At 37.0% G+C, this 71,090-nt stretch overlaps 5 protein-coding genes and 1 pseudogene across 8 annotated transcripts; 3 read left to right on the top strand and 3 right to left on the bottom strand.

Moving 5' to 3' along the window:
- The first annotated feature begins 7,957 nt into the window (after positions 1-7,957).
- LOC145619350 (ketol-acid reductoisomerase, chloroplastic-like) lies at positions 7,958-12,954 on the top strand. Its single transcript, XM_081674025.1, has 10 exons — positions 7,958-8,389; positions 8,485-8,577; positions 9,511-9,576; positions 9,696-9,836; positions 10,019-10,246; positions 10,354-10,471; positions 10,555-10,694; positions 10,777-10,944; positions 11,185-11,340; positions 12,223-12,954. The coding sequence occupies exons 1-10, from the start codon at positions 8,090-8,092 to the stop codon at positions 12,583-12,585; spliced, it is 1,773 nt and encodes a 590-aa protein (XP_081530151.1). The 5' UTR covers positions 7,958-8,089; the 3' UTR covers positions 12,586-12,954.
- Positions 12,955-14,600: 1,646 nt separating this feature from the next.
- On the top strand, positions 14,601-16,549 carry LOC145621580 (uncharacterized). The gene is made up of 3 exons (XM_081676304.1): positions 14,601-14,843; positions 15,626-15,667; positions 15,747-16,549. Exons 1-3 carry the CDS (start codon positions 14,655-14,657, stop codon positions 16,290-16,292), a joined length of 777 nt encoding a protein of 258 aa, XP_081532430.1. The 5' UTR covers positions 14,601-14,654; the 3' UTR covers positions 16,293-16,549.
- Positions 16,550-18,557: 2,008 nt separating this feature from the next.
- LOC145619239 (ubiquitin-conjugating enzyme E2 36-like) lies at positions 18,558-24,543 on the bottom strand. Of its 2 annotated transcripts, XM_081673887.1 has the most exons (8): positions 24,386-24,543; positions 24,222-24,249; positions 23,966-24,052; positions 22,553-22,611; positions 21,312-21,353; positions 21,162-21,235; positions 19,324-19,421; positions 18,558-18,815 (listed from the first exon to the last, which is right to left on the bottom strand). In XM_081673887.1, the coding sequence occupies exons 1-8, from the start codon at positions 24,419-24,421 to the stop codon at positions 18,778-18,780; spliced, it is 462 nt and encodes a 153-aa protein (XP_081530013.1). In that variant the 5' UTR covers positions 24,422-24,543; the 3' UTR covers positions 18,558-18,777. The 2 variants fall into 2 exon arrangements, with proteins under 2 accessions (XP_081530013.1, XP_081530014.1); XM_081673888.1 differs by lacking the exon at positions 21,312-21,353.
- Positions 24,544-25,735: 1,192 nt separating this feature from the next.
- On the top strand, positions 25,736-28,165 carry LOC145620886 (SNW/SKI-interacting protein A pseudogene; annotated as a pseudogene). Its single transcript, XR_014108312.1, has 2 exons — positions 25,736-25,874; positions 26,107-28,165. The product of XR_014108312.1 is annotated as an SNW/SKI-interacting protein A pseudogene (transcript).
- A 16,673-nt stretch (positions 28,166-44,838) lies between these two features.
- LOC145621241 (bifunctional riboflavin kinase/FMN phosphatase-like) lies at positions 44,839-50,120 on the bottom strand. Of its 2 annotated transcripts, none has more exons than XM_081675979.1 (6): positions 49,797-50,120; positions 49,502-49,688; positions 48,530-48,660; positions 47,644-47,713; positions 47,023-47,088; positions 44,839-45,294 (listed from the first exon to the last, which is right to left on the bottom strand). In XM_081675979.1, the coding sequence occupies exons 1-6, from the start codon at positions 49,873-49,875 to the stop codon at positions 45,141-45,143; spliced, it is 687 nt and encodes a 228-aa protein (XP_081532105.1). In that variant the 5' UTR covers positions 49,876-50,120; the 3' UTR covers positions 44,839-45,140. The 2 variants fall into 2 exon arrangements, with proteins under 2 accessions (XP_081532105.1, XP_081532106.1); XM_081675980.1 differs by having other exon boundaries at positions 45,150-45,289.
- A 3,175-nt stretch (positions 50,121-53,295) lies between these two features.
- Positions 53,296-57,060, bottom strand: LOC145620408 (14-3-3-like protein B). Its single transcript, XM_081675083.1, has 7 exons — positions 56,837-57,060; positions 56,207-56,513; positions 56,007-56,094; positions 55,092-55,201; positions 54,818-54,966; positions 53,780-53,835; positions 53,296-53,670 (listed from the first exon to the last, which is right to left on the bottom strand). Exons 1-7 carry the CDS (start codon positions 56,907-56,909, stop codon positions 53,668-53,670), a joined length of 786 nt encoding a protein of 261 aa, XP_081531209.1. The 5' UTR covers positions 56,910-57,060; the 3' UTR covers positions 53,296-53,667.
- Between the last annotated feature and the right edge of the window lie 14,030 nt (positions 57,061-71,090).

A 71,090-nucleotide genomic window follows, 5' to 3' on the forward strand; every position in this document is an offset into this window, starting at 1 on the left:
TCACTCTCAGAATGTTCCGAGCAAATCAGCCGAACATTCAAAGAAGACGGTTGATCCTACCCAGGCGGAAGGATCAGCCCCAGTAACCAGAGACGAGCTCATGAAGCTTGTGAGCAGTCTATGAGGTGAGATTAAACAACTCACCGACAAGAGGTCGGCTACTCCTAGAAAGGAGCAGTCGGCCAAGAAGTCAGCCCAGGTGGGCAAGCACAAATCGGTCAGGGATCGACAGCCGACTCCTCATCCTGCCCCTAAGGAGAAGGCTCGGCCTCAGTTTGACCTTACCAGACTCCGTTTTCCAGAAACGGGTACAAGAAAAGCCATTCGGCATGTTCAGCCGGATGGTAGCAAGAAAACATTCTCTGACGCTCGACATTACATCGAGCAGAAGAGGAATGAGCTTTCAGAGTCGGCCTCAACGTCGACTTATCATGATAGCTTCCAGACTACCTCCTTGAGGTATTCACAATCTGTGCATGAGACTCCAGCAAGCAGCCCTCGGGTTCAAGTTGGACCTCATGTAATTCAGTCGGCTCAGTACATGGCTCAGCCATTGTACCAGGCGGCTGCTCAACCTTATATTCAACCTGCCTTCTTCGGAGGGCAGGCGGCATGCGGCTATCAGCCCATGGACTGGCAGCTTAGGCTGCAACACCTTGGAGATCAACCCTCTGCCTTCTCCAAGGAAATAACCAACGCCGAACAACCGGCCAAGGTTAAAAATGTGTTGGTTGGGACCTATGATGGGACCACCAACCCTGAAGACCACCTGCTAGCATACACCCACCTCATGTATTTACAAGGGCTGGATGATGCCGCATGGTGTCGCTGCTTTCCGGCCACCCTGAAGGGCATAGCCCAGCAGTGGTTTGGCAATCTGCCGGCTGGTTGCATCAATAGCTTCAAGACGCTTGCGTTCTTGTTTGCTTCTAACTTCTCTATGAACATCCCTGCCAAAAAGACAAGCCTTGATCTTGGCAATGTGCAGCAGGGAGATAGAGAATGCTTGCGTTCCTACGTCAGGCGGTTCAATCTGGTGAGAATCCAGATCCATGGGCTGTCTGATGAGGTCGCCTTCACAGACTTCTTCAAGGGTCTGAAGGACGGTTCTACTTTCAAGTACGAACTCGTCCGCAAACAAATCTTCACCTTGCAGGGGGCGTTGCGAGAGGCGGAAGCCTATATACAGGCGACCGAGCTCTGCTCCTCCAGCAGGCAGTCGGACTCTAAGAGGTCCGACCGACAGAAGGAGAGTCGGCCTGCTCAGCCGGCTCCTAAGCCAGAAGAGAGCAAAAAGAAAAAGCAAGTCTGGGCCGTTGATAACTCTGATCAGCCGGCCCAGAAAACGAAGAAAGAGTGGAAACCGTACGTACCAAGGTACGAGTTCCACAAGGACTGCTGCTCCATCCTGATGGAAATAAAGGATCGGCTGACTCTTGAGAAGGCGACTCCAATGAGAGGTTCCGTTGAGAATCGGAATAAAAATAAACACTGCCATTTCCCTGAGGATGTCGGCCATGACACCAACGACTGTTTCAGCCTCAAACGAGAGCTTGACCGTCTGGTCGACAAAGGACAGCTGAAGTCCTATGTGAAGTCCAAAGTGACTTCAAAAGCGAATCCGGGGCAGTCCAAAAAGAAGACTCCCCAGCCTACTGTTAGTACCGAAACCGATGAAGATCCGGTATATACAATAGCAGGCGGATTCCCCGGGGGTGGCCTGACCATTCGGGGCACCAAGGACCATCTGAAAAAGATGATCCATTTCGTTGAGGAGGGAGAGGCAGCAAGCACATCCGCCTTCCCCGAAGTCATCATCACCGAAAAGGACAGAGGCAAAGTCCGTCGGCCGCATGATGACCCTGTGGTCATTGAATGCAAAGTGGCCAACCAACTGGTTGGTCGAATCTTGATAGACACAGGCAGCTCCTCTGACCTCAGCAGCCTCAAATGCTTATCCAATCTCAAGTACAAGCCGGATAGCATGATGGAGGTCTCCCACACCCTTGCAGGGTTTGGGGGAGGACTTGTGCACCCAGTCGGACGGATAGACTTGCCCATCCGCCTGGGACAGAAGGGAAACGGTCGTCATATGATCATCCGTTTCCACGTGGTTGAAGAGCTCACTACCTACAACCTCATCTTTGGCCGACCCACTTTGAACGAGTGTAAGGCCGTCATCATTCCTACCCTCATGCTTGTCAAGTATGAAAGGGATGATGGCACAGTCGGTTCCCTTAACGGGGACCAAAAGACGGCTCGGGAATGTTACCTCTCGGACGTCAAGCCCGCGGTCGCAGCAACCGTCCGGGGCAAACAAACAATCGACCTTGATGATATCAAGGAAGATTAGGCGGCCCCACCAGCCGAGAAAAAGAGAAAGATTGATCAACTGGTGGTGGTCAAAAAAGAAAAGCAATAGCAATCACTGACCGGGGAACGGTCAGACGACCTCCGTCCCCAGCCGACTGGTGACCACATTGATATCCCTCTGGACGACACTCGGCTAGAGCGGACTGTTAAGGTGGGGACGGTTGCATTTGCTAAGCTAGGTGACAGCCTGCACCAGCTTCTGAAAGAATTCAAAGACATCTTTGCCTTTGAAGTGGAAGAGATGCCTGGCATCAGCCCGGATCTCGCTGTCCACAAACTCGCCGTGGATCCCAAAAAGAAGCCCATACGGCAAAAGAAAAGAAACCACGGCGAGGAAAGAAGTCAGGCGGCAACAGCCAAAGTTAAAAAGCTGCTGGACGCCAAGTTCATTCGGCCATGTAATTTCCCCGAGTGGGTGGCTAACGTTGTGTTAGTAAAGAAGCCGAATGGAACTTGGCGGATGTGTGTTGACTACACCGACTTGAACAGAGCATGTCCGAAGGATAGTTATCCCCTGCCAAAGATCGACAGTCTGGTCGACTCAACAGCCGGACATGCCCTGATGAGTTTTATGGACGCCTATTCAGGCTTTCATCAGATCCCCCTGTGGAAAAAAGATCAAGAAAAGACGGCATTTGTCACTGATCAGGGGTTGTTCTGTTATACTGTGATGCCGTTTGGTTTGAAGAATGCGCCTGCTACTTTCCAACGAATGATTAATACGGTCTTCATTAATCAAATTGGGAGGAATGTAGAAGCATACATTGATGACATGATAGTCAAATCCAAACAACAAGCGGATCACCTTGCTGATCTCCGAGGAACATTCGCCACACTCAGGCGGCACAAGGTCATGCTAAATCCAAAAAAGTGTGTCTTTGGTGTTGAGTCTGGGAAGTTTCTCGGATTCCTGATTGACCAAAGGGGAGTAGAGGCCAACCCTGAGAAAATACAGGCGGTCATTGACATGCAGTCGCCCCGCACTGTGAAAGAAGTACAAAAGCTAACAGGTTGTCTGGCGGCCCTGGGGAGATTCCTCAGTCGGTCAGGCAACAAGTGTCTCTACTTCTTCCAGGCAATCAGGAAGAAGACCAATTTTGAATGGGGAGATGATGCAGAGGCGGCCTTTCAAAATTTAAAAACTCATCTGCACTCTTTGCCAAGGCTTGTTAGCCCTCTGCCCAAAGAGAAGCTCTTCATGTACTTGGCCGTCTCCGATCATGCCCTCAGCGCCGTCCTCTTAGCTGAAAGAGACGGCACCCAGCTCCCGGTCTATTTCATCAGCCATGTTCTCAGGAACGCTGAGCTTCGGTACCCCATGATTGAAAAATTAGGTCTTGCTCTTTACATGGCCATCAAGAAGTAGAAACCCTATTTCTTGGCACATGCGGTAGTGGTCTACACTGACCAACCGATCAAGCGGCCTCTGACAACCTTGGAGTCTTCTGGACGAATGCTCAAATGGGCGATTGAAATGCAAGGATTGGAAATCACTTACGAACCAAGGAAAGCAATAAAGGGGCAAGCATTCGCCGACTTTATTGTGGAAATGACAAGGCCGGTTGCTCCGGAAGATACTAGTCAGGTTTGGAAAGTGTATGTGGACAGGAGCTCCACTGTGAACGGCTGTGGTGCAGGAATTATCTGTCAGTCTCCTGAAGGAGACAAATATGAATATGCACTACGGTTCAAGTTCCAGGTCTCTAACAATGAGGCCGAGTATGAAGCCCTACTTGCTGGCATTCGGTACTGTAAGGCAGCAGGGGCAAAGAAAATTGACGTCTGCTCGGATTCACAACTGGTCGTACTCCAAGTCAATGGGACGTACGAGGCCACTCATCCGGCCATGATTAAATACTTGCAGGCGGTCAAGGATGAAGTAGGGACACTTGAAGAATTCAATCTAAGTCAAGTGCCCAGGTCTTCAAACAATCAGGCGGATGCTCTGTCCAAGCTGGCATCATCCGCCTCCTGTGAAACGCCTCGGTCAGTCTTCTGGGAGGTCATGGAAAAAAGAAGTATATATGAGGAAGACCCCATTGGAATTCTTGACCGAAGCTCAACCTGGATGGACAGCATCCGGGCTTATCTTGCAGACGGCACGCTCCCTGGCTCACCACAGGAGGCAGCTGTTCTGAAAAAACGAGCGGCTAACTTCGAGTTGCGACAAGGAGAACTCTTCAGGGCTAGTTTTTTGAAACCCCTGTTGAAGTGTGTTACCCCTGAGAAGGGTAAGGAAGTCCTCGAAGAGTTGCATTCAGGATTCTGCGCCTCCCATATAGGCGGCAGATCCCTCGCTGACAAGGCCAGGCGGGTCTACTTTTGGCCAACTCTGGAGTCGGATGCAATGGAAATGGTGAAAAAATGTGACAAATGCCAAAAATTTTGCAAGCTCATCCATCGTCCGGCTACAGACCTGACGGCCATCCACAGCCCAATACCCTTTGCCAAATGGGGCATGGACATTCTGGGACCATATACAGCTGCACCAGGCCTAGTCTTCTGGAGCTTAGGGTTGGATGGTTTCGAGGGAGATTTGGTGGGGGCACCCTACATCAACACAAGATAAAACAAGTCAGAAAACATTCGGACAAATTCAGCATTAGACAGAAATGCTAAGTATAAAGTTCTCACCCTGGGGGTACCGACTGGTTTCTGCTCATCCACCTTGGTATGGGTGGTTGCCTCTGCCCTGTTGAGGACATTTGATCTGTATCGAGCAGCAGATACAGCCGGCTTCCTGGAGGCCGAGAGCTTCTCCATTGCTTTATCTGCAAAAATGAACAAGTGTTAGCATCATCAAACAAGTATTGAAAAGCAAAATGAAATTGCATATTAAACAGACGGCCGACTACCTCTCGGCATCTCAGTGCTTAGCCCAAAGGCGGCTAAGAACGTCCCCTCCTCAAACCATTTGTACAAGGGGAGATAGCATTGAGGGGTGACCTCCTTGTCCCCCTCATCATTCGTCTTCACGGACATGGTAAACAAACCCTTGTCCATGATCTCCTCCCTTGCCCGCCTAGGAAGAGGCGGCAATGCACTCCTACCTGCTAGGAGAGGTGGATTCTTATTCCACCTGTTGAACTGTTGGTTCAGGCGGCTGTCGGCAGACTTGACTATGTAAAATTTACTTCTCCAGTCTTTCCACTTGTTCTCTTTGCCAACAACCATCATGTACCCCTTGCAAGTGGTCAAGGTGTACCAGCCTTCACCGCCCCTAGCCGGCGCCCTGCTAAGATAGTGCATATGGGCGAACGCTTCAAAGCTCGCCTCAACCTGCAGCATCTCGCAGGTGGCAACGTACCCCAGAATGTTGATCCAGGAATTGGGTACAAGTTGCCAGATACCCAGTTGGTATCCATCCAAGATCCTCTCCACGGCCGGATGGAGAGGGAAACGGAGGCCAGCTTGGAAGGCCGCCTCATAGCAGCCGAATGCTCGGTCCTCATAGCTGGCCAGGTAATGGTGTCGTTCTTATTAGGGACACACAAAGTATAGCCATGGCCCAGGACGACCTTGCGCCTAAAACTGGCAAGGCCGTTTTCCATGGAGCTCCGCCTGCTAGGCGGAACGTGATGATAGTAGGGGGCTTTCTTCAAGAGCCTGGAAGCGCTCGGCTCGGCCCAGGATTCCCCCTTGTCCACTGCCAGGGACTCCCTGGCAGAATCTATTTTGGTTCTTGCCTCCTCTGAAGTAATGGAGGCATTCTCTGAAGAAGATGACGAGGCCGACTCGTCATCAGAGCTCTCATTAGAGCTACGGGACCGCCGACTGGTGCCAGCAGGGTCCTCCCCTAGACTCTCTTCCGGCGCCTGTCCAGAAGGCCCGAGTGCATATGTTTCATCCGCCTCCCCCGGGATTCCATCACTGGGAGTTCCACTTGTTGTGGGCGAATGGTAGTAGGTGGGGGTTGGAGGAAGATAGGAAGGGCTGTCAGGATGCTCCGACACCTCACTTCGAGGCGCCCTTATTGAGCCGTCTGAATATACAGTCGACCCATCCGAATGGTAGAAAGTTCCATCGGAGTTATATTTTCTTGTTGTTCTTTTGGTTCTGGCCATAGTGTCCTGCACAGACACGGAAACGGTCGGATTCGGAGAAGTTCGCAAAGCAGGGTCTTTGGCCAAGCATTCGGCACTGCTAGTTCTAGATTCAGCTGTCCCCGGTGACCGGCTGATCCCTATCCTATGCCGTGCCGCATGCGATTGGGAAACCATTTTTTCGAAAACAAAGAAAAAATGAAAAGTAAAAGAAAAAACAGGCGTTACCTTTAGAAGAAGGGTGAAAGACGCTTGGTTGGCTGAAGAACGGTCGGACAGTTGGCCGATTGTCGGATGCTTGAGAAGTTAAAACACTTAGGGAATTTTGAGATTCTTAAAGTCAAAAAGTCCAAGATTCTCCAAAGATTCGCAAAGGTGTAAATCTAAGGGGGGGGGTGAAACTTTCTATTTATAGAAGGGTTAAAACCCTAATTTTTTCCCTCCACAGTAATTTTTTGAATCCGACCACTCGGATACTGACACTTGTCACAGGCGACACGTGGCAAGCACGTGCCACCTGTGAAGGGCAAATGATTTGGGTAAAAATACCCTGGCCAGTTGGCCCAATCAGAGTCCGCCACGTGTCACTGGAAGGGGCGCCACTTTGGACCTCCCATAGCACGACACGTGGCAGGCAGATAAAAAGGACCTGGGATTGGCGGCTTTCAGGCCCAAATCCCAAGGCCTGCAAAAAGCTGCGTGACATTCCCTAGGGCACGAAACCCTAGGGAGTGCACACTTTTCTAGGAGCCTATAAATAGGAGACAACCTCCTCATTTAAGGGCTATGTTTTTACGTTCACGTTTTCACACCTCACGAGGAATATTCAGTGATTACCAATCATTGTCAGAACTGTCACTCTCAAGAGAACAGTACACCCGAGCTCGGAATCTGAGCAGATAACCCTTTCCTTCCGCACATTACTCTTCGGACCTTTACTAACTTAGGCTTCGGAGGCGGACCACCGACCATTTGGTGCTCCGTTGTTTTGCAGGTACAGGCGTCCAAGTGAGCATCCAGTCTTAGTGTTGTAACTCTCTCGATGGACACAAAAAACCCCGAAACGACATGTATTACACATCACTCACATTCATCTATCCGTCGTCCATCAAAGTTTACGAGTGCATCAAGACATCAACTTTATAATATAGATCTACAATAGAAAATTGTTGGTAACAATAAATTTATCGTAAAAAAAAAAAAGAAAATTTAAACTCTAATATAATCCGAATTTTTTTTTTTTTTTGAAGATATCCGAACTTATTTTTAGATAAACAAAGCATAACCTTTTTTTTTTTTGAATAGATAAACAAAGCATAACCTAAATACGAAGTACGAGTACGTCCAATATTAATTTTTGTTAATTTAAGAATACTACCTCTAGAAAAAATAAAAATAAAAAATTTGCAAAAAATGTGAGACACAAATAATTCCTAGTAGTAACTTTAGTAAGTTGGTACCAACTCAATTTATAAAATTCATAAAGAAATAATAATCCAACAAGTATACGTTTTGGTACTCAACAAAGGGCATATCTTCACCTTCATTTCATCACTCAACTCACTATAAAAACTCACTCAATAAACCCTCCGCCACTTTTCCATCATCTCTCTCATCTCTTCACACACTCTCTTCCTTTGTCTCTTCCACCTACCATCCCATCCCATCCATCAATGGCGGCTACTCCTGCAACAACCTTTTCTCTCTCCTCTTCTACATCATCATCATCCGCCTTGAAGCAAACCCCTAAACCCTCGGCTTTCAACCTAGGGTTTATCGGCTCTTCTTCTTCTACCAAATCGTGTAGGTCGCTCAAATCATCAGCTCGTGCTATTTCTAGTGGTACTGGATCTTCTGCGCTTTCTGCGAAAATGGTTTCCGCGCCTTCTATTAGCTCGCCGCCTGCCACCACCTTTGACTTTGACAGCTCTGTTTTTAAGAAGGAGAAGGTCACTCTTTCCGGTCATGACGAGGTTTCTCATCTTTTTTCTATTTTTTTTTTTTTTTTTTTTTTTTTGTGAAATGGTGAAATGATTGACTTTTTTTTGGGTGTTGTGTGAATTTGCAGTACATTGTGAGGGGAGGAAGGAATTTGTTTCCGTTGTTGCCGGAAGCATTTAAGGGTGTTAAGAAGATTGGTGTTATTGGATGGGGTTCTCAGGTATTGTATTTTGACTGAGAAATTTGATTTAATGAATTGTACGGATTGATGTTCATTTTTAGGGTTTTTGATTGTTGTGTATTTGATGGTTATTTTTGTAATAGGAAAATTGATTGATTAAATCAGTGATTATTTAGCTGGGAAATTCATAAAGTAAAATTGATATGTGGTTCATAATTTCATATTTGTGTATATCAATGGCATGTTTGTGAATTAGTGTGAAGTTTTTGTTCAATTTTTATGTGCAACTTACTTTAAAAAGTACATCAGTTGGTTGTATATCATATTGTTCAGTACATCTACTCTTAAATGTTCTATTTGCTCTGGATGAATATTAATGAATTTCCCAATATGCCCTCTGTTTTAGCTAATGGGGTTGATGAATTAATGGTTGTTTGTTTTGTTTTGTTTTGGTTTGGTTTGGTTTGGTTTTTCTTATAAAGAACTGCTTTTAAGCTGACTAATGAATTAGATTGACTCTTTATGCATCAATTCACTGCTCTAGATTGACAAACAAGGGTATATCACTATATCACCTTTTAGCCATTAGTTTATGAAATGGTAATCATGGAGAGTCAGTTTTGGTCATATTTAGTTTTAACTGTAGCAGTAATTCTTAATAAGAAATTCTATAAAAGCCACTTTAAATCAAAAACTGTTATATATGAGATTTTTGATCAAGTTCTTTCTTATTTGTTTGTGACGGGTGGAGAGGAAAACTAATAGAATAAGATAGAATTGATAAGTAAATAAGATGTCATTAGAATTACTGATGAACTGTCTTCCTCTGCTGTTTAGTGTTTATACAAGTCAAGAATATTGTTAACAGTGTGTAGAAATTTATGTTGAAGTGGTTTTGTTGAAAGTAGTGAGCTTTAGTAGCTTAAACTTTCCTTTTTGGGTCCATATTAATCATGTTCGGTTTTTTTGTAGGGCCCTGCTCAAGCTCAGAACTTGAGGGATTCTCTAACAGAGGCAAAGTCTGATATTGTTGTCAAGGTTAATTGGATGCTAAATTTCTATCATCCTTTCATCAAGCTTCTGTCACTTTGTGACGAAAATGTGTGATTTCAAGTTATATTTTGTCACTCATGGCCTTTTTGCCTCGTATGATGCAGATTGGACTCCGCAAAGGGTCTAGCTCTTTTGCTGAGGCACGTGCTGCTGGGTTCAGTGAAGAGAATGACACTTTAGGTGAGATGTGGGAGACCATTTCCGAAAGTGATCTTGTGATGCTGCTAATTTCCGACTCTGCTCAGGTTTATATCTCTTTGCAATCTTGTTCCTCTAGCATGGAAGCTTTATTTTCCACATATCTCAATTGCATATTTAAATTAGTTCTGTTAGTTATGAAATTGTAGTGGAAATCGTGTCCCTGTTTTCAGCTGAATGTTATATGATGATTAAATTAACTTTACCCTTTCCTTTGTCTATATTTCAGGCTGACAATTACGAAAAGATTTTCTCCCACATGAAACCAAACAGCATTCTTGGGTTGTCTCATGGATTTCTTTTGGGGCATCTGCAATCTTTGGGAAAGGACTTTCCTAAAAATTTCAGTGTGATTGCTGTATGCCCAAAGGGAATGGGGCCTTCTGTAAGGAGGTTGTATGTGCAAGGTAAAGAGGTCAATGGTGCTGGAATCAACTCTAGCTTTGCCGTTCACCAGGTTTGGCTTTTTTCATTGATTCTTGCGAATGCATTGTTGGCGGTGCTTTTTCTTATGCTTGAATTTGCACTCAATATTATTAGAATTTACCATTTTTTTGCTTGTAGGATGTTGATGGTAGGGCTACCGATGTAGCACTTGGCTGGTCAGTTGCTCTTGGATCCCCTTTCACATTTGCCACTACTCTTGAGCAGGAGTACAAGAGTGACATCTTTGGGGAGCGAGGTAGATATAACCTTCTTTATCTCTTGTGTTACCACCTTATGTATTTTTGAGACAACGAATCAATTTGCTTCTTTCCTTTGTAGGTATCTTGCTTGGTGCTGTTCATGGAATTGTTGAGTGCTTGTTCAGAAGGTATACAGAAAATGGAATGAGTGAAGATCTAGCATACAAGAACACTGTTGAGTGTATTACTGGGGTCATATCAAAGACCATCTCGACTAAGGTTGAATTTTTTAAATAATTAAGTTATAGTTTTTGCCAGAAGTTGTTTGTGGATGGCTGCTGATATGCATTGATTCTGTCAGGGAATGCTGGCCTTGTACAATTCTTTGTCAGAAGAAGGCAAAAAGGATTTCCAAACAGCTTACAGTGCCTCGTACTACCCGTCCATGGACATTCTGTATGAGTGCTATGAAGATGTTGCTAGTGGTAGTGAGATCCGAAGTGTTGTTTTGGCTGGACGACGATTCTATGTATGTCATTCTTATCATTAAAAAAAAAAATTGTCATCACCTCTGTTTCGAGTATCCCTTAAGATTGAGATATTTTACTTTAAAATTCAAACAAAACCAATCCATGTTTGGTATAAGGAATCAGTGTTGAATCATGTTATAGTAAAAATGTTTGTTTTTCAAGGTATTGAGGTTTTGCTCGAACTGTTATATTTTAGCCCATTTGAAGTTTATCTTAACTCTCTGTGTTTTTCATTCCAGGAAAAGGAAGGCCTCCCAGCTTTTCCAATGGGTAATATTGATCAAACCAGAATGTGGAAGGTTGGTCAGAAAGTCAGAGAAACCAGACCTGCAGGTGACTTGGGCCCATTATATCCTTTTACTGCTGGTGTCTATGTTGCTCTTATGATGGCCCAGGTAAGACTGTTTGCTACTTTGCTCAAGGTTCATAAATTTATATGACTGCTTCCAATGTCTAAAAAGAGCTCAAGATAGTGAGATACTAATAAATATTATTTCTGCTTACTAAAATCACATGATGTTCTTTGTAATCCCTTAAACATGCATGAGAAGAGACTTTGGGCTGTAAGCTTGCCTTGCCTCCTCAAGGGTAGATGTTTTACTACATATGCAACCTGTCTTGTTTCCCTTGTTTAATTGTAGCTTTTGCTTCTTTTTTTTATGTATATATCGTCACACTTGATTAAATTAATTAAATATCACTTCTTGCATGCAACACTTAATGTTTCCTTCATTTGGATGTCCTGAATTTTAAATTTGTGATAGATCTAATTCCCTAGCTGTTGTTGATGCCTTGCTAATTTTCTTAGATGGCAATCATGGCATATGTGCATTGATTTTTAAGATTTGCTTTCATATTATTGGGAAAAATTACATGATGTTGTTTCTTGTGCAAGTAAATGAATGTCTAGGTAGTTATGGGCTCTTTTTTGGGGCTGGGGGGTGTAGGTGGTGAAGAGCTAGCGCTACTTTTCAAGTTCAATCGAACTTGGGTAGCAGCAAAGTGTTTTTTATGCACTAATATAGTAATATGTGAAGTAAAGTGATATGAACTGATTGAACCTACTTATATAAATAGCTTAGTGAGGATTTGTGTAGGAAATCAGTCATCAGCTGACCTAGTATAGGCGTACTCTTCACACTTTAGTCCTAGATATTTTATTTCAATTATCTGCCATAAGCTTAATCTCATATGGAGCGTTTTATAATACTTTGTGCTGTTTTATAGTATATATGTTGGGAGACGTGTTCTCTAACACCTTGATATAATGTTACCAGATTGAGATCTTGAGGAAGAAGGGTCACTCTTACTCTGAGATCATCAATGAGAGTGTGATTGAAGCAGTAGATTCCTTGAACCCCTTCATGCATGCCCGGGGTGTCTCATTTATGGTTGACAACTGCTCAACCACAGCAAGACTTGGATCAAGAAAATGGGCCCCTCGTTTTGATTACATTTTAAACCAACAAGCCTTTGTAGCTGTTGACAAAGGTGCTCCAATCAACCAAGATTTGATCAGCAACTTCTTGTCGGATCCTGTTCATGAAGCTATTGGAATTTGCGCAGAGCTCAGACCATCTGTTGATATCTCTGTGACTGCTGATGCTGATTTTGTGCGCCCTGAGTTGCGCCAGGCATAAGTATTATTAGGTATTGAGTTGTAAGGTCTGCGCTTATTGTACTTTAATCTTTTCTGTCCCGTGAAACAAGACCTTCTATATTCTCCAAGTTTTGGCTAGAGTTTTATGTTCAATTTGGGACTTTAGAGAGTGCCTGTCTAACTTGTGTTGTCATGTTGTAGTATGTGGCTGCAATAATGTTGTAGTATGTGGCTGCAATGCCTCCGGGGCTATCTTATCATTTATGCCTGGTTCGTGTGATGCTGTAGGAAATAAAGATCTTTCCGTACATCGTTCTACAATTGCATGCTTGTCATAAACTTCATTGTCAATGCTTGCTTTATTAAAGCAAAAGCTAAAAGTTACTTGTTGAGAGTATTATTGTTTCTACATGCCTTCCTGCCCCTACTTTTAATTATGGTCACAACCGCTATAAGCTTGCCATCACTTGCATGGCTACACTGGTCTCTGCATGTTCCTCGAACTCAACTCAAGTACTCAACAGTCCATCGAACCCCCCTCCCCCAGTCCCCAGTCGACATCATCTTTGTTGCTGATGTACTGTACAAAATTCCTCTTGTGAAACAAGGTTTTTTTCTCCCACCAATGTCGTTTATAAATGTAAACATGAAGTTATACAGGCAATTCTAGTCAAAATGTGAAGCAAAAACAAAGTCTGTAAACTCTGAAAAAAGGAGATGCTTAGCAATTAGTACTAAAGATATTCAGCAATGGTTTCAGGAGTAGAATTTTCTCGTTTAGCAAATTAGCAATGACATGGAGCAACCCTCTCAAGTCGCAACAATCTTAGAATAAGCTTTTTGTTACTTGTGCTAATAAGAATCTATTTCATTACTAATCTTATCTTGCCCCTAAGGAATCAGGAAGACAATAGGCTAGAATGCAACGGCTGAAGTGCACCTAAATGGAAAGATAAAAATTGGAGTTTATGAGACCAAATTGTAACTTATTGTGATTGAAACTTATTTAGGGAACCCTGTAATAAAAATGGAAGGAGATACTTCCGGTTAATAATAAAGACTTATCTTAATTCCGTGTTTGAATTATAAATATAAAAAGGAAGAAAACTTTAACTTTTTTATGTTGTCTATTCCTTTTTATTTTTTTATATGTCAATCAATTATATTAGATACTAGTTAAAGTTCCGTGCAATGCACGGATTTTAATAAATTATATAGTGAATTACAATATTTATTTAACAATTTAATATTAAAAAAAAAAAAGAATTACTGTAAAATATATACATATAAAAATATTTTGTTTGAGTGTGTATGACAAAAATATAATCACCCAAATGGAAAGTAAATATTATAGGCTATAAATATATTTCATGAAGGATTGACAAATTAAAAAAAAAAAAGGAAAGCTATAGAGTGGAGGGAAAATTTTTAACCAGTGAATGACATGTGTTCTAGATTCACTTTTAATAGTATGTAATTGATTACTCCATAATCTTTAATATGAGTATGTTAGACCATATTTTCACATAAGGTTTAAGTTTCTTAACACTTACTTTTATTGATTTAATATCATACACCCTCTGTCTTTTTTTGTTTGCCCCAATTTCTTTTTTAAACTGTCCCTTAAAGATTGCTCCATGCTATTTATGTACTCCCTATTTTGCTCTCACAAAAATACTTTAGGTCCCACAACTTTTCTCTCTCATCAATTCCACTCAAATACTCGTAAAACACTAAAACTTAATAAAGTGGAAGATATATACAGGTTAACAATTGGGGACGGAGAGAGTACTTGTTAAGGAGTATATATATATTTTTTGAGGGAAACTTGTTGAGGAGTATTTAACTTACTGATTTTTAATGATTATACTAGTATTTAACAATTCTTTTCGTTTTCCACCTCTCAAAAAAATAGCACAAAAATAAACCATTTTCAAAAATTTTAAGAGTAAGAATGCCCGCTAAAATGTGATCATCACTAAATTCAAATCAACTCCTCTTATAAATACCCAACTTAAAACGCTTCCATCTCAAAACTCACAACCAACTCTCAGCAGCAGTTAGAGAGAAAAAAAATTCTAGAGAGAGAAAGTTCTAGAGAGAGAAAGAATGGCGAGTATGGCGATGGTGAGTCCAGTTGCAGAGCAGCTCCATAACCACCATCATCATACGCACATTACAGAGCAGCAAATGATCAATTTCAAGCTCAAGGAAAAGAAGCAGCTCTCTCTCGAAAACTACCTTTCCTTCCTCCAATCTGCCGATTCTGCCAACTTCACCGCCGATCAACTCAATATGGTAATTTCTATCACTTTTTCTTCAATTTTCGTTTGATTTCTAGGTTTTCATGATGCGATTTTGTTGAATTTTTTGCTAATTTGTTTGATTTATTACTTAAAATCTATTTTCTCTCTGTTTTTAAGTGTTTTTTGAGGTTTACAGCAATTTGAATCGAATATGTTTAGTTTTATTGCTGGTTAAACTGGAATCGGTGTGAATTAAACCTGATTTACGAAGGAATTTCTCAGAAATTTTGTTTAAGTTGAAATTTCTGATGAGAGATTTCGATTTTATTTCATATTTTTGTGAATCAATTCGCTCTGTGAATCTAATGTGTTTAGTTTGATTGTTGGTAAAATTGGAAATCGGTGTGAATTAACCCTGATTTACGAAAGAATTTCTCAGAAATTATTTAAGTCGTAGTTTTCGATGAGAAAATTTGATTTGATTTCCTGTTTTTGTGAATCAGTTTGCTCTGTTGATGTTGAACTAGAATTTGTTATGAATCAAAACCTGTTTTTCGTTAGAATTTCTCAAAATTTTCATGTTAGTAGTTGTAAATTTGATTATAATTCATTTGTATCTGAAATTCTAAATAAATTATGGCGTTACTAGTTGATTTGAATGTCACTGTGAATTTTGATTTCAAATTCGATTTCACTTAATTTCGAGGAGAAATTTCAGTGTCATTTCACATTTTGTGAAATCATTTATCTCCCTGAGAAGCTACGAATGAAAATTTCAAATAAAATTCATGTGAAATAGTTGAGATTTTGATTGATTTTCTCCATAAAATGCAGATAATTTCAATCCATGGTTTCAAGAAGGCCAGTCAACGGAAGGTTCTGTACTCTTCATCTTCTCTCTCTTAATTTTCTCTTCATCTCTTACACTCTCATTTGACTGACAAAATGATCGCAGAAAGCTGAAGAAGCACTGAAACAACTCGAGCCAATCGACGCAGCGCGATCAACTCTGACCGAAGACATTTCATCATCAATCAAAGCAAACATGGACTTCAACGAAGCAATCAAGGATCTCAAAGCTCTCAATTGGCAAGAGTGCTCAATCACTTCCTTCAAATCAATCAAACCAGAGAATGACAAACTTGTCCTCGTCTCTCCTTCAACTGCAACAACCACCAAATCAGCATCTCTGAAGGCGAGGAAGAAGCCTAAGCTAGCATCGTCGATGATTAGCTCAGGCAGTGCTCTGAATGATAGTGGTGGTTCTGGTACTAGTCAAAGCTTGGTTCCTGTTTTTCCTTCTGCAACAGGTACCAAAATGAGGAAGACTGTAAAGAGGCAGAAGTTAGCATCATTGACTGAGAGCTCCTGCATTGGTCCTAGCATTGACAGTGGCAGTACTTCTGGTGGTTGTTCGCCGTCTTCGCTTTCAGCAGGAGGAGGGAAGAGAGGTGGTGGGAAGAAAATGCTCCATGCAATAGTCTGCCTAGGGGCTAATTAGCAGTACTGAAAGATAGTTCAGACTCAGCCTCACCAGGATTAATTTGGCTGTTTAAAAACTCCTAATCACGTTTTCGTGGCGGTTTCAGTGCTGTTAATTACAATTTGTTTGTTAATGGTGGATTTGAAATTTAAAGGGGGAGGGGGATTAATATTAGTAGAGTATGTGCATTTGATTTTGTTTAGTTCCACCCTTCCACTGGAAATTCTTTATCAGACACTGTAATTTTTGGAATTTTCTATGTTAATTGAAGAGATTGAAAGGTGTAATAAGGTCTACTAGTTGAAATCATGCCTAATTTTGTCAATTAATTTCATATGAAACATTGAAACACGAAACTTGTATTTTATGCAATGTGTATGATTCATACGGTCATGCATATAGGATAGCACTGATTTGTAAGACAGTTCCCATGCAACTTATTCATTCTATTGAAATTGCCCCATAGGATATTGTTAATGTACCCCCTCCATTATACGATCATGCATTGGCATATATAGATTAAAAAGAGAATGGCGAAGCACGTGATAACAAAGTAGTAATCTCTTGTGTCATTTATGGTGTGGGGCAAATTCAATGAGACGTCAAACAATGAAATTGAAATATGAACTAATTAAAATAGAATGGAATGGATATACTTGAGTACAATAGTTACGGAAAATAAGCAAGTGAGACAAACTTCTTGAAAATCAAACTTCTAATTTTGCTAAGATAAAAATGAAAATTAACTAATTCTCATCCATAAGATTAATAGGGATCTTGCTGTCTAATTTCAAAAAATAGGTCACACACTACACATTTTTTTTTAGAGGTATAGGAGAAGATTCTTACAAAAAAATTGACCTCTTACAGTAAGGGCCTGTTCTCATTGACTGAACTCAACTGAAGTGAAGTGAACTGAAATGAATATTTTATAAGAGAAGAAAATTAGGAGCTGAGTTGAACTGAACTGAACTGAATTTCAACATAAGAGAACAGACCCTAAGTCAGTAACATTAATTACTCCCTCCGTTTCATAATGTTAGTCACATAAGGAATAAATCACATAAAATAAGAAAAGAAATATATTTGGAATCTAACATTAAAGTACAATATAATTCATAATTAGTTTACCTTGTTTAACTTTTTAAATTTTTTATTAGGAAATCACAAGTCATAATTGCATAATTTAAGGTAAAGATTTCCTTAATTAGAGTCATGTTATCAATCCACAACTTATTAATTCCAAAAAAAATCAAGTTATAAATAAAATATATTCAATATGGGTATATCTTTTTAAAACGTCCAAAATAGTATATGAGACTAACATTATGAAACGGAGGGAGTAACATATTAACACCAATAATGACACTTCTTGACTTCTTGTTGTAAAAAAAAAAAAAAAAAAAAAAAAAAAAAAAAAAAAAAAAAAAAAAAAAAAAAAACTCTAAGTTGCGACCATAAAAGAAAATGTTATAACTCAACCATAGCACACCATAAAAGAAATTGTTAAATCATCCCAAACATATTTAAGTTGCATTGCAAAAAATCATTTTAAACAATTAGCCTTATCATTGAAAATCATCAATCTTAGATTAACTTTTTGGTTAAGGAAATGATTGACAAAAATTACACCTTACTGCAACTACTAGCAAGCATTTGCATGGGTAACGATACCAATTCAACATACGAGCTCACACTGAGGCCCTGTTTGATTCACCTTAATTTTGCTGAACTGAAATTATTTTTACTGAACTGAACTTACTGAATTGAACTTAATTTTACTGAACTGAAATTATTTTTACTGAAATTAAATTATTTTTACTGAACTGAAATTATTTTTACTGATTTTCTATTATAAATCTTCTTTAAGAAAACTGAATTTTACTGAACTGAACTTATTTTTACTGAACTAAAATTATTTTTACTGAACTGAAATTAATTTTACTGAATTGAACTTATTTTTACTGAACTGAAATTATTTTTACTTAATATTATTTTTTTAAGGTGAAAAGAACAAGACCTAAAACTGGAACGAGATTGTAAAACGAGAATCAGAAATCTAGCAGATAAGTTCACAAAGTCTTGGCAATGCGAAATTTTGATAAATGACTCTTAGAGCAATATCTAACCTAGAAAATTTTTTCAAGACCAGGTTAATTCCACGAAATACGCCAATATAGGCATAACAATGGCTATAGTGAGTATGTCCCCATGGGATTTTTTGCAGCCACAAAAACCCTCCACCCCCCTCTCAAACAACCCATCAAAACATGCCCGAGTATGTAAATGAAAGGAAAAAAGCATTACAGGTTTCGATAACAACTCAAGACTAAATTAGTTTCATGATGAGATTCATCTACAACCAGCAATTGGAGGCCTTCAGATTATCACACTAATCATCAAAACATGATTCAATTTCCATTTCCATGAAATAAACAGTAGTAATTGTAATTTGGTTTTAAGTTACAATGGGGAAATGCATTTGTGTGATAAGCGCCCGCTGTCAAGCTCCTGTTGCATATAAGCGCGTCCATTCCTTTGCTGCAACATGATAGTGTACAGCACACGTATTAGACTATTAGACAGCCAATGAATCTTGCACAGCTATAATATTATCAATATTAAAGTACTAGTACTAAAAAGTACCAGTACAATGATAGTATTCCCAAAATCCCAGTATCTCAATTAATTGTCACATTGTTACAAATTACGGAGTACAAAGTTAAGGATATGACACGATTTTTACAAATATAATCAGCTATCATCTTGATTGTCACACTGTCATTTCTATACTCTTTCCATCACTTAAAGAGATTCAATTACTATGATAGAAAATGTGGTAGCTTTTTACAAAGGTCCGAAGAAATTTGTATATTGATTCTGGATGGAGAAAGTATGTTGTAATTTGCTAATCAGTGTTCGATTAATCTTTTACCATACTTATATCACATTTCAATAAAAAAATTGAAAATAAAAAAATGCAAGGGCAATATACTTGCTTAGGATATCTATATTCTTAGTAATATTTAGAGGAGCAGTAGTTGCAAACCTGTTTCCACAGCTTCAACTTCATTGCTTTTCCAGTGCTTTGCAACGTTCTCTGAAAGGGGATCATCTGGGTTGGGAGCACTTAAAAGAGCCTGGATACTAATTTGAGAGAAATAAAACCGTCATTGATCCCGAAACTTTTTCAGATAGTTAGCTGTTAAGAGTAACAAATAACCTTTTGCAAGAGATAACTAAATGTAGCACACTACAACCCTCTTTCAGAAAAATATTAATCCAATAATGTATCTAAAGGAATCTCAAAGACAATCACCAACGGTTAAAGACCAATACTACCTCCGTTAATTGTTTTGTGCAACTTTTGCCATTTTTGTCCACCAAGTATTATTTGCAACAAAAAATTTCTTTCCTCTTTTAGTAAAAAAAAACTAGTCAAATGTCAATTTTACCCTCATTTTAAAAAATAAAACACAATTACTTACTATAATCAGATTTAATTAACACTAACTTTCACCCCAACCAACCCAATCTAATTCATCAACTCTTCATCTTCAATTCAAGAAACCCAAAACCATCTTCATTCAACTTCATCTTCATCTTCTTCATCATCTTTCCCCATATTTTCTCTCTCCTCTTTCAATCAAATTATCTCTTTATATTTTTATAGATCTTCTTTCTCTCTCTTCAACTTCAATAGTTTCTTAGGATTTCTGGGATTTTGGGGGTGGTTTTTGTTTGGGATTTCGTCAAGCTTTCGCGGTGGGATTTCATCGGATTTCGTGAGAATGGCGGTTTCGTATGGTTGGTAGTGGTGGTGGTTTCGTGGGTTTGGTGGTGGTGGGTTTCTCTCTCTTTCAATCTCATTATCTCACTACATCTTGTTTAGATCTTCTTTCTCTCTCTTCAACTTTCAAAAAATTAAATTTGTGATGGGTTTGTCGAATTGGTAGTGATGATTTTGTGGGTTTTGTTTTTCGTGGGGGTGGGTTTTGTATAGGTGGGTTTCGTGGGAAGTGGTGGTGGTGGGTTTCGTGGGGTTGGTGGTGGTGGGTTTCGTGGGAAGTGGTGGTGGTGGGTTTCGTGGGGTTGATGGTGGTTGGTTTCGTGGGAAGTGGTGGTGGTGGGTTTTGTGGGGTTGATGGTGGTTGGTTTCGTGGGAAGTGGTGGTGGTGGGTTTCGTGGGGGTGGTAATGGTGGTGGTTTCGTGGGGGTGGTAGTGGTAGTGGTGACACCGGCGTTGAAAGAGGCGGTGGTGTTGATGAAGGCAGTATGGGTGGTGTTGGATAGTCTTGGTGGTGGCAGTGGTGTTTGATTATTATCTAAACATTCTCTCTCTACCTTAATTACATACCCTTAAAAAACATTAATCATCATTATCAAGTTTTGCATTGGCGACCGTGTCAAGCCCCAAAGTTGCACAAAACTATTAACAGAGGTAGTACATCTTTTCACCGGTATATTTTTTCTTGTTAAAATATGAAAAATCAATATAATAAGGAAACCTGATTGAAAAGCACAGGGTAGAACTTCAGGAATGTTATCAATGTTTTGAACACAAGTCCCAGATAGTTCCAATTACATTTTAATAAATTCATTAAAATCAACCCCCCCCCCCCCCCCAACACACAGCAGCCACACCCCCAGTCTACTCCAACAAACTAAAAACCCCAAACAAAACATTTCAAATAAGGAAACCGGATAGTTGCTAACAATCTAACATACTATAAAAGCAGACATTCTTGCATTTTCATTTCTTCTCTCAAGCTAAATCTCTTCTCCCATTCTACAAACTGTTGAAGTAACTAAAACTAATATTAGCGGTGTACACTTTTTTCATACTGAATACATAAATTTTCATGAATTGAAGGATCAACAATTTACCTTAATAATACTGTTCGGATCTGCAGGGCTGGGCTCCATTTATCTTTCAGGATGTCTAAGCATATCCTTCCAAGCTGCACAAAGAAAATTTCACATTAGCTTGCCAGGAATCAAATTGTAGCATATCCTGGGTCAAATGTAGGTTCACACCTTATCAATATTTGGATGATAGATCTTAGTCAAGAACCGGACCTGTTCAAAAAAAAAAAAAGATAATTAAAAAAAATGAACAAAAAATCGATTTGTAGAGCAGTAAACTTCATTTCTTGAACTGCAATATTAGCCAGAGAAAATTAGCCAACAGAAATGTCAATTTGTTATAGCTTATACCACATTCAATTCCAACAGTCATTAGACAAAACTTGAAACATAAAAGTTAAAACAAATTAAACACAAGCTTGTTGTCTTTATCAATCCTTGGAAAAGGGCAAGAAGATATGACAGATCAACAATAATGTTTCAGAGTCAGCTAGGATGAGCATATAAGAAACGTTATCCCTGGAAATATCTTTCTGGTGGACCTAGGACCTTGGCAGCAACTAATAATACCAAAGGCCGCAATTGAAACATAAAATCTCTATGCAGATAGAGCAATTGGTCATACATCAGAGAACAAATTTTAATAGTGGAGATCTAAATATCTGCCCAACTAGTTGCAACATATAATCAACTCAAGCCTGTCAAGTGTCAATCCAAACAAGAAGATCATAGGTTCCGGTTCTATCACGAAAGCAAAAACGAACAAGTCATAGCCCTAGTTGAGTTGAAAAGTGGTCTTTCTAAATTCCTCCACATTAATTCATCAAAATAGTTAAAATTTCAGAATTCAATCACAGACAAACCATGCTACAAGAATTGACTCTTCATGTAAATTTTTAAAATTTTCAAAATTGAGTTCCATGGTTTTAAAGTGGTAACTACTATCTTTTGCTCATAATCAATGAAAGTGAGACCAAAATAAAATTATTAATTACTTAGCTGCCTTTTACACATCATCTTTGACTATGTGATAGCATTTTTATCAACTTCATTTTTGGACAAAAGATGCAAATGAAAGATCATAACTCAAAAACATTGGCCAGGTGAGAAGTGCAAACAGATGGCAGAGATCTATTAGAAGAGACATAACTAGATTGATCAATGATTAGAAAGACTGTCATTAAATCATTGAATTATGTCAGCATAAGAGGTCTTAGAAGTATCAGTCCTAAGAAGCATATAATCAAGTTCCATATAATCAACAACCAACCTTCTTCCTTTATTTCTCTTCCTTCTACCCTCCTTGTGGGGGTTGGTACTTGGTAATGGTGTGATATACAATAATAAGCTACCACTATAAATGTACGCCAAAGTCATACTGAACACTGAAAGAATCATGGAATGCATAATACCTTTGGAGGTGCCATTGGGTACTCTTCTGGTAGAAACAACTCCAACTTGAAGACACCCCCTATACATGAGCAAAATTCTAAAATTAATTTTTTAAAAAAATCCAGAAATACAAATGGACAACTGGTGTTGAAAGGATTGCAAAATATGCCAAATAATGTCAGAAGGATGTATGCTGATAATGATAAATTGAACTCTTCACCTATATGCTCATGATTGGCATGATGATATCATTGATATGTCAAAAGCAGATCCACAACAGCAATTATGGGTCTACATATCATGCTGTGTTTACTTTTCCCAGGAAAGCATTATGATAAATATCCAAGAATAAAGCTGGAGGAAATTGGAGGATTAGTGGGTTCCAGCTGGGATACCAAAGACACATAGTACTAAAAAAACTAGTGAAAAGGAAAGGAGTGGGATTGGCTTTAGCAAAGACTTTGAGTCCTGTCCTTTTAACTTTAAATACTAGAGAAGCTACTAAGTGATTTGCAAAATCTTCAGCTGCATTATTGCATCCTAACATCCTATTATTATTCCAAGTCTGTTTTGTGTTGCAGGGTCCAAGCTTTTGGTTCAATGTCAATTAAGATTATTTATGACTCCTCCGAGAAATGGTAAGAGTCATCAACTATATTATCAATGCAATGCCAAAGCTGAACAATAAAAAGTATACTTCATATTTATATTTATTTTTCCAACATAACAAGTTTAAATAAATGGTGGAACTGTGGAAGAGGATTCAAAGGATACAACTTACAAAGAGTACTCTAGGCAATATCATAGTGAGTTCTTGAGTACAAGGGGCGATGTGACAAAAATTTCAAAAATGATATGAAATTTAGTTTAATCTAAACAAGTAGTACAAAGTTTTGAAGTTAAGGAAGAAGAAAAAGTTAGTATGATTTACTCTTAAAGGGCACTCATTGATGAACCTTTCTTAATAATTCTTGCTTAATTTAAGTTACTATAAGTAGATTACTTAGAATGAATTTTCACTCACCAACAAACTTTTATAAAGCTCTCTCTAAAAATATAGGTAAATAACACAAAACTTTGAACCACTAGAGACCTATAATACATATATTTCCATGGAAGTTTGACATGAGCTTCCACAGCTTTTCTATTACATACTTATATAGTGATCCACATATATGCAAGCAAAATTTCAAGCACAACAAGATTCTTTCCAACCCGATGTCCATTCGATCCACAATAATACACAAGCATACCGATCTCATTGAATTCAAAGATCTATGAATAAGTAAATTACAAATTAATCATACAAGCACAAACTTTACAGGATATACAAACAAGAATAAGCAACAAACAGCATGCAATTTTAATAACTTAATAAAAAGAAATGCAGACAAAAAAATATCAAAGAAATTTAAAAGGGTTGAAAATTAAACCTTCATAAGGAGATTGAGATGGACCCAAAACCATAACATTAAAGTACCGCATATTCTCTTCAGAGGGAGAAGCGCTAATTCCAGGAGCTACATTGAAAGTTCCAAAGGATTATAAATTATACACAAACTGCAGAACAATTTCGATTTCAAAAAATAGAATCCCAAGCTTCAAAATCATTACTAAAAACAGTAAAATTGAACTAATTTTCAGACAACAAAAACCCATTAAAATTTGGGGGAAAAAGGAGAAAACTACCTGGTTCACTAAGAAGCCGCTGAGTTTCCTGTTCAATTTACCAAACAAATCAAAGAAAAAGAAGCACCCATTAATAAAAAAAAGTAAGAAAACTGTAAAAATGATGCAACAAATTTTGAAATGAAGATCGAAGATTTAGAGAAGGAGATTCATGGAGGGGTTACCTTAATGATTCTTCGAGGAAGATTGCTGTTCGCCATTAATGGAGATGAAAGAGGGGAAAAGGGGTGGTAGATCAGGAGAGAGAAAGAGGCAGAATTGAAGATTGGAAATTTGGAATCGATATTGGAAAATGGTAATGGGAGGAGGGCTTTATGCAAGAAGCTATAAAGTGGTAGTGGTATAAAGTAGTATTTCCGTGACAAGTCGTGCAACTAGGCCGGGTGGGTGTATTCGCCTAGCTGAGTTGGAAACCGTATAGACGGATTTAGAGGTGTCAATTCGAGTGCTCAGGTCAAGTTAGGTAAGGTTGAGTCGGATCGGATCAAGTCTAATTCTATATTTGGGTTATGTTAAATTATTGTGCTCATACAAGTCAAATTTTGAATCAGATATTTTTCGGGTTAGTATCGATGTGGGTTGGTGTGTTCGCCTAGCCAAGTTAAAAACGACATAGACAGACTAGATCAGGGTTAGACATGTCAAATGAGTTGTTCGGTTATGCATCGAGTTGAATATCTTTAGGTTTGGGTTTGTGTTGGTGGGGTCATTATGGTTACATATTAGAAGGGGGGATTCGAGTCAACAGGTCGAGTTTAGGTTAGATTTAAGATCGAATTTCAGTCATGATACAAGACTGTCAGAAGTAGTTTAAAACTTACGAATTATGAAGTAATGTTATTACAAAAAATGATATGTTGGTCAAATCAAGTTGATTTCATATTGTTCGAGTTTGATTCAGGTCAGGTTCGAGTTTCTCTTAATAGCTTCAAGTCGAATTTGGGTTGAGTTAGAGATTGTCAGCTCTATGCGTCAGATGAATTAGCCTACTTTAACATAAGTGAATATGCTTGACGGTTGCACAAGAATTTATGGATTTGACACAGTATGATTAGGGACAAGGGATAAATTAGTGTTGCCAACAAATTTTTACACAAAACATGTAAATCAATGAATCATTACAAGAAAGGGACAAAGACAACCATGATTAAGGGACAATTCCGAAGGTAATCACAAATTAATCCATTAAAGTTAAACTCTTCAATAATTCAAGAGACTATGTTGAAGATATTGTGTCCATGACACTTGTGCAATTACGTACTGAATATATATTGGATCGAATTATATATGAAGATAATTAGTACATTCCTTTGAATAGTCATTATATTATAGTTAGAGGTATTAATGATCTTTTAGGCTCATAAAACAAACCATAGCCTAATGGAAGGGATAATTAAAAGTCACACTTTGTGGTAAGGGTTGAACATAAACCCCCTTAAAAAAATACTTCTCTTTTTTTATTTTTTTTTTGAAAGCAAAAAAAAAAAAAAAAAAAAAAAAAAAATAAAATAAAATAATACTTCTCTTTTATTTTTACCCCGATTTGGATTTTTTTTTTCAGTTGTAAGCTGCGCCGCTGCAATTTCTCCTCCCGCATCGCTCTCCTCCATTGAAGCGTACTCTGAATTCTCCTCTATAGACGCAGCTTCTGAGGTAAGATAGTTTTGTTCAATCATTGAATATCAATTTCAAATTCTAGGGTTTAGTTCCGCACTTTGGTTGATTTTATTGTCATTATAGTGTTTTTAGGGTTCGGGTTATTGAACTTTTTAGGTTATAAATACTCGAACAATTTAACGAGCATAATTTAATAATTAAATCATATTTTCCATTATAATTTGGTGTTTCATTAGATTGATTATCTTTCATTTTTGTTGATTGGCAGCATATTTGTTCGAATCTTGAGATAAATTTGAGGTTTTCTGGAATTTGTTTGTTTGTTTGATTTATCGAAAGATGTCGCCGATGAAACTGCCACCGGCAAAGTCATCGACATCGACGCAATACGACCACACTAATGATCCGTGGTTCAAGAACCGATTTAGTGCTCAAGAGGATGAAAAGGCTTTGGCTGCTAAGGAATATCATGTACCTCCCTATTTAAAACGGGACGGGTACAAACCTCGAAAACCCGAAGATTTTGGTGATGGTGGGGCGTTCCCAGAGATTCATATTGCTCAATATCCTTTGGGAATGGGTAGGGATAAGACACCAAGTTCAAAGATATTGCCTGTTACTGTGGATAGTAAAGGGAATGTGGCATTTGATAATATAGTGAAACAGAATGAAAATGCGTCGAAGATTGTTTATTCGCAACATAGGGATCTTGTGCCGAAGATTTTGAGAGGGGAGGAGTCTGATTCTGAGGAAGAAGCGGAAGAGCTGCAGAAAGAGATTGAAGAGACTACTGAAGCTACTAAAGCTGCAATTGAGAAGATTGTTAATGTGAGGTTGAGTGCTGCTCAGCCCAAGAATGTGCCTAAGCATTCATCTGATTCGAAGTTCATAAAGTATAAGCCGTCGCAGCAAGCTCAGGCTTTTAATTCTGGTGCGAAAGAGAGAATTATTAGGATGGTAGAGATGCCGGTGGACCCTCTTGAACCTCCTAAGTTCAAGCATAAGAGGGTTCCCAGGGCCTCGGGGTCACCACCTGTGCCGGTCATGCATTCACCACCTCGTCCTGTGACAGTGAAAGATCAGCAGGACTGGAAGATTCCACCTTGCATTTCAAACTGGAAGAATCCCAAGGGTTACACCATTCCATTGGATAAGCGGCTTGCAGCTGATGGAAGGGGCCTTCAAGACGTGCAGATTAATGACAATTTTGCAAAGCTTTCTGAATCCCTGTATGTTGCAGAGCAGAAGGCTAGAGAAGCTGTTGCAATGAGATCGAAGGTGCAAAAGGAGATGGCGATGAAGGAAAAGGAAAAGAAGGAGCTGGAGCTGCGTGCTTTGGCTGCTAAGGCACGTTCTGAGAGGACTGGTATTGCAGCTCCTGTGGCTGCACCTGCTCCATCTGCTAGAAATATGGATATGGACGATGATGACCTGAGATCTAATTATGTTGGCAGAGGAGAGAGAGAAGTTACAAGGGAGGCAAAAGAGGAGAGGGAAGAGAGGTTGGGGCGTGAGAAAATTCGTGAGGAGCGACGACGAGAGAGGGAAAGGGAGAGAAGGTTGGAGGCCAAAGATGCTGCAACGGGAAAGAAGAGTAAGATTACAAGAGATAGGGATCGTGATATTAGTGAGAAGGTTGCTCTTGGTATGGCGTCCGTTGGGTCTGGAAGAGGTGAAGTCATGTATGATCAGCGATTGTTCAACCAAGAGAAGGGGATGGAATCTGGTTTTGCTGCTGATGACCAGTACAATGTATATGACAAGGGCTTATTTACCGCCCAAGCTACACTTTCCACTCTATACCAGCCGAAGAAAGATATGGATAATGAAATGTATGGCGGAGCTGATGAACAGCTTGAGAAGATTAGGAACACGGAGAGGTTCAAACCTGACAAGGGATTCACTGGAACTTCAGAGAAGAGTGGTAAAAGAGAGAGGCCTGTTGAGTTTGAGCAGGTTGCTGAGGAGGCTGATCCATTCGGTTTGGATCAGTTTTTGACTGAAGTGAAGAAGGGTAAGAAAGCCATGGACAAAATTGGTGGCGGAGGTACAATGAAAGCAAGCGCTGGGTCTACACGAGAAGGCTATGATGGTGGCTCCGGGAGGAGCAGGATTGACTTCGACAAGGGGCGTTAATTCTGCATTTGTATTTTTTTTTTTTTTTTCTGTTACTTGATCCTGTTTTTGCCGATCTGCATTTTATTTGACTGTATATTACTTTGCCTTCTCGGAAAGGCCACTGTTTAGGGTCAAAAAAGGTTTTAATATGGATCTTTGTTATTGTATCTTTAATCACAGTTATCTACTTATCCAAAAGTTTAGGTGCTTTACTTAATTGCAGAGAAAATTGATATAAGATTTCTTATCAGTGTCAGTTATTCTGGCTACGATATTCCTACACTACTAAGATTTTTTTTTTTTTTTTTTTTTTGGGTGTTCAATTAATGATGCATTCGAACATACAGTGGAGAATCATACTATACACCCTTGAGAGTACAAAGTTGATGATGCAGGCAAGAATAAATGATCTTTGCCTTTTGTATGTTGCATCAAATTTTGTTAGCAATTCCCTTTGTTGATCTTATAATCTTTTTGCAGCCACATGTGGATTTGGACTAAAAGTTCTTGGAGGAGATGTCATGTATATATTATGGTTCAGCAGGTCAAATTGATGACAAAACTGTATGCAGGAAACTATTTGCAAGCCTCTATCACTGGCCCCAATCATTTGAAATTCCCATTCTTGATACTTCAACGTAATAAATGTTTAATATTTAACACCATACTTGTTTACCATTGTCCCCCCATCCCTCCAACCCCCCCTCCTCTTCTACCAGGATATATTCATCTCTTCCTTACCTCTATTATTTATTTATTTTTAATTTTTTTAATTTTTTAATTTTTTAATTTTTGTGTGTGGTTATATATCCAATATCCATGCAGCGCTGCCGTACAGAAGCCTGTTGGCATATTACATGTGAAAATTATCCGAGCAATGAAGCTTTTGAAGGAACATCTGATCCATATGTTAAATTAAGGTTGACTGGTGTAAATAGGCCATAAAAAAAAACATTTGTCCAGAAAAGGAACTTGAATCTGGAGTGGAATGAGGACTTTAAGCTAATTGTCAAGGATCCTGAAACCCAAGTTCTCGAGCTATACAAGTATATGACTGGGACAAGGTTTTCTTCTTAAACTCCTCTTAGACTGTCATGTTTTTGCTTTCAGTCATAATTATCGTCTTACTATAGTACAATTTTAGGTTCTAAACAAATTGAATTATTTACCCTTGCTACACAGAAAATATCTATGTAGGAGTGTCAATGATTAATTGATTGTTACTCATTAATCAAAGACTATTAGACATAACCTATACCATCAGTAGACCTGTGAAAATTATGAAATGACAGCTTTAGAAGATAATCCTAGAATCATAGACACTGATCATGTTATTACATTACAGTTCTAAAAACTCTTATGATACTAGTATTTTAATAGTATAAATATACAAGTATGTAGTATAGGAGTGTTATATTGTAATTGAACTACTGTATTATATGTGAAGTAGTCTTTTTTTCTTTATCTACATGATAGTGGTTCTTATAACTTTGCTGAAGGAGGAACATATGCTTTTTTTTTCTTTTTCCAAATAGATATTGTGAAATTGTATGGCATTGCAGTGCACCAATTTTGATAATCAAAGCTTATTAAATGAAAGGGTTCTATGCACAAAAGCTGAACTGCAATAAATTTAAGATTTGCTTGGAGAGTTGAAACATTATGTACTGAAAGTCGAATAGCAATGAATTTCCAAAATTTCCAGAACACTATAAGCAGAGATGTTGGTCACAAATAATGTTGTCATAATCTTTTCTGTTTATATATATGGAATTCTATTATTAGATGTCAATATCTGTATGTGAAAATTTGTGTTTTCACACCTTCACTCATGGTTGATTTAGCTTGTTGACCAGTTATGCCAAATTTCATTATGCTTCCTGCTTTCTAATTTCGCATCCCTTATTGGAAGCGTATGATTTATTGGGTTCCGTATTCATAGTTGGATTCTCTCACATTTATTTTTTGGCTAATGTTTACATGACCATAGTGAAGGTATATAATTATACATAGCTTAATCCTCTTAGTAGTAGTAGTAGTAGTAGTAGTAGTAGTTGGCTTTAGTGGAGTTGGTTGTGCATGGATGTGATTATAATCATTCTGTTAGCCTTTTTTTCAAAATTAAACCGGTATTTTTAATATTGTTATCCACTTATTCCTGATTTTCTTCAGACTTGTCTGATGTTGGAGACACGTTATTGGATTATTCTTGAGATTTTATTTATGTAGTTTTATAATTTGTTGTTTGCTTTCGGGGTGGAAAACTCCTGGTCTTTTTTTTTAGTTATTATTATTATATATTGCAGATATATTGTTTGGTTGTTTTTTTATCACAGTCAATTGGGAATCTCTCAAGTCCTTAGATCCCTTTATCCTTCTAATCAACAACCACTTTGTAATTCATACCATCAATGAATTATTTTGTCAATTTCTACTGAGTTGGAGTTTAGTTCCAATCCCTTCACTTTCCTAAATAAATTTGTATGTATGCATCCTTAGGTTATGGTTATTGTGTAAGTTTAGTAATATATACAGACAGTTGCATTTTGCATTGGACTTAATTTGCCGTTGTTGCTCCCTCCTCTTATCATATACTTTGTGGGATGGAAAGAGTTTAGCACCTTACTTTTAATGCTTGCTTGTGAATTAGTTTGAGTTTATGGGGTACTCAAACTAAAAAAGATATATAGGTATTTCTTTCTCCTTTTATTTTACAATATTACACGATGGAGCCACTGAGCCGCTATATTCACACTCTTGCTAGGTGGTTGGCTTTTCGGCTATATTCTGATACTCTTATGCTGATACAATTTTGTGGGTCTTATTTGGCAATATTGTATAATTAAGAGTTATAACTTATGTAACTGAGATTTGGATTGTCATTTAGTTCTCCTTGTCTTTTTGTTTTGTTCCATAGGTGGGGAGTGTGTGCGTTAAATTTTATCATTATGTTATATGTCTATGTTAAATTTTATCATTATCTGAGGCTATGGGGCAGTAATGCTGCTCAGTAGAATAGCATATACCCTTCGTTTACATTTTTTTTTTTAATTGAAGAACCCTTCCTTAACTCCGCCTGTGAGCGTCACTTTGTGGCATTCACTGCCTGTCTCATGCAAGTTTGGATACGAAAGTATGGGAAAAGGACATTTTTAGACTTGCTTGTATGAGAGATAAGAAGACGCGAGATATTGGAAAGGAGAAGTGTGTGAAGGATGTCAGCCAAAATATTCTGGTTGGAGAGAAGGAGATAAAGGATAGAGATCTTACTTTGATAGCTTATTCAATGGAGATCAAATTTAAAATATTTGGGATGTTTTTGTAGTTAATGTGCTGTAAAATGACTTAGTTTTCTTGATGGTTTTATTCTGGTATTTGTCTTTATTTGAGATCTTCTTGGACACTGGTGCATTTTGGAACATGACATTTACTGTTGATTTGTAGTGTCTAGAGGATTGATATGTTGGATCATACACTCGTATAATTTCTGGATTCTTTCAGTATGATTGTTGTGGTTTAGAAAATCAAAGGCTTATCGTATATGCATTGTTTTTTTTTGGTAAGTATCTTATGCAATTATTCCTGCACTTTGATTTTCAATGTTGATGTTTGTTTTGTTCTGGTCTTGCTGGTTTGAGCCCTTACATCAGGAAATGTGTGTGCAAATTTTGTTATGGTTGTTATTAGGTCCTACTGCTATAACAGATAGTCACCTCTCTTTATAATCTCTCTCAAGATTTGGTTATATGCTTCTATGTTCTTGGGTTTTGGTTATTGTCTTTGCTACTGATATGACCTATAGTAAATGAAGAAGTTGTGATTAAATCTGTTCTGACAGCAGTTAAATATTATAAGTAGTAAACATCAGGGGATATTCTGATCCTTATTAGTTAGTGGATCTTTCAATGTCATCAGAATGGGTGTGCATAAGCGCATCATATATTGTTTCCAGCACTGAAATAAGCAATCATTATACTGAAGCGAGTTATATAGAGAATGAGTTGGATTTCTTATTATACATTTGTGGCTTTTATACCCACTCTTTCCTACTTACGGGATATCTGGTGGAACCATGGAAAGGCTTTCTTAAAGTTGGGATTTTTAGGAGTTGTTATCTCAACTTCGAGTAATCCCTATTGTTTCAGGTTCATGTTTGTGCTTAAGGTTGATGCTTTGAGGTTCTTGTATTTTCTATCATATTGTATTTGAAGTGTATGGTCCTTGCTACATGCTTTTCCGTAAGTTAGCAGCAAAGATATTCATATGACAGTGACGATGGTCTGTAGGCTGTAGCTGATTTAATTTTTTTCTATCATAAATATTCTGAGTGATTGTCTTCCTACCCGTTGCATCATAGGCTTATTGCTGAAAGATGAAGCTTATAATTTTTTGGTGGTTGCATATGGGTATCATACTATCATATAATAATAAATTGTATGATGCCGGAGGCGCATAGTATTAGATTTCCTACTAAAATACTTTTGTCTTGAGGTTGTCAGTAACTTGTAATTTTATGTGAATTAAACTCATTTAGTAGCTTATAACTAAAGTATGTTTGATAAATGCCTACTGAAGACTGAAGAGGATGTCGAGCTATTAACTACTTTTGGGGTACCTTAAATTTGAATCGACTTTCATCAATATGTTGTCTTGTGGCTTCATCTTCTTCAGCACTCTCCCTAGTAGGCTAGTTTTGCCTCTACCTTATTTCTAGTTGTCAATTTTTTTTTTTTTTTTTTTTTTTTTTTTTTTTTTTTTTTTTTTTTTTTTTTTTTGACTAACTGAGAGTAATATATTTTTTTAAAAAAACTATGGTTTAGTTGAAATCATTGTTCTATGTACTTCCTCCGTTTTATTTTTGTTGTTTGGACTTCTACATTATTTACACACACTCTTTTGATCGTTTTTCGTGATTTGTATGTTGGAAAAATATAGTCATTTGGGATGTTATTAAATTCATCTCGAAGTACATTTTGATGAAGTATTACTTTTAAACTCTGATTTACCAAATGTTAAATCAAGCTCAAGGCACCAAGAATCCCGTTCAAAAGGATCATGAAGATGGACAACTGTATATGGAATGCCTACCCTCTTGTATTCCCTCGCCCACTTATTTAATTTCGTGTAAGATTTCACATGAAGATGATATGTATAAAGAATGTCATTCATTCTTTCAGCAAAGGCAAGATGTTTACGATTAGATTTGGTGCCTATATGACTTATGACACCTCTACTAATTCTGTGGATAGATTACTGCATTCGAATTAGTACATCCTCTTGCAAGATATTCCCTACAGCATTTTGTCGAAGGAATTGTCACTTTAATGACTAGTACCTCAATAAGTTCAATGAAGAATATTTGGTAAGTCTACTAGGAGTTGTAGAACGTCGAGTATTTCTAAGGTTCCATTGATTTATGCATTGGAGAATAAATAGTTGTCCACTTCAATTAAAAGGTATGTGTTTTAGAAAAGCATGTAAATCCAAATTGATCTTGAAAGTTGTGGCTTCATTTGATCTTTGGGTCTATGTTTTTGTTGGGATACCAAGTAACCGTAATGATATTAATATTTTCATAGATTCCCTTAATTTAATGATACATCCGCACCATCTATTCATTATGTTAGTGAATGACTCCAATAGAATATGAGGTGTTATATCTTAATGATGGTATACATATCCAAAAATGTAAAACATCTATTCCTACAATTTCACTAGTGTAACTACTACAAAATGAAAAGACATTTTTGCTAAGCTATAAGAAGCTAGGCAAAAGAATGTTGAGCTTGCTTTTAGAGTACTACAAGTTCATTTAGCAATTATAATACAAAATCTTGTGCTAGCTTGTCACCAATCAATTTTAGGTAAAATTATGATAGCTTGTATCATTGTACACAATATGATCATTAAATAAAGAAAATTTTGTCTAAAATCACCCATTAAATAACACTTTTTGTCTAAAACCACTCACAATAAAAATTGTTGCCTAGGACCACCCAAATTAAAATTTTAGTTGTCAAATGCCACCTATTATCGAAGTTGGACCTTGACTAAATTTTCCGCCGTTGACCCTAACATGTGCCTTGCATGCGACTTCCTTTTTTATTTCCTTTTCTTTTTTCCTCTCTTCTCTCTCCATATTCTAAAAGCTAAAACCCATCCTCTTAACTTCATCATTCCATGGTCTGACTCCTAACCTTTCTTCATCTTCTACTCCTCTCACCCTTGTTTGTCTTTGATTTGTTAATGAATTTCATGTTCTTTGTTTCTTTTTTGCCCCAAATCAAAGAAACTCAATTCTTTAAATTAAATAAGCAACAAATGAATTCGTAGACATCAGCGACAACAGGAACTACATGGTAGTGGTTGGCTAGTTATTGGTCATGGCTTCCATGGGAATCGTTGTTGATCGTTTGTAGATCTAGGGTTTGGGTTGTGGTTCAATTCCGGGAGAAAAAAAAACAAGGGGTACAATAATTTGGGTAATTGATTTTCCATTGGAGCGTACCTCGAGCTCTAAGTTCTCCATTGAAGCCACCTCTATTTTTGGGTGGAGCAATTTTTCGGGTAAGGCCGTGGCATGGGTAATGGGTAGGTGGGTTGATTTCGTGTGGGTGACATGTTTTATCGAGGTGGGATACGAATTAGGGATAATTCAAAGGATGTTGCTACTATCCAACAATGAGTGATAACTGATAAGAATTTCAGAACTTAAGAAGTAAAAATGGAGATTGAAGAGAGAAAAGGGAAGAAGAGAAGAGAGGGAACCCAAAAATGTCGAAGGAAAAAAAAAGAAATAAGGGGTAAGGGGTCATTAAAAATTACAACAAGTCACACGCCCCAAGTCAACGTTGGAATTTATGGTCAATGTTGGAACATTGATTCAGGTGGTCATTGACAACAAAAACTTTAATTTGGGTGATACTAGACAACATACTAAAAGGTGTTTTTAAGTGGGTGGTTTTTAACAAAAAAGTGTTATTAACGGGTGATTTTAGACAAAATCTCCTTAAATAAAATGTGTTATGATGAATATGAACAAGCTACACCAGCGTCTTTAAGTATGGAAAATGATTTTCAGTTCCAAAGTAGCCACTACTAAATTCCAAATTTATAAAATTACCCACCTAATAGAGCTCGTTGTCACAAGTCATCTCCCTCATCAATTATGGGCGTTAAATGAATTAAAGCGTGGTAGCCCGGGTGCACCATGCAAAGAACATTAGGCATATTTTAATGAACATGGACGAAAAAACCACATTATAGACATTTATAAAGAACGTGAGCATAATATGTACTTTGACTTTGAATTATATGTTCTTTACGTTATACAATATGTTTTTTAATGTATGTATATAAAAAATGTTAAATTCAACCACCTGAGTAACCATGAAAAAAACATGTTCTTTAATGTATTATCATGTTCTTTGTAAAATGTTAAATATATTGTACATATCTTTTGTAGTCAACGTAGATAATTAGTTGCCTTGTATTTAGCCTATAATCAAGCCTTCTGTTAAGGCATATACTTTATATATATATATGCGATTGATGAATGATAATCGTCAAGGAAAATATTCCCTAAATCTTTCATGGTATCAGTTAGCCTAGGGTTCGATTTTCTCTAATTTCGCTGCACCCTATACTCTGTTTTCCGCCCATCTCTTCTTCCTCTACCTTTCTTCTTCTTTTCCGCCCATCTCTAATTCCGCTGTACCCTACGCTCTGTTTTCCGCCCGACTCTATGACTATGGAAGCTTGGGATAGATTGCGTGACTCTATTTTATGCTCTTTGTAATTCCATGTCCTTTGTCAAACACAAATATGTTTTGTTGTCAAACATAGGGTTCTTTTCAAATACATTCAATCACCTGAGTAACCATGAAAAAGAGCGTATTCTTCAATGTATTATCATGTTTTTTTTGTAAAGACTTTATGTTCTTTGTAATGTCATGTTCTTTTGTCAAACACAAGTATGTTATTTTTAAACACTAGTAAGTTCTTTTTCAAACACTAGAATGTTCTTTCCGCCATTTTTAACTATACCAAGTGCACCATGCACCTAGGTGCACTATAATATTTTCATAAATGAGACTAGGAAACAGGCCAGGCATAATCGTGGCTAGGGTAGTTAACCCTTGGTGCCTAGTAGCACACTTCCCCCTATAGAGTAATAATTTATTTTGTATTGGCCTTATATTTCTAGTGAACCCTTTATTTGACAGTAATATAAGAACGAGCCATTTGGAGCCAAATGGTTTCAATATTGGGGGTCCATCATATTTTGGTCCAAGTAACATCATAAAAGTGTCAGTTTACCAAGATGGGGTCTCAAAATATGAGTTAGGGTAGCAAAGAGTTTGGAAAACTAATGCGGTAGAGTTTTAGAACGTTCCGGATATCTCTACGAGGTTCTCTTGGGGAGTATTCTAGAGGGGATAGCTCTAGAATATTTAAGGATCATCTTATACATAGCAAAATTTTTTTAGGGACTTCTATATATGTGTATGTAGATACATACTAGTTGTAATGTTCTAGCTAGGCTTCTCCTGTAAATTCTACGATGGATGTATGTGGAACTTTCTTGTATGCAATTCCTTTGGAGGTGGGAGCAATCTAGAAGGTAGTCTAGAACACTCCATTTGAGGTTAGGAAGAATATAAAGAAACTTGTAAGTAGGATGGAATACTATAAATAGACTCTTAGTATCATTTGTTCATATCAGTCAACACCTTCAAATTGCATTCTCTCTTCTAGTGTTCAAAGCATTACCCTTGAAAATACTTGTGAGGGGGGCTAAGGGATTTATTAGTCATCACGTGACAGCGTGCTCATGATATGTTTTTTTTTTTCCTAAGCGTGATGATACCCTATTTTGTCATGAAAATGGAAGAGTGGTTACATTGTGTTATAAGACTATTGATATAATTGAAATTGAAGATAAAAAAGGGGGTTGTTTATTGAATATTTATGAAGGAATAGGGAAATCCAACAAAAATGTTTATCACCAAACCAAATATAAAATTTATTTGCGGTATATAATAAAAAATTTTGACATTTACATTGTACACCTTGATTGAATGAATTTTGTTATTTCCTTTTTGTAATTTTAGCTTCACATATCCATAATTATACATAATCAATTTTTGAAAAAAACATAGAATTTTTAGTGAGAAAAATAAAATTTTAAACAATTTATTTTTTATTTTTTTATTCATTTTGCAGAGAACATAATGCGGGGGGAATTTTATCATCACCATTTTGTGGTTGTTGATGTTTTTAGATTACTAGGGAATTGCACGTTCTAATGTGAATTTTAACGTGCTTGATTTGAGATGTGACAATGTGGGGTCTTTTTTTTTCCAAGTAGATAATGAGTTTGAAAAAAAATGTATATTGGGCAAATTTAATAAAAATTGATAATAATGTTTTTGATAAGGTAAAAAAATTAAGTGTATGGCTTTTGTATTTAGACCATAGGTAAGATAATTTTTTATGGGTTATTCATGAAGTGGGCCTAACTTAGTAGCATGTTCGATTTACTGTTTGTTTTTATTACGTTTTGATTTGATATAGATAATTTAAATGTTGTCAAAAAATTAGGACTTTTAAATTTTTTTATAAGCCTATAGGTTTTGCAACATTTTAAAAGGTTTATTTTATTTTATTTTTTTTATTGTTTTCTATGCAAGGAAATAGGTTAGTAAATTAATTGACATGGATTGACTTTTGTACTTGGACCAAAGGTAGCAAAGATAATTTCTTATGGGTTATCCATGAATTGAGCCTAATTTAAAAACATGTTTATTTTACCAATTTAATATTTGTTTTTTATTAATTTTTGATGTGGATAATTTTAAATGTAGTCAAAAGATAAGAGTCATTGCCCTAATTTTCTTAAGTGATCTTTCTAAGTTGTCTCCCTCTATAATTTCTCTTCTAAGCTAATTGTCTTGATGTCCTAATGTGATTGTTTTTAATTGGTCCTTCATCTCTCCAAAGCCAATAGACCCTATTTTCTCATAAGTTACTTTCCTAGAGGGACGACCCTCTCTTTTTCTTTCTTTATTTGAATTCATTGCCATGATTTTATTAAATAATTTCTTATGTGGTCTTTTTTCTCTGTCGCGTGTTTAAAAACCTTTTTCCTAAACTAGTTGCATTTTCCTAAGCTAATTTCCCTAAACTTCTTAGAAAAAATTAAAATTAAAAGTTCAAAATCCTTGAGTATAGAAAAATTCAAGAGATTGCACACTATTTTGACACTTTCTATCTGGTCGTAAGTTTTAAATAATGTAACACTTCTTATAATGAACATGATCTTCAATAATTATTATGTGTTTTTTTTTACCATTAATTTTCACCATGTATACTGTAATTTACATCAACTAAATCTAAAATCTAAAGTTCTAAGGTTCATATTTTTCATATTGCTTTAAATGCCGAAAAAGCTCTAGATTTTAGAACTTGTGAACCAAAAAATAATTATAATAATCATAATGTAATAATTTGTTGAAAGCTTCCAACTACAGACAATTTAATTTGCAAATCTCACCCAAATATTTCCATTTAAAAAAAAAACAAAAAAAAAAGAAAAAGAAAACCAAAATAAAGAAATGAAAAATTATACGCGAAATTTCCACCAATGGACTTGCATAATTATTAGAGGAGCTAGCGTTGCCTGCTATGTTCGAGCTTCTTTGGGTCCAACCTTCTCTTTCTCACACTTCCTCCTGACTTTCTTCAATTTTTTCCTTAGAAAATTCCACAAACACCCATAAAAGTTAAACCCTGACAAAATTAAACCCCATAAATTTAGGAAAATTTGTCAGGAAAAACCTTTTAAAGTGATCTTTTTGTTCAAAAAAACCTTTTAAAAATTTTTTTGTCAAGAGAAACCTGTTTTAAATTTTTTTTTTTTTTTTTTTTTTTGTTCAAGACAGCCAACACCCACTTTCCAAAGTTGACTTAACATTTTCCGGCGTTGACCACGTGTTTTCCCACATGTGCTTGGCACATGACTTCTAATTTCCTAATGACAACCCATTTTTACTAATTTCACACTCTTTTCCCTCTAATGAAACACACTCTCTCCTACTCTCTCTCTCTCTCTCTCTCTCTCTCTCTCTCTCTCTCTCTCTCTCTCTCTCTCTCTCTCTCTCTCTCTCTCTCTCCCCTTCTCTTTAATCTCTCTGTGAATCCCCTCATCAACCCACTCGAATTTGTCACATTTCTTTGCCAGTCTAGAATACCCTCATCAACCCACTCGAATTTGTCACAACCCCTCCGCCCAGTTTCATGGTCATAAAATTTGCATGCAATGAATTTCCTCCCAAGATTATCATGGGTCCATCAAGTCCTCTTCGCAACAAGAAAACCACAACCACACCTCATAACACCTATTCGATCCATATTTGCTGCATTATTGAGAAAATTTTAAAAGGGGAAAAAAAACCATAATTTCCAATCAAGAATCGAAAAACACAGAGATGGACAAGTTAAACACTTACCTCTAGTCGAAAATTGATGGGAAAGCCTTCTATTGCTTCAAATTGGCTGCACTCCAGCAATGGCGTGAGAATTTTCATAACACAGAGTAGAGAAAGAGATGAAATAGAATAAAGAGAAGGAGAGAGAGAGTGTGTGTGTGTGTTTAATTGGAGGGAAAAGAGTATGAAATTAGGAAAAATGGGGTGTCATTAGGAAATTAGAAGTCATGTGCGTGGCACATGTGGGAAAACACGTGGTCAACGTCGGAAAATGTTCAGTCAACGTCGAAAAGTGGGTGTTGGCTGTCTTGAACAAAAAAAAAAATTAAACAAGTTTATCTTAGCAAAAATAATTTTAAAAGGTTTTCCTGAACAAAAAGGTCACTTTAAAAAGTTTTATCTGACAAATTTTCCTAAAATTTAACAACAATCCTTAAAAATTAAACAAAAACCCAGAAAGAGAAAAAATAAAAACCCATAAATCAATTCATTTCAACAATCAATTTAATCAAAAAATAGAGGAATTAAAAGAGAGGGAAGAAGAAAACTACCTGGTCATGACTGGATGGTCGTTGGCGAGGAAGAGGGCGTGGATCTGGTGGTTGCTTGGGCCGCGCGATCTGGAAGTTGTGATCGCTGGAGCCGCACGACCTAGCGTTTGCGATCCCTGGACGCGGGGTGGCTGGCTGGCTGTGGTTTGTTAGAATCGTGTGCTAAAATCGTGGATAATTGCAATCCACTGGTGTCTTTTCGTGGTGGTTACCGGTGAATTGGTGATTGAGAAGGAGACCATGAGAGAGAGAGTCAGAGAGGAGAAGATTGAGAGAAGAACAAGAGGAGAGAGACTGAGAAGTGACAGGAGAGAGACAGAGTCTGTACTCTGTAGTAAAAGAGAATAGAAGAAAACCCAAGCTCGAAAAGTGGAACACATTATAAAATGAAGCGTAGAATAGGAAGTTCACTATAGATAAGGAAACCAAAGGCAAAATATAGGGGTGAAATTGTCCAGACACCGTTCATAAGGATTCAAGAGATTTGGGCACTTCTTATTTGTGATCCCTGGCTTTTATAGGGTAGGGATTATATTTGTTCGTGAATCATTGTTAACGAATTCAAAAGAAGATGAAGTTGTTTCAGATTGGGATTAATGTTCTTTTATTATTTTTTTTTATCCATATTTAATTTTTTAATTGGAATGAACATGTTTATTAAATGTAATTATTATGTTCTTTGGGTCTAAGCTAAATGTTTTTTACATCACAAGCTATGTCATTGGATCTAAAGTATATATATATATATATATATATATATATATATATATATATATATATATATATATATATATATATATATATATATATATATATATATATATATATATATATATATTTGACGTTAGAGACTATATTCATCTAATTGCATATATTCTTTAAAAATAATTATCATCTAATTGTGTATATATATATTTTTTGAAATCATGATCATAAAAGTTGATGGAGATGATATACTCTTGTGACCTTGTCTCTTCTATTGATGATTGATTTTCATATAGATATAAAGAACATTTGTTATATTTATAAAGAATATAAACATGTAAAATAATTAGACCTGTCAAAAACCAACCCGAACTGGTGAATCTGAACCGTTTCGAACTGTTTTGAAAAGGAACCAAACCGATAAGAACCTGTTATTTTAAAACTGTAAATTGACCCGACCCGATTTTTCAAAACGTGAAACTGAACCGATCCGAATGTTTGAGAACCGTTAATGAACCGTACCCGTTATCAAATCGAACTGATACAACCGAAAACTGAGAACAACCCAAACCGAGTACTTCCGAACCCGATAGCCACCCGACCCATTGCAAACCGAAACCGTTTAAACCCGACAAAAACCTGATAAACCCAAATCGCGTACAACCTGAAACTGGTTAGGTATGAACCGTTTATAACCCGTAATAAGTTAGGACCGAACAGTTTACAACCCGTAACCGGTTATAACCAAACCGTTTATGATCCATAAGTCTGTAACCCGTCATAACCGTAGAGTTTTTTTTTCTGTTATATTTTATCGATAGTAAAACAAAAGGGTTTAATTTGAATTACGAAGCATTTATATTGAATAGGTTTGCAATTTTGATGTCATTGAAACTCTTATGCTATAATATTATCGTCTTTTTACGATAATGGCTTATGGAACATTATATTGCATTAAAAAAAATCTGAATCAAACTGTAGGGAATATTTCAAGCACTATAACCCCAAGCTTGAACCTCACTGTGATCATACACTTAAGTATGGCGGCGTTCCAAAGGGAAAGAAAAGAGAGCAAAAGAGTCGCCAACAAGTTTTAGGAACTTGTAAACCCAAAAGACGATCCAAAGGACCATCAACTCCATAAGGTCTTGAACCAAATAGGGTTCGGGGATGAAGGTACAAATCCAATCTACAAAAGAAAGGACACGCCCTATAAAATAGGCCTCTACTTTGTTCTTCTCGTATTCATGTGCGCTTTTTGACTAACATGCAAACATTATATTAACCCTAACCTGTTTATCTATGTTGGTTGAATATAAATGCACAAATAATTCTATTATTGGCGATCACTTGAATTAAAATCATATTAGCCTAAACCAAATTAATAATTATCTTATTAAGCGTGATTTCAAGTACAAATTCCCTTTAAACATGCATAAAAGACGTGATCAAGCAATAAAAAATAAAATATATATCAAGCAACATAATAATCAATAATAACAATTATGATAACAATAATAATAATAATCAAAATCATGATAAGGCATAATAAAGCTTAAATATAATAGCAAGATCCTAGGCATGATACTAACAAGATTAATAACAAACCCTAGCATGTCACTAAACATCAAAGATCAAAGCTTTAAACCTAACATGGTACTAACATACATTAGAAAAGAGTAAAAGGCACCCGAAACATGATTCTAGAAAGCATTAAATAACATCCTAACATGATACTAGGAATTAAACAATAACAAACATGCTTTCTACATTGAAAGAGAGTAAGCTAATCTAATTACTTTGAAGCCTCGTACCTCTTTCTAATAACAAAATACACAAGTTAGTAAACTTCAAGGAAAATATCAAAGAATAATTAAAGAATTAAATTAAATAAAAATTAAATAAAGTTTTGACTAGATTTGGACCAAACCCTCAAAAAATATCAACCTTGCACGTCTAGGGCGAAGGCAACTTCGAACTTGGCTAGATGATTCTAAATCTTGTGAATGCGGAATATTGTGTTTGTAAAAGCTAGTTTAGAAAGAGAGAGAGAGAGAAATCAAGTAAGCCTTGATGAGAGTTGATGAATAAAAACGGAGGTTTAGAACCCTATTTATAAGAAAATAATCCGGAAAAGTATGGAATTTGATAAGGAATAAAACTACACGCTGTCGCCAGGAATTCACTCTGTCACGATGCGACAGGGTCTGTCGCGAGGCGACAGACTTGTCGTTTGGCGACAGTCTGACTTAGACGCGCTTTTCCACGCGGAATCCGATCTTTAATCAACTTGATCTACGAAATCCGTACAGAAGATAAAAACGTGTTTTTTTAAGATGATAATAATAATAATAATAATAATAATAATAATAATAATAATAATAATAATAATAATAATAATAATAATAATAATAATAATAATAATAATAATAATAATAATAATAATAATAATAATAATAATAATAATAATAATAATAATAATATTTTATTCCAAATAAAAGTCCATCTTAAAAATAAATAATTATTAAATCTAATAATATTAGAATTAAAAGGAACCTTCTAGAAATTTCTAGAAAGTTATAATTAATCCTATTAATTTTAGGAATCATAATTAACATTGGGCCCTCCTCTCGATCATTGGGCCGTATGTAAATAACTAACCGGGCCCATTTTAGTATTTTGGCCATAACTTCTCAATATTCATCGGAATTGGGCTTATAATATATCGTCGGAAAGGTCTCTTCGAGCCCCATCCAACTACACTATTATTGGACCTTAATTATGGACCAAACTAAACTGGCTTGGCTATTTTAAAATAAATAGAGTTATTTTCGAAAACAGAGAGAAGAAAACTTTAAATAAAACTAAACCGCAACACTTGACTTTTCCACACTTTCACTTCATTCGATTATGGTTCGACGTGAAAGGCACTCATCACTGGGTTTGGTTTTGGGGAGACACAAATGGGTGTCTACACAAACGCTAAATCTAGATTTGTTATTATCATTTGATCTTTAAAATCATTATACAAAAAAGGGACATAAAGCTAAACAACTAATTAATCCTCCGTATGATCTACTGGAATATCTAATTAAAGAATGTTGAGGATATACCAGAAGATGTATGTTAACGTAACTCGTTTAAAAATGGCAAAATCAGTTGACAAACCGATTGTGCTCAACTCGAACCGATTATAACCTGAACCGATTACAACCCGACCCGATTAGGACCTGATATGTTTTGACCCAAAACCTGCTCTAAACTGACAAACCCCGTTTTTAAACCAACCAAATAAAACCCGAACCGATTATGACCCAAACCAATTATAACCCGACCCGATTAGAATCCGACCCGAAAAGAAACTGTGATAAAAATAAACCAAACCGAACCGACGCGAAAATATTTAAAACTGACCCGATAATAATTCCAAACCGTTAAAAACTGACCTGTTAAAAACCGAAAACCGATAAACCGAACCGAAAACTCGATTGACACCCCTAAAAATAATTTATCAATATATTTGATATAATAATGGACATTTATTAAAATTATTATCAAAGAACATGGACATTAAAAATAATATATCAAATAATCTAATATAGTAATGGACATATAGAAAAAAAAAATTATAAAATCATGACCAAGATATTGGAATTATTTGAAAATTTTAAAATGAAATCTTGATAAAAAAATAATTTTATATAGAGAAATTATAGAAAACTGAATATTTTCAAATGAATTGACATTAAGCGTGGTAAAAATCAATTGGTATCTTTTACCTTTTATTTAAAATTGATTCACCAATTAGTTATTAATATTTCAATGTTGTGTTCTTTTTTAAAGTTGTGATGTTCTTCACAAATATAACTTATGTTATTTCCGTTTTTTTTTTTTTAAAAAAAAAATATACTAGTTTTAATCCAGGCGTACCATGCAAACCTGAGTGTACCAACCAACAATTAAATAAAAAGTTTCTTTTATCACAGATTTCTAAACCTTTAATTTCCAAATATATAATTTTTTTTTAGTACATTTAAAAGCAATAACAACGTAACCAATAACCCTTTTTTATGGGACTACTACTTGCCATAATTTTTTTAGTGATGCAACTACAAAAAAATAAAAGATAAAACAAAATAAAATAAAATGATGTATTTAACATTCCAAATAGTATATGCTATGCATTATTCTACTTTACAAGAAGAAATAGACAACAACTTTTACTTCTTTACTTCAACCTAGAATTTAGTAATAGGAAAGCACCAGTCCACCAACTAGTAACTTTCACCTTCTGCAGACGGCCAAAAATTTTTGATCTACGTCGACATTATGCACCCAAAATTTACATCAATGAATGCATCATCTAGTAACCCTTTCCAAAAACATCAAATCAACTAACCTAAATAATTGGCAAATTTAAACTTGAGAACACATACAAATCATTGATCAAAAGAAGGAAGACCCCATAACTCAGGCTGAAAATCCAGAAGAGACTGAAGACTGGAGTCTGCCAAGGCGGCAGCATCAGCCTCGGATTGAGATGGGACAACCACTACCTTCATTCCAGCAGCTTTTGCAGCTTTAACACCTATCCTGTTAATTTAAATGACAAAAAATTATCATATTCAAGGAGAATTGCTAATCAAGATGATTAATGTTTTCATTTGAAATAATCTTAATTCTTAACCAAATGAAATTAAAATTGAATGTTCAATAAATAAAATCTTACTTTTGGTAAGAGTATCAAGCCAAACATAGGCTAGTTCAAGGTCTTAAGCCCCAATATACCAAGTCACATGCAAACCTTTCTGAATTATACTAGAAAAATACCATGCTACAGTATGGTCCATATTAGATTATTAGTAGTTGCATTACTTTCAACTCTCTGATTGATAGGAACATGCACACACCTTCAACTAAAATTTCTTCTAAATTATTTGAGCAATTTGTCATTAACTATCTTTTATAATTAATGTTTTTCAAAAAACTACCTTTTGTAAATTCTTAATCAAATAACTATCTTTTCAAAGCCAAAAGTTCATATTTCATTATCAAGTACTGAAAACCATCTATTTTTGGTACTAATAAAGAAGATACTTAGGGTACTAACAAAGCTTATATTTTAATTGGTACTAGTAAAAGTGTAATGGTACTTATTTGGTACCACTTATGGACTACGGGTCTGTTCACATTTATTGAACTGAGGTGAACAAAGCTAAACTGATTGGAGCTTAACTAAACTGAACTGAGCTGAAATAAATAGTTTATGAGAGAAGGAAATTAGGAGTTGAACTGAACTGAACTGATTGGAGCTGAGCTGAACTGATTGGAACTGAGCTGAACTGAATGAATTGAACTGAAATTAAATAAATGTGAACAGGACCTACTTTAGTACCGATTAACTTTATTAGAACCAAAAGAATTCATGACTGGGTAGCAAAATAATAAACTCTAGGCATTGAAAAGACAGTTTTATTACTAAATCACAAAAGGTAGTTATTTGAATAACATTGCTTATAAATGGTAGTTAATGACAAAATAGCCTCCAAAAATGCTAGGGGAAGGAGGAAATAGAAAAGGACTCCGAGGAGAATGTAATTTAAAAAAATAAATAAAAAATAAATAAATAAAATAATAAAAAAACCTTCTAGGATGATTAATTATAAGCAAGGTGACTTGATGTGCAGAAAGTAGAAAGTAGAGAGACCTTCTATACAAAAAGTAGAACCATTCTGACATAAATTATTTACTTAAATGGATAAAAAAGGACTTAATTAAAACTTCCTATTCGCATTATCTTAACAACTACAATTGTTGAAATTAAAACTACTCCATATGTATATCAGAACAATCCAATCTAGATTCTGTAGTCTTTGCCCCCTCCATCAAAACGACAAATAAAATCTCAACTCCAAGTAAGAGTCAAGCAATTCCAAAAGTAGTGTACAAAAAGTTAAGCAGCAGTACTCAGATGTGTAAGTTAACATACCTAAATCTGAAAAACAGCAGACCATAATAAACCTAGTGCATGAATCTCCTACTTACAGAGAATTAACAGTTCATATTTACATAGCTTTGCCTTAATTGCATGAATTTTCTGTGTTATTAGACCTTCAGTTGAAATTATCAAAGTATTTTACTTCATAACAAGTTTGAGAGCAGGACAGCCAATGTTTTAAGATACTATAAATAGCCATTTATAACCTCAAAAGCTAAACAGGAAACCACCGACTATCTGACTCTTTACTCACAACTTCACAACAAAATACCCTCCTGCAGAGTAACAAATACTTGAGCATAATATCTGTAGAATAAACTTACAAAGAGTCCTCTATAACCAGGCAATTAACAGGATCCACTGATAGTCTTTTTGCAGCCTCCAGATATCTGACAATCACAGAAATAATATCAGAAGAGAGTGGCTGGACGAGAAATATATCAATACAGCATGTCACATAAAGTTTAAAACCGAGCACTGAGATAAATGAAATTTAGTCTACAAGTGCTCAGTATAACACCTGATATAAGATAAATAGGAGGATTCCCATTAGTTACTACGATGCCAAATTTGTCAAGAACTTAAGGCACAACAGAAAGCCACTAATGTTTTGTGCCTCTAGATTTGCTTATTGTAGTATTCATTTTATTCGGTTTTGACAGACTGTTCAAGTCTGAGTACTTCAACTGCTCTACCTAGAAGGCTAGAACTGATTTCAAGCCATAACAATTAACAAATACTACTACCTCCGTTAAATGTTATGTGCAACTTTGGAATATTTTATATCTCACAAATAATACCCCAAAGTTGCACATAATATTTAACGGAGGTAGTATATTCCTTGTCCATCATTTAAAAGAGAATATAATGACAAACGATAAGGGGTACAATATCTTAAAAAACACATAGTATAACATTCTGCTATGTGAGTTAAAAGATCTTACAAGTCTGGAAATGGTTTCCCTGATAGAACTTGGTCACTTCCAAGAATGACAGAAAATAACTCCTTCCAACCTGCACAAGATTCCAAGCATTCAACATTCAACAGAAATGTAAGTCAATAACATATGACGGCAAGAAAACTGGACTAAATCCCACAAGACAATAGTTTCATAGGCTAACAAGAAAAAATTATTTTTGAGAAAGATTTCAAGAAAAGGGTGGGGGAGACCAATAAGGAAAGTGATTTTTGAGAAAGATTTTTTGTAATTACACGAATGCAATCCAGTAAAGTTAGACTTCCTGATGAGAAATTCCAGCAAAACATAATGTGACCTTGTTTGATACATATTTTTCTTGTCGTTATATTACAATGATTATGGGCCTATGGGGTATATATTAGTAAACTACAAGTCAATATGAAGGAAATATGACATACTTGACAGGCTAAATAGTAGACCTAGTGGAAGATTAAAAGCTAGAAAAGTAAAGCTTATAGTCCAATGAGGCTTTCAGTTGTTGGCAAAGATATAATTTATGTATCAGACTATCAGTCTTACTGAATTCTACATAATTAGCATGTAGTTCTTCAATTTATTTTTAAAACTAAACTGTGACTCTGTGGGTAGCATTATAATTTTGAAATTGTCTTTTATATCAGGCAGCAACATTATAAATAACATATTTCACTTTATCGGTCAATCAGTAAAAACTAAACAAGGTGAATGTCAGCCAAAACTATGCCCTTCAATACAGCAAAGCATAGACGTGTTTCAATAAAAAAAACAATTATAGTTGTATATCAGTAAATAAAACCATATAAATCTTTCAATAATAATAAGCATAGAAACCAACTAGTATTGGTAATCTTTGATCATGGAAAGTTCTCACCTTTTTGATAAGAAATTTTGGCATCTATGTATTCTTGTAGAGAGTTTGAGGCAAGAGCAAATGGGATCTGATGCTTATGGAGATGTTGGATAAGGCGATTGGCACCAGGAAGTGCTTTGGCATCTTTCCACCTAAAATATATACACGGGAAAAGAACAAAAGTTAAACCTGACCTTAACTCAGGATACAAATAGGAACTTCAATCCAACAGAAATTTATGGGAGGAGCTTCCTATCACTAATAGATAAATTAAAATAGCCTCACTAATTTACTTAACACCTGAAAATCTAACAATATCATGCTTTTTGTTTAGGGATGGGAGGGACTCCTCGGAGTGAAGGCTAAGAGAATGCAGGTGCCTGACACATTGCAAATAAATTCCACATAGAGTTCACAACAGGAAACCATCCTTCAGAAATTTTCTTGAGATGTTTATACAGTCAGGCTCATTTATCACCCCAACTTTAAGAGACGTCTAAAATCAATGTCCACTTCTCTTCAACAGAAATAGTTAGCAATCTTAGCATAGATTTCGAAAATATACCAATTACTCGATATTCAGCATAACCTTCCATAGTTCCATATAGATGAGATTAATTTCAAAGGGTTGCTTTTCTTTAGGAAGGTTTACTAAGTACAATCCTTAGGCTAACTTACTAACATTGTTATTGAGCAATGCTAGAGTCACCGAACTTACTAAATTCAGGTAAATGAGACATGTACAAACTGCATGAACTGAAATCAGAACTATCCAAGTTAACGTTATCTTGGAACTACTCAAGCAAATTACTAACTCACAAACTTGCCAATTCATCATACTCCGTAGGTAAAGATTGAAAACGGACTAAAAAAAGCAACATAAATAATCATTCAATTCTAAAATATAATGAAAAATTCACAACTTTAGTATAACACAAAAAAAACAACTATACTAAAAACAAAATTGAGGATATATGCTACAGAAAAACTTACTTAGAGCGATACAAAGGAGTAATTTCAGCAATAAATTGATCAGGAGTAAGAGGAAGATCATAATTCTTAACAATTGCAACAGCTGATTCTTTCTGAGTTCTTCCCACTCTTCCATGCTCTTTATCAGTAATCAAAACTTTCCCATAACTCGCCAAATAATCGCTCAAAACACATCTTGTCGCAATTTCTACATGCAAATTTGTAAAAAAAATTAAAAAAAAAAAAAAATCAATCAAATTATCACTAAAAATCCAAAATCAAACATACCCAACAAAATTAAAATCAAAATTTAAACCTGTATCTAAAAGGGTACCATCCAAATCAAGAATTACAGCAGAAATCGTTGCCCCGTTAATGGATTCATCGATAGTCATGACTAAGATTTTGTAGAGAGAAATTTATTTTGGAATTGATAAAGAGGATGATGAAATAATAAAACGGCGGTGTATTTATAAAAGGAGATAGAATTATTCTGTTTTCGATAGAAGTATCGGAAATTGATGCTGATTTGAAGTTGGAAATTTGGCAATGTGTCCATTTTATTGAGAATGATTGGGGAAATTTGGGTACGGAAACTTTTATGTACCTTTCGTTTCTCTTTCGAAAATTGTCCATTTTTGGAAAGTATACAGGCAAACGGAAATAAAATCTTGATTTTGAAGTTGACAAATGAGTCAAGTTGGTGTCATATTTGGGTTATGAGTCGTTAAATTTTACTCGTACTTAGATGGACTAATTGAGATAATTGGATAAGTAAAATAATGTTAAATTTATGATGAATTCTGCTACTATCGATATATATTGTGAGATACGAGTTTGATTACTTTGATACATAGTACTCCGTTATATTGTGTGAGATATGACAACATTGCATAATTTGAAAAGATATCTTAAGAAGATTGTGTTAATATTGCCCTTATTGTATACCTATTCTATAAATATTGTATAGTATTAATTTGTATGTGGTTGATTGTGTTTAATGAGAATTACAAATAATTGTTATTGTGACCTATTTTAACAAATATTATGACTTTATGAGTCAAGTATCAATTTATATTTCAGCGTGTTTTGTGTGCAACTGACCACGCTATATAACCACTTATAAGAAAACAAAATAACCCATATAGCACTGACTTGGTTAATTGATCAGGTGGGGTAGATGAGGATCGAACCCTAATAAAAATAGGGGGAAATATAGGGACTAATCGTCCCTCCACTCGTTGATCCTCAAAAGATAACATTTGTTGGATTAAAACAAAGATAGTAATTATATGGAAATTTTGACTTTTGCTACCTGTCAAACAAGTCAAATTCACTTTTGCTACCCGGGAAAAGTTTTATTTTATTTTACTACCTATCAAATCCCGTTTTTTAAATTTTGCTACCAGTTAACGGAATCCGTTAATAATTCCGTTACCACCTTCATTACCACCTTCCGGCCACCACTCCCTCCTTAGCCACCCTAAATGCCTCCCTGTCAGCCACCCAAAAAAAAAAAACTTTATGTATAAATCAACCACCCAAGAAACCAACCTTGCCCCCTCCCGTTAGCCACCCAGCCCCCTCCCCCCGACCGGCGACCGACGAACCCATCCCACCCCTTTTCCCCCACAAACGCAACCCAGCCCCCTCCCTCTTCCCCTGCTGCCTCGACCCTAGCCACCACACCGAAACCACAATCAAAGATCTGAATCGCCGCAACCACCACCACTACCACCACTCTTCTGCAACACTTCGCTCCAAACCCTAACGAATCAACCCGCCTTAACCTTTTCAGCCACCCTAACCCCTAAACCACCACACCGAAACCTTTTCGACAAACTTAAATTGATTTCTAGACGAGGTTCGATGGATCTGTGATTTGCTCTGATTTCTGGGCTGTTTGCTACGGCTTTGGCGGTTTGGAATTGCACGGTTGCTGCTGCGTGAGGTTGGGGCAGAGGTGCGGCGCGGCTGCTATTGGTTGTGCTTGGGTTGTGGGTTGTATATGCTCTTGCGCTACTGGTGGTTGTGATTGATGTGGGTGGCAGCGATTGGTGGTTTGAGTGGCGGTGGTTGGGAATTGATTTTGTGCGGGTTGAGTGAGGAGGTGGCTGCAGGGGTTGCGATTGTGGGCTGGTGTTTGGAGAGGAGCTGCGCGTGGTGGCTGATTTGGTTGCGAGAACGGGGAAAGGGAAGGGGGGTTCGTTAGCAGCGTAGGGGTGGGGGAAAGATAGGGGGGTGGGTTCGCGCCGGCGCGGCTGATGCTCTAGGCACCGGCCCCCGGCAGGGGGGGAGGGAAGGGGTGGTAGTTGAGGGGAGGGGTGGCTGGTTTTTTTTTTTATTTTTAATTTATTATTATTTAAAAAATAATAATAATAAAATAAAATAAAATAAAAATAAAAACTTAACGGAATTATTAACGGATCCGTCAAGTGGTAGCAAAATTTAAAAAAAGGGCATATGTTAGGTAGTAAAATAAAATAAAAGTTTTCATAGGTAGCAAAAGTGAATTTGATCTGTTCGACAGGTAGCAAAATTCAAAATTTCCTAATCAATGTTACTTCGATAAGGTGGAGGTGGAGGAATTTGAAACTATGAACAATTCGTAGTTTTTGCAAAACAAATTACTGTATTTGAAAATGAATATTGGAATAGTATAAAATTGGAATTGGAATTCAGAACTGAAATTACAAAAACTGGTATGAAATCCATCATCCCAATCACTTTCTCAACAGTTTCTCTGTTTCTGTAGTGCTACATGTTTTTATAGAAGTATGTAACACAGGTATATAATGGTCTTAAATAATAAATAATACTCTAAAATATCTAAATACGCTCTTTAAAAAATTCTCCATAGTAAACAATTACTTTAAAATTAAAATTCAGATTTATATAAAAATAATACTCCCTCCATTTCATAATGTTAGTCCCATATACTATTTTGGGCGTTTCAAAAAAATATACCCATATTGAATATATTTCATTTATAACTTGATTTTTTTTTTTTAATTAATAAGTTGTGGATTGATGACACGACTATAATTAAGGAAATCTTTACTTAAATTATGCAATTATGACGTGTGATTTCCTAATAAAAAATTTCAAAAGTTAAATAAGGTAAACTAATTATAAATTATGTTGTTACTTTTAAAAAAAATAAAATTATATATTATGTTGTACTTTAATGTTAGTTTCCAAATATATTTCTTTTCTTATTTTATGTGATTGATTCCATATGAGACTAACATTATGAAACGGAGGGAGTACTTTCTTTCTCAAATAAAAATTATAATATATTTTTTATCAAAATAGTTTGAACTATTGGCATAACATGATTAAAGGTGGAAACAATACCATGACAAGAAAGCATGAATTCAATCTTTCACGAACATTTTGGCCTTACCAATTACAAAATTTAAATTCATGAAAAACCACGAGTCCGCATAACAGTATGCAGCAATGGCATGCTCAAGGCCTAAGCCAATTTATTAATTTACTAAAGAAAATAGGCGACTGAATAAACAGTATGCAGCAGTGGCATGCTTAAGGCCTAAGCCAATAATTAGTTTACTAAAGAAAATAGGCGATTGAACAACGATGCAATCCAAGACATCACACAGTTTCTTGCATATTATGGAAACATCAGCCAATTTTATTCTCATTTTTGTTCCTGTGAGCCCAGAAAGGGATTGCAGGAGTTAGGAAACACATTCAACCCTAAATGTGCAGCAGTCCCTTGAATTACAAACAATAATTTCACTCCTTGAATAAAACACATAACTTGGGGAAGAAAAAAAAACCAACACAAGGCCTCGAAAAATATTACTCAATAACCTTAAGAGCAAGTTAAGAGGTCTGATACACATACCAATAAGTATGGGGAATACAGAATATCGTTTGGTAGGGAGGAGAAAAAAAGAACTACTATCAATCTTAAAAAGACATAAAATGGTCGAAACTGATTCATGGCATCATCAGCCACGCCTCAAACCTTATCTTCCAGGGCTGTCAAGAGAAGCAAGGAGACACAAATGGGAGTATCATATTTTTGTGTGCATCAAAGCCTCTAATAGCCCACATGGCACAACGCCATGTTACAAAAAGCAAAAGAAAAGAAAGATCCAAATCATCTTCTCTACTTCTTAACTAAAACACCATGACCCCAAGGTTCATGCCAATGCTCTTCACTGCAAAGAAAGAGTGATTAAACAATTACAATTCGTGTCATAGATGGATCAAAAGGGGAAAAAAAAAAGAAGAAAACAACATGCAAATGTGGATCATAAACCAACTAACCTTTGCATCTTCACCAGCATGTGATTTTGCACCATCTCCCTTTTGGAGGAAGTCTTCTGTTTTAAGATCAAGATAAATGAGTATCAGAGCTTATGAACTGATAAAAGCAGCTAAGATACTAACAAAATAAATCATGAAGCTAATGCAATATAACTTGGCCACATATAGCTGTGCTAGATTTTGATCAAACTTAGTACATTTCACAAAAGGAACTTTTTCTGATAAGGTAACTAACGATATATAGATACGCTGAATGATAAATCAAACAGGTGTGCAAATTTCTACTTAACCTAAAAACAGAACCACAAACCATCTATGGATTATTTTGACCTTGTATAATGCTGATAACTTTCACATGACATCTTGAATTAATTCAGTTAATATTTAATACCTCCACAATCAGCAATAGCCCAATGGGACTCCCGCTGAACTGGGATCATGGATTGCTCCACATCCACTTGACAGCAAACCAAATACTTATTTCTTTTCCCAGGAGGCAATTCATATTCATTGACTCACCATCCTTGCTAAGTTACATCTCATGGTTCCACAAAATATTTATAGGTAATAAAACAAATTCTTGGTATTTATAGCTACTGGTAAGAACACTAATTATTACTTCTGGAGCAACCATTCTCCAGCTTCTCTTTCTCAGTATGTTTTTTTAAAGACTGGAAAAATGGGAGGCATGACAACTAAAGAATTCACCTAGCAATTTCATTTTCGAGAATTATTCACTGCGTACTAAGTTACCCAAATTCCATTAAAAAACTAGCATAAAAAATCCTCCTCTTCCTTTCATCCGATTATAAAATTTGAATTAATCATATTTCTTTTATCCTTTAAGTTTCCTACCCTTTCATCAAAATATTAGTTAGGACTTTGAGACAAAGGAACCAAGAGATAAAAAAAAAAAACATGATCGATTACATCATGGAATCCACAAAAGAGAAGACACGAAATATTTATTAAGCTTGAGAACCTATATAAAATATAGAAAACAAAAATTTGTGTTGAAATTTTTTGCAAAAAATTCACCTCCTTCTTCGGGGATGTCAGAAGTCCACAAGGTGAGATTGTCTCTAAGGAGCTGCATGATTAGGGTACTATCCTTGTATGAATCCTCATTCAGAGAGTCAAGTTCTGAGATAGCTTCATCAAAAGCTTGCTTGGCAAGGTGGCAGGCCCTGGACACATTTCAAGAAGGAAAATGAATTAGAAGGTACACAAGAAGTAGCCCTTTTCATCATTTCTTTCTTTTTTGACAGGAGCAGAGCTCTTCAACTTGAACAAAATATACAAGAAAACAAACCTTTCAGGAGAATTCATAATCTCATAATAAAATACTGAGAAATTGAGAGCCAATCCCAAGCGTATAGGGTGGGTAGGAGGTAACTCAGCCTCAGCTGTTGTGGTGGCACTCTGCAAAAATGGAAGTATTGAAATAAGCAGACAAACCACCATCAAAAATTGAGATGCACTATAAATGCATAGTTATCCATATTTTGTATCTAGATATATTGTACAAGCATGTAATTCCCACCACCCAAATATTAAAGTGTGAATGTCACACTTCCTGTACAATATGAAAGTATTAAGTCCAATACCTACAAAGTAATTAAGTTCATAGTCATATCATAAGTGTGAAAGGAAAAAGGGGACTTATAAAGAAAACAACCAGATCATAAACATATACTTGTATACCTCTTGAGCAACAAAGGTAAAAAAAATTACCATATACAAACAGATGAATCTTAAAATAAAATAGCACAAAAACCAACAGATCAACAAACATGCAAACAAAGAAATATGTTACTAAAATCTATGTAGGAAGGTACACATTCACAAGTACATATCAGATATTTCTAAAATACAAGCACAAAAATATTTACATACATCGTATGATTGTAAACATAAAGAATACTGGTGTCAAAATATGAGAGCCAAATATTTTGTATTCATCAGTAGTTTTTCACTGGCAAAAAACCTAGCGTCTTTTTGTCACGGATCAACAATTTAACACATGACCAGACCATTAACCTAGTGCCACTTAAGGCTCTCGTATTCGAAAGGGTCTAAACTCTAAAGCGATCAAATGTAGCACAAAATCACATTCCATTTGAGTCAATTAGACCCTAAGTTACAATAAAGCGTAGATTCCTTAACATCTCATTTTTAATTATCATCACAATATAATACAAGAAAATAAACTTTAAATAAATTTCACCTCATATGCTTTCATAGACTGATCAGAAGCCTCTTTCCTCTCATTACCAAACTTGAACTCAGCAAGATACCTATAGTAATCACCTTTCCTGCACCAACATTAAACCAACAAAAGCACACCACGCCATTAATAATCGAAATTCAAACACACATTCATACATTACACATACAAAAGATCCTCCATCATCATAAAACCCTCACATCTTATAATAAAAGACGGTCGATTCGCCAGCAGTTGCGGAAGGAATGAGATGCTCATTGATAACAGTCATAATATCACTACAAATGTTTGTAAGCTCCGATTCGACCTTCTGCCTATACTCCTTGATTCTCTTCACATTCTGCTCATTCCCTTTGCCCTCTTCCTTCTGCTCGATCGACGACAAAATCCGCCACGAAGCTCTCCGCGCTCCAACAACATTCTTATACCCTACTGAAAGCAAATTCCTCTCTTCTACAGTCAACTCAACATCAAGCTTCGCAAGATTCTTCATTGCTTCCACCATTTCTGCCAATATTCATTAACCATCAATTCATCAAATTCCAGCACCTCAAAAATTGAAATTCACTCCAATCAATCAATTAAATTCAAATTCTGCTCAATCTAACGCAATATCCACCAAATTTACACCAAAAAATAGGAAAATCAACAATATCGATTCAAACAACAACCAGATCAAGAATCCCTAAATTTCACAAATTCACAATAAAAGTCAAAGTACAGTAAACTAATATAAAAAAAAAACAAAAAAAAAAAAAAAAAACAAAAAACAGATTTCATTTTCCGACAAAATTCCAGAAAATCAAAAAAAGATAGGAAGAAATAATCACCGTCGTAGCGTTCAGCCTGCTCAGCAAGCTTGGCGATGTAGACGAAGTTCTCACGTTCTTTAGTAGACGCCATTGAAAAGAGCAGATCTGAGAAATGAGCAAGTTGGTGGTTGTTCTGTGGTAAGAGTAAAAATGGAGATGAAGCTTTCTCTCTCTAAAACGACAATGGAGGAGGAGAGAGAAAGTGGAGGTTGAGGAAGATAGAGGAGAGAGAAAGAGGAGAAGAATGGTAGAATGGTGATGGTGGTGGTGGGGAGATGTTAAGGGCTCACACGATAGTGACACGGAATCTTTTTGGGGTTTAAGCGGGGTACCTTCCTTTTTTAATTAATTTTGTTTTTCTTTTCAACCCTATAAAAGCAACTTTTTCGTTTCTTTTTATACTCCTTTCGATACTCCTTCCGTGTTTTTTTTAAGTGACACACTTTTCATTTTCGACCGTGTTTTTTTAAGTGACGCACTTCCTCTTTTAGAAATTCCTTACATTTTAATAATATATCTTCACTCCGCTATCTCTTACTTTATCATTTCTCACTCCTTTCATGGTCCCACTTCCTCTCACATTCTTTTACTTTGTCAGTTCTCACTCCTCCAACCTACCCCACTAACATATTATTTTATTTAAGTCAATAAAATCTCCTAAAACTCTGTGTCGATCAAACTGTGTCACTTAAAAAAACACGGAGGGAGTAAGTGTTACACTTATTAAGGGCCTGTTCTCTTACGTTGAAATTCAGTTCAGTTCAGTTCAGTTTAGTTCAGTTCAGCTCAATTCAGTTCAGTTCAGTTCAGTTCAGTTCAGTTCAGTTCAGTTCAGATCCTAATTTCCTTCTCTTATAAAATATTCATTTCAGTTCAGTTCAGTTCAGCTGAGTTCAGTTCAGTTCAGTTCAGTTCAGCTAAGTTCAGTTCAGTTCAGTTCAGTTCAGCTGAGTTCAGTCAATGAGAACAGGCCCTAAATTCGGTCATGTTTTAATTAGTGTTACACTTCTCTTTTTGGCAAAAAAACTACATTAAAATATTATCTCTCTTTCCTCTTATGGTCTCCACCCAAACCCACTAATACTTTTTTATTATATCATTCCTCTCACATTCATTACTTTTCAATAAACTATTAACTCCACTATCTTTCTTTTACAATTTTTTAATACTCCAACTACCCCCACTTACCTCTTACTCCCTCCGTCCCCGAAAGAATGACCCATTTGGGATGATTACGCGGGTATTAAGAAAGTTAAATAAAAAGAAGTAAAAGTATATTGAAAAGATAAATTTACATGGGATTTGTAAAAATATAGAGAGAGAAAGTAATAAAATTACATGGAAAATCAAATTTTTATATGGGGAAGCTAATTTTGCACAAATATTGTTGCAAATTGGTGGGTGCTTTAATGCAAATGGGTCATTCTTTTTGGGACTAAAATCAAGCCAAATGGGTCGTTCTTTCGGGGATGGAGGGAGTATTTTATTTAAGTCAATTAATTTGCCCAAAACTATGTGCCGGTCAAAGTGTAACACTTTAAAAAAAAACACAGAGGGAGTACTAGATTAGTGCTCGTGCATCGCACGATAGTAACAATTTTTTTCCATAAGTAATGGGTGATATAATATAAAAAGTGAGGCAATTTATATGAAATTTACAAAAGCAATGTGTATAAGAAAAATGAAATAATAAAGCCAAATTTATTAAAATTAAATTGAGAAAAAAATTATTGTTGATTAGTGGTGTTGAAAATATTTAAAAGTAGTATACATTATATTATATATTTATTTATTTTTAAAACCGCCGTATACATTATATTGTATGATGCATGTTATTCCCAAAAATAAATATACAACGTACTTTTAAAAAATACGCTAAGTGGAATAACAAAAACTAAAAAAAAAAAAACGCAAAGTATTTGGTGCGACAAGCTGCACCCATTGTTTCGTCAGTCGAGATTCAAGAAAGTATCAGATCACCGTCATCTTCTTGCGATAAAATACAAGTTTTCACCCGATGACAAGTAGGTGGTGGTTACGGCAAAGGAGAGCAGTGAGGTCATCCATGGCGGAAGAGAGAGAAAGCTTGAGATTCTCGGATTTTTGAAAACTGCCCAAAAATCGGTTGGGCTTTCTTATGTGATGTATAATTGTTGAAATTGATTGTCCCATATGATTGTATGTTGGATTGTGAGCATTTTGATAGCATATACATGTATTTTGGTTGAAAAATGAGCAAGTTATGTTATGCCCATGACCTTAGTACGAGCACTTCAATGGAGGTTCCACCATTATAACACATATTATCAAACAAATTATACATATCTTCAAACAAGATATACATATCCTCTATTAATTGGATGATATCCTCTATTGTCTATATGATATCATGGTTGGATGATATCCACTATTAGCTATATGATATCGTTTTTTATTGTGTCTATGATATCCTTTATTGGTTGGATGGTATACTCTATTGGCTGGATGATATCATATAGCCAATAGAGGATATCATCCACCCAATAGAGGATATCATCTAACTAGTAGAAATACCTAGGGGTGAGCATGGGACGGGTACCCGTACCGTTAGTACTAACGGTTCGGGTACCCGATAACCAAAATCACTAAAAGTGATACCCATAACCGGAACCGATAAGTTCGGGTACCCGGACTTCGGGTACCCGGATTTTCGGATCGGTTATCGGGTACCCAATAAGATATCCAATAATGATAATTATACTTAATTACGTAGTTATTATGATATAATTTACAACTAATTAACAACAATACCATATGATCTTGACTAAATTATTAATAATATTACTAATCATTGATATAATAAAGTGATTATGAAGTAAAGTAAAAATTTAGATTTATATTAATAGATTTAAGTAGGGAAAAAAAGCAAAAAAAATGCTTATCGGATCGGATCGGGTAACCGTTAATTTTAAAATGATACCCATAACCATACCCGATAACAAATTATCGGAACGGGTACCCGAACCGTTATGGTTATTGGATCGGGTACCCTAATTTTCGGAACGGTTACGGATCGGTTTTTCGGGTTTTCGGTTTTTCGGGTAGTTTTGCTCAGCCCTAGAAATACCTCTAGTAGCTAGTCAATAAAGGATACCATATGGTTAATAAAGGATATCATCCAGCTAGTAGAGATATCATCCAGCCAATAAAGGATATCATGCATATAGACAATAAAGGATATCATCATCCAGTTAGTCTAGGATATCATCCAACCAATAGATGATATCATCTAGCCAGTAGAAATATCATATAGCCAATAAAGGATATCATATAGCCAATAAAGGATATCATCCAGTGTAGTAGAGGATACCATCCAGCCAATAGAGGATATCATCCCGCCAATTGAGGATATCAAAAATCTGCATTTTGTCAGTCCGGACTGACGAAACATTTTGTAAGTCCAAACTGACACAATACCTTCTCAAAAAAAAATGACATCATATATTGTTGGCGGGAAAATTTTTAATGATAGTTTAACATGTGTCAAAAATGATGTAAGCATGTTCTGTTTTAGTATTAGTTAATAGATGTCTGCTTCATAATAATTGACACAGTTAACACAAACTTTTTAAAAAATCGGGTGTACAATAATTTTTGTACATCCATTAAAAAGATAGCATAAAGTGATCTAAAGTTACCCCTGAAATGAATAAAAGTTACTCAAATATGCATAAAAGTAACTCAATACAAATAAAAATTATCTACGTTTTATTAGTAAAAAATCACATTTTGAATGACTAAAAATCAATTATTAGCGATTGAATGTAATTAAATTACCTTTATAAAACTTTTCTTGTTACCTATTTATATAAAAATTGTACTACCTCTGTTAATGATTGTCTGCAACTTTGGAATATTTTATACTACCCCAAAGTTGCAGATAGCCATTAACGGAGGTAGTATTATGTTTAAAGTTACCCAAAAAAAGTCAAAAAGTTACCCTAAATTAGCTAAAAGTTACCCTTATACTTCTCGATGTACACTAATATTAGTGTAAACCGGGTGTATACAAAAGGTTTTCCACAGTTAATATGATGGTAAAGGAGTATATGCAATAATGATTGATACACTTTTTATTGGCATTGGCATTAGCATGTACATTGAGAGTGAGGGATAGCTCAAATGGTTAAAGCTATCCTCCCGGTTCCAGGTGATCCTGAGATTAATTCTTATCCCCGGCCGGAGTAGTAGTTTGGGGAACCGTAAAAATATACGAGTATTTTTTAGTTCAAAAAATGCATGAAAAGTCAAATGACTTGAAACTATATATTTTGTTGGTTTGGCATGAGATTTTATACTTTGGCCCAGTCTAACTCGAACCGAATTTTGATCACTTATGGTTTTAATTTTCTTCCTATGAACTTGTGTTGGCAAGATTTTGTAGAAATCTTATGGTACATTTGTATGGATATTAAATAAATATATGCATGCACACTGTGCCAAACCCATGAAATGATGTCTAAGTCAAAAACTTGCAAGTTAACCCTAACTTTATATAAGGGTGATTAATGTAAATTGTGTCAAATCGGAGGATGCTTAACATTATAAGGAATCAAAACCATTCATCTTTAAACAATGGTCATAATGAAATAGAAGTGGTTCACTTTTGTGCATATTTTTGCATCGTTTTCATTAATCACGTGCTTTTTATGTGAATAGAATGTGCATATTTTCTTAAGCTTCCAGAAACTATTTTTTATTTCAAAATTGAAATATGCACATGAAGATATGCATATTCAATGCTAACAAGGAATTCAAGATGAGAAAAGGATTTGAGAGAAGTAAATGTTGAGATTCATATGGTAAGAAGAGAGATAGAAAGAAATCATATACAAATATGGTAATGTTTCTATTAAAGTTTATACAAAGGTAATTGTTGCAATATTTGAGCAAGGAAGGAAGTACAAAAAAGTTGCAAAGAATCTTAGCAAGCAACACATTGTTAAACCGTTAAAACATGGCTAAATTGAAAGTGATGACAATATTTTGGAGGCTAGCTTGAACGGAGGTAAGCCAAATGAATAAATGATTCTCGTGCTTCAATAATTGCTCAACAATTAATTAAGCTCATGCTCTAATAGCCGAGACATTCAAGATTCAGCTAGGAAAAGGAGATACACATGCTAATCGATGTTATATGTCTTACCTTAAGAGAATCAATGAATTGAGAATGTCATTCGAATACCAACTAATTTCAATTGTTTAATAATTATGGTAAAACCAAATATAATGTTGCTCACTTTATAGAGACTTCCAATAACGATGGTACCACATGTGAATTGGTTGTTGTAGACACCCATTTGTGTCTCCCCAAAACCAAACCCAGTGATGAATACCTTTTGCGTCGAACCATAATCGAATAAGGTGAAAGTGTGGAAAAGTCAAGTGTTGCGGTCACTTTTTATTAAAATTCTTTTCTTTCTGTTTTCGAAAACCCACTCTATTTTATGAAAACGTCCAATCTAGTTTAGTTTGGTCCATGATAAGGGTCCAATAATGGTGTAGTTGGATGGGGCTTTAAAAGACCTTTCCAACGATATATTATAAGCCCAATTCCGATGAATATTGAGGAAGTTATGGCCAAAATACTAAACTGGGCCCAAACCGGATTTTACCTACGACCCAATGATCATGAGGAGGGTCCAAAGGTTTAATCCTATTCCTAAACTAACTAGGATTGATTAGAATCTTCTACAAGTTTCTAAAATATCTTAATTATCCTTTTTTGAAAAGATAAGATCATGGAATTTGATTTGAATATAAACTTTCCTTTTTTAAAACTTTCCTAATTCTATTCGGATTTAAAGATGTTCAAAGATAGTCAGATATTTTTTTTGTGCTTTATATTTTTTATCCAAATTTTATATGGTTGGATAGATCTTGAAATTATCTTTCCAATGATATATTATAATAATAAATCCGAGCTATAACGAAAAAGATATGAAAGAAATACGAAACTCTATCCAAAACTAACACCCTTTCACTATTTCGGCCATATCTTTTTATCTACAAAATATTTTAATCTGATTATAATTGTATTAGAAAGTAGACTTCAAGAGCTTTCCAACGACATATTATATGACTTATTTGGACTTCTAGATCAAAAGATATGATAAAAACAAAATCCGCAAAAACTGTCTCTGTCGCCAAACGACAGGTTTGTCGCCTGGCGACAAGATGAATTTCTGGCGATAAGGTCGGTTTGTTAGCGAAAGAGTGGAGTTTTATTCCTTATCAAATTCTATGATTTTCTGGACTATTTTCTTATAAATAGGGTCATCGACCTCTGTTTTTATTCATCAATTCTCATCTACAATCAACTCTCATCAAGAATTACTTAATTCTTATTTTCTTTCTCTCTCTCTTTCTAAACCAACTAGCTTTTTATCAAACACAATATTCCGCATTCACAAGACTTAGAATCACCTAACCAAGTTCGAAGTTGCCTTCACCCTAGACGTGCAAGGTTTAATATTTTTTGAGGGTTTGGTCCCAAATCCAGTCTAAACTTTTTAACTCTCTTTCTTTATTTTATTTAATTTAATTCTTTAGTTCTTTGATTTATTATTTTCATTGAAGTTTACTAACTTGTGTATTTTGTTATTAGAAAGAGGTACAAGGCTTCAAAGTATGTAATCTTATTACTCTCTTTCAATGTAGAAAGCATGTTTATTAATGTTTAATTCCTAGTATCATGTTAGGATGTTTTTAATGCTTTCTAGTATCATGTTTAGGACGCTCTTTATTGTTTCTAATATTATGTTAGCATGTTAGTACCATGTTAGGTTTAAAGCTTTGATCTTTATTGCTTAGTGACATGCTAGGATTTGTTACTAATCGTGTTAATATCATGCCTAGGATCTTGCTATTATTATTAAGCTTTATTATACCTTATCATGATTATAATTATTGTTATTATGATTATTATTATTTAATATTGTTTATTATTTATGTTGCTTGATATTATTTTTTTAATATTATTGTTATTGCTTGATCACACCTTTATGCTTGCTAAAGGGAATTTGTACTTGAATTCACGCTTAATAAGATAATTAATAATCTTGTTTAGGCTAATATGATTTTAATTCAAGTGATCGCCAATAATAGTCTTATTTGTGCATTAATATTCAACCAACATAGATAAACAGGGTATGTTTAATATAATGTTTGCATGTTATTCGAAAAGCGCACATGAATACGAGCAGAACAAAGTAGAGGCCTATTTTATAGGGCGGGTCCTTTCTTTTGTAGATTGGATTCATACCCTCATCTCCGAACCCTATTTGGTTCAAGACCTTATGGAGTTGATGGTCCTTCTGGATCGTTTTGGGTTTACAAGTTCCTAAAACTTGTTGGCGACTCTTTTGCTCTCTTTTTCTTCCATTTGGAACGCCACCATACTTAAGTGTATGATCACAGTGGGGTTCAAGTTTGGGATCATAATGCTTGAAATATGCCCTACAGTTTTTGGCGACTCCACTGGGGAGGATTTCTATTTATATTCCTGAAATTTATTTTGGCAATTATTTAGAATGAGCGGATGAGACTCGAAAAATTCTAAGTATTTCATATGCGTAATTTGATTAACATTATTGTCATATGCATTAAAAGGTTCTCATTGGATAGACCTGTTTCGGGGTTTTTTGAGTCCCTTGGGAGAGTTACAACACTAAGACTGGGTGCTCACTTGGATGCCTGTACCTGCAAAACAACGGAGCACCGTGTGGTCGGTGGTCCGCCTCCGAAGCTTAAGTTAGTAAAGGTCCGAAGAATAAGGTGCGGAATAAAAAGGTTATCTGCTCGGATTCCGAGTTCGGATGTACTGTTCTCTTGAGAGTGACAATTCTAACAATGATTAGTAATCACTGAATATTCCTCGTAAGGCGTGTAAAGGTTTAAGTGTACATATGTGCGTGTTTTTGTACGTAGCCATAAATGAGGAGGTCATCTCCTATTTATAGGCTTCTCGAAAAATGTGTACTCCCTAGGGTTTCGTGCCCTAGGGAATATTCACGCAGCTTTTGCAGACCTCGGGATTTGGGCCTGAAAGCCGCCAATCCCAGGTCCTTTTATCCATCTGCCACGTGTCGTTCCCTGGGAGGTCCAAGGTGGCGCCCCTTCCAGTGACACGTGGCGGACTCTGATTGGGCCAACTGGCCTAGGGTATTTTTACCCAAATCATTTGCCCCTCACAAGTGACACGCGCTTGCCACGTGTTGCCTGTGACAGGTGTCATCATCCGATTGGTCGGATTTCAAAAAGTTACTGTGGAGGGAAAGTTTAGGGTTTTAACCCTTCTATAAATAGAAAGTTTTCACCCCCTGAATTTTTTACACCTTTGCGAATCTTTGGAGAATCTTGGACTTTTTGACCTTAAGAATCTCAAAATTCCCTAAGTGTTTCTCATCTTTCAAGCATCCGACACTCGGCCAGCTGTCCGACCGTTCTTCAACCAACCAAGCGTCTCTCACCCTTCTTCTAAAGGTAACGCCTGTTTCTTCTTTTACTTTTCATTTTTTCTTTGTTTTCGAAAAAAAATGGTATCCCAATCGCATGCGGCACAGCATAGGATAGTGATCAGCCGGTCACCCGGGACGGCTGAATCTAGAACTTGCAGTGCCGACTGCTTGGCCAGCGACTGTGCTTTGCGAACTTCTCCGAATCCGACCGGTTTCGTGTCCGTGCAGCACACTATGGCCAGAACCAAAAGAACAGCAAGAAAACCTAACTCCGATGGATCTTTCTTCCCGTCGGATGGTTCAACTCTTTTTTCAGACGGCTCAATGAGGGTGCCTCGAAGTGAGGTGTCGGAACACCCTGATAGCCCTTCTTACCTTCCTTCTACCCCCACCTACTACCATTCGCCCACTTCAAGTGGTACTCCTAGTGATAGGATACTGGAGGAGGCGGATGAAACTTATGCACCCGGGCCTTCTGGACAGGCGCCGGAAGAGAGTCTAGGGGAGGACCCCGCTGGCACCAGTCGGCGGTCCCCTAGCTCTGATGACGAGTTGGCCTCGTCATCTTCTTCAGATAATGCCTCCATTTCTTCTGGGGAGGCAAGGGCCAGAATAGATACTGCCAGGGAGTCTTTGGCAGTTGAGAGGGGGGAGTCCTGGGCCGAGCCGAGTGCTTCCAAGCGCTTGGAGAAAGCCCCCTACTATCATCATGTTCCGCAAAGCAGGCGGAACACCATGGCAAACGACCTTGCAAGTTTTAAGCACAAGGTTGTCTTGGGCCATGACTATACTCTGTGCGTCCCTAATAAGGACGACACTATTACTTGGCCGAGTATGGCCAGCTATGAAGACCGAGCATTCGGTTTCTATGAGGCGGCCTTCCAGGCTGGCTTGCGCTTCCCTCTCCATCCGGCCGTGGAGAGGATTTTGGATGGATACCAACTTGGTATCTGGCAACTTGTACCCAACTCCTGGATCAACATTCTGGGGTACGTTGCCGCCTGTGAGATGCTGCAGGTGGAGGCGAGTTTTGAAGCATTCTCCCACATGCATTATCTTAGCAGGGCGCCTGCTAGGGGTGGCGAGGGCTGGTACACCTTGACTACTTGCAAGGGGTACATGATGGCTGTTGGCAAAGAAAACAAGTGGAAAGACTGGAGAACTAAGTTCTACATAGTCAAAACCGCCAACAACCACCTGAACCAAAAGTATAACAGGTGGAACAAGGATCCACCTCTCCTAGCAGGCAGGAGTGCATTGCCAGCTCTTCCTAGACGAGCAAAGGAGGAGATCATGAACGTGGGTTTGTTCACCGTGTCCGTGAGGACGAATGCTGAGGGGGACAAGGAAGTCACCCCTCAATGTTATCTCCCTTTGTACAAATGGTTTGAGGAAGGGACGTTCTTGGCCGCTTGTGGGCTAAGTACTGAGATGCCGAGAGGTAGTCGGCCGTCTGTTTAATATGCAATTTTCATTTTGCTTGTCTTCACTTGTTAAATGATTCTAACACTTGTTCTTTTTTGCATACAAAGCAATGGAGAAACTCTCAGCCTCCAGGAAGCCGGCTGTGTCTGCTGCCAGATACAGATCAAACGTCCTTAACAGGGCGGAGGCCACCACTACTAGGGTGGAAGAGCAGCGACCAGTCGGTACCCCAGGGCTGAGAATTTTATACTTAGCATTTTTCTGATTAATGCTGAGTTTGTCCGAATGTTTTCTGACTTTGCTTTTTGTCTTTATTGATGCAGGGTACCTCTTCCAAGTCCCCATCAAAACCATCCGACCCTAAGCTCCAAAAGACTAGGGCGGGTGATGTGAGCGCATCCGGCAAGGGCGGCCAAAAGCACATTGCTCACAAGCCCAAGAGAGCCCCAAACGCCTCTACCAGTGAGAAGAGGTTTTTGGGGGAAAAGCCCCCCTCTTCTTCCTGTAAGGAGAGGTTTCTGGGGAAAAAGCCCGCCTCTTCTGCCGGTGAGAAGAGGGTTCTGGGGGAAGAGGAGGAAGAAGAGGACGACGGTAAAGACCATTCGTCTTTCTTTTACTCCAAGTTATCATACTTGAGTATTTTTTTCTAACTTTTTCTCTTTGCAGTTCCTGTGCAGAGGCCGACTGTAGTTCAAATGGCCAAGTCCATGCTGAGGGCGATTGATCCGGATGATAAAGCATCCGTCAGAGGAGTCGGCACCCTAGACTTAGATGGCATTCTAGGGAACCTTTGTGAGGTATAGGCTCAATCTTGAACAACTTTTCATTCGTTTTTTTTTTTTTCAAGACTTTATCCGCCTGGTTTTAACCATTCGATTTCTTTTTGCAGGCCATGCTGCGCGTCCAGGGGCTCGGGAAACCCCTCAAGGACAAGTCCAAAGAGGTAAAGGCCGCTAAGGCTCAGGCCGAGTCCGCCTTGGATAGGGCTCAATTTGATATTGCTCAGAATGAATTTCTGACGCTTGATATGATGTATTCACAGTCGGAGGCCAATCTGCAGGTGAAGAAGGACCTGGACTCGGCCCGCCTACAGGTCTCCAACCTTAAGAAGGAGATCAAATCTCTTAAGGCGGAGCTCGAGCCCCTTCAGGATGCCAAGGATGAGGCCGAGAGAGCCAAGAAGAGGGTGAGCCGCCTGGAGCAGCGCCTCACAAACCAGGAGCACCAGCTGAAGACCAAGTATGAGTCCCTTGCTGAGCAGGAGAGAGCTGATCTTGTTAAGCAAATGATCAGTGACAATGACTCCATCATGCGGGACACTTGGGCGGCTGTGCAGCCAGGCTTGGACTATCAAATTTGGAAATCCAAGTTTGATGAAATCAGCAAAGCAATCGACGATCGCCTCCTAGAGGAGATAGAAGAAGCTACTAAGGCTGATGCCGAGGCCGAGGCTGAGGAAGGCTCTGGGTCCGACTCTTCTGGGGAGTCGTCCTCTGGTGAGGAGGAAGATCAGGAGGAGGAGCGAGAGAAAAAGGATGAAGAGCAGCCGAAGGACAACAGGCCGGCTGCCAATGAAGGGACTCTCCCCTGATCACTTAAGCTTTTATTTGCTTTTTCTGCGGCCGAATGGCCAAGTACTTGCTTTTCCGGCCTGTGTGCCGAGTATTTATGTATTTTTACCGACCGAGGGGTCGGGTGATTTGACAATCTCTCTGGCTTTGCCAGATAACTATTTTAACCAATCGTCTGGTGGCGATTGGTCTTTTTTAATTTAAATCATTCGGCCATTTGGCTGAAGTTATTCATATTCTGTCCTTTGAATTTTTTTTTTTGAAATTTTTGCATGTTTTTTGGCTAAGTATTATAACCTGTATATCATGCGAATGTTCTTGCCCCTAGACGCATGTCGAGTGGTTTCGGTTTATCGGATTGATTGACTTAGAAATTGTTGATACTTGGAAGAGTAATCATGGTTTCTAAGTCAATCAATCACTATGGTGATTGCCCCAAACCACGCGGCAGACGTCCATCCAGAATTGGCAGATATAAGTGTTCATTCGGCCATTGGCTCGAACTAAAATCAAATTTCCAACTTGGCTGAAATGCTAAGGAAAAATCCCCGTCTGTTCTGCCCCATAAGCAAAAACAGGCGCATCCGGCCATTGGCCTCTTTGAGATAAAAATGCTAAGTTTGTGACTTAACCAATTTTCTTTAAATTAATTGTCCGCCTGTCTTGCCCCATAGGTAAGGATCAGGCGTCATCCGGCTAATAGCCTCAATTAAGTGCTAAAAAGTTAACTCGTATATTTAAAAAATATTCCGCCTGTTTTGCCCCTGAGCTAAAACAGGCGCATCCGGCTTTATGCCTCGGTTAGCCTCTACTTATGAAACAGTGACCATTTCTGAACTGTGCTAGAACAGATAGAAAATTTTGGCCTTTTAGATTTCACTTTCGATTAGAACAAACGACTGCGAATGCTGCCTTAGCATTCGGTAGGGCCGCTTGATGTATTCGTAGAGCAATGTGCCACCCAAATGGGAGATGCTTCTCCTTAACGAATTCGCCCGAATGGACGTCGCCGGTTATCTGACTCATGTTGGAGCAGACGGTCATACTCATGTTGGAGTAGACTGTGACCATTCGGTCTCTTTTTGTTTTTATCTGGCCTTAGGCCTCTTAATTGATTAAGTAAATATTGGTATAAACTTAATGAAATTTCGTAGGAACGACTGTTCTAAAACAATCGGCTCCTTCACAGGGATTGGGGCGTCTGCTGTTGGGACAGACGCTTTCCAAGCATATTGGCCGTCTGTATTTGGTACAGGCGGCACTAAAAACTTTAAATAAAAAGACAAGTTGGAAAATGGAGGCATATTCTCATTAACAAAACTTGAGATAACAAAATTGAAGTATTTACATTCGTACTTAGAAGTAGTACTTTTTCAAGTTGTCTACATTCCAAGTTCTGGGCAGCTGCCTACCGTCTGGTTCTTCCAGGCGGTAGGTGCCGTCTCTTACTTCCTCATAGATTCGGTAGGGGCCTTCCCAATTTGGGGTTAGCTTTCCCTGCTCATTCGCCCTACCGACTGCTTCTATTTTCCGCAGCACAAAGTTCCCCACTTTGAGAGGACGCTTGTGTACTCTTTTGTTGTAAGCCCGAGTCATTCTCAGACGGTATATCTCATGGCGCAAGGCAGCATTGCCCCTGCGCTCTGGTAGTGAGTCCAATGCTAGGCGCATGGCTTCCCAGTTTGCCTCCTCATCATACAGCATGATTCGAAGAGTCGGCTCATAGTGCTCAATAGGCAGGACAGCTTCTGCACCATATACCATAAGGAATGGGGTTTCTCCAGTTGCCCCTTTAGCAGTCGTTCTGATGGACCAGAGGACGTGTGGTAATTCATCCGCCCAAAGGCCACCAGCCCGTTCAATTTTCTTTTTAATCCCGTCTGAGATTAACTTGTTGAAGGCCTCGACCTGGCCGTTTGCTTGAGGCCGGCCGACTGATGCAAAGAAGCTAGAGACCCCATGGTCTCCCAGCCAAGTCTTGAGTTGAGGTGTTTCAAATTGAGGACCATTGTCAAAAACCATAGACATGGGCACCCCGAAACGAGTGATTATGTTCCTCCAGATTAAGGAAATTACATCTTTTGTCTTAATGTTTTTTACCGCCTCCGCCTCTACCCACTTGGTAAAGTAATCCACAGCGACCAATATGTAGCGCTTGCCGCCTGGTGCAGCTGTATATGGCCCCAAAATGTCCATGCCCCATTTGGCAAAGGGTATTGGGCTGTGGATGGCCGTCAGGTCTGTAGCCGGACGGTGAATGAGCTTGCCAAATCTTTGACACTTGTCACATTTTTTCACCAATTCCATTGCATCCGACTCCAGTGTTGGCCAGAAGTAAAGCCGCCTGGCCTTGGCAGCAAGGGTTCGGCCCCTATATGGAAGGCGCAGAATCCCGCATGCAACTCTTCGAGGACTTCCTTACCCTTCTCAGGGGTAACACACTTCAACAGGGGTTTCAGGAAACCAGCCCTGAAGAGTTCTCCTTGTCGCAACTCGAAGTTAGCCGCTCGCTTTTTCAGAACAGCCGCCTCCTGTGGTGAGTCAGGGAGCGTGCCGTCTGTAAGGTAGGCCCGGATGCTGTCCATCCAGGTTGAGCTTCGGTCAAGAACTCCAATGGGGTCTTCCTCAGATATACTTCTTTTTTCCATGACCTCCCAGAAGACTGACCGAGGCGTTTCATAGGAGGCGGATGATGCCAGTTTGGACAAGGCATCCGCCTGATTGTTTGAAGACCTGGGCACTTGACTTAGAGTGAATTCTTCAAGTGTCCCAACTTCA

Source organism: Chenopodium album, chromosome 27 (assembly GCF_948465745.1).
Source record: "Chenopodium album chromosome 27, dcCheAlbu1.1, whole genome shotgun sequence".
In the NCBI taxonomy this organism is placed as follows: domain Eukaryota; kingdom Viridiplantae; phylum Streptophyta; class Magnoliopsida; order Caryophyllales; family Amaranthaceae; genus Chenopodium; species Chenopodium album.

Coding starts and splice junctions, on each gene's coding strand:
- LOC145620408 (XM_081675083.1), bottom strand. CDS start 56,909: ATGGCGTCTACTAAAGAACGTGAGAACTTCGTCTACATCGCCAAGCTT. Junction 56,095..56,206: donor ACCGTCTTTTATTATAAGAT/GTGAGGGTTTTA, acceptor ATGTTGGTGCAG/GAAAGGTGATTACTATAGGT. Junction 53,836..54,817: donor TGACATCCCCGAAGAAGGAG/GTGAATTTTTTG, acceptor ATCTTAAAACAG/AAGACTTCCTCCAAAAGGGA.
- LOC145619350 (XM_081674025.1), top strand. CDS start 8,090: ATGGCGGCTACTCCTGCAACAACCTTTTCTCTCTCCTCTTCTACATCA. Junction 9,577..9,695: donor AGTCTGATATTGTTGTCAAG/GTTAATTGGATG, acceptor CGTATGATGCAG/ATTGGACTCCGCAAAGGGTC. Junction 10,945..11,184: donor TGGCTGGACGACGATTCTAT/GTATGTCATTCT, acceptor TTTTCATTCCAG/GAAAAGGAAGGCCTCCCAGC.
- LOC145619239 (XM_081673887.1), bottom strand. CDS start 24,421: ATGGCGAACAGCAATCTTCCTCGAAGAATCATTAAG. Junction 24,250..24,385: donor TTCCTCGAAGAATCATTAAG/GTAACCCCTCCA, acceptor TAAATTGAACAG/GAAACTCAGCGGCTTCTTAG. Junction 21,236..21,311: donor ATCATCCAAATATTGATAAG/GTGTGAACCTAC, acceptor TTCTTTGTGCAG/CTTGGAAGGATATGCTTAGA.
- LOC145621241 (XM_081675979.1), bottom strand. CDS start 49,875: ATGACTATCGATGAATCCATTAACGGGGCAACGATTTCTGCTGTAATT. Junction 49,689..49,796: donor TGGTACCCTTTTAGATACAG/GTTTAAATTTTG, acceptor ATTTGCATGTAG/AAATTGCGACAAGATGTGTT. Junction 48,661..49,501: donor ACTCCTTTGTATCGCTCTAA/GTAAGTTTTTCT, acceptor TATATATTTTAG/GTGGAAAGATGCCAAAGCAC.
- LOC145621580 (XM_081676304.1), top strand. CDS start 14,655: ATGGCGAGTATGGCGATGGTGAGTCCAGTTGCAGAGCAGCTCCATAAC. Junction 14,844..15,625: donor CCGCCGATCAACTCAATATG/GTAATTTCTATC, acceptor CATAAAATGCAG/ATAATTTCAATCCATGGTTT. Junction 15,668..15,746: donor AGAAGGCCAGTCAACGGAAG/GTTCTGTACTCT, acceptor AAATGATCGCAG/AAAGCTGAAGAAGCACTGAA.